We start from the raw sequence: 72089 nt of genomic DNA on the forward strand, positions 1-72089 counted from the left end.
TGTATCGTAAGCACCTCGTTTGGGTGTACATGAAAATTTTATAAACATGTACAGCGAAAAATGTGGGTGGCCGGTCGTTTTGTCGTTATCATGTTCTTCGCAGTATTCTTAAGCATGTTGTGCATTAGGTTGTCAATCTGGTTCATGTGCATAGAAGACATTACGAAGTTTCAGGCTACAGTATAAAAAGCCTGGAAGCAAGCTATCAATAATTTTTTGACAGAGTTGCTTAATCTGATACATGATACATCACTAAACTTTCGTGCGTATACATCAATGTAAGCTCGTCTTAGTGTTATCCAAAATGAAGATGTGAGTCGACAGATGGAAACATCTAGTGGGGTAATCAGGGTGAACAGTGGAAGTGCCTCAGACAGGCTGGCCGATGTTGCGATAGGAGGACCTATTTTTTAGAAGTCACCTTGTCATCCTTGGCGTGTTAGTTTAAATGGGGTCAGTAATGACATCATCTTTTGGTTTAGGCGTGTGTGCCTGTTGGAAATGTTTGTCTCAAAAAAAAAACCTATAACGCAGGAGAGTGCAGCCCTTGCTTCTTTTCAAGTTAGGTTGCGCTGATACAAAGTATTCTCCGGTCGGAGGTTGGGGGTAAGGGAAGCAAAAAAAGATAAATGATAGAAAAGAAGAAAAAAGAAGAAAGAAAAGGAGGATGGAAAGTAAAAGTAGTGCTACACTGCTCCTACTTTGCATCCCCCCTTTTCTTCTTTTTTTCCCTTGTTTTCTTTTTTCACCTTTTTTGTTACATTTGCATTGTCCCATCTAGTGCATGAATCAATGACACATGGATTTGCTATAGCAAAGATGCCTATGTGGTGTTGGATTGAACAGTGCATTGTACTTCATTCAGTTAATTACAGACTGATCAGTCTTGCAATAAGTGCTTCCTGTCTATCACCACACATGTTCAAATGAAATGTTTGTGCTTGGCTCTTAGTATGCTGGTATATAGCTTGTGTCTTGTACTACTCAAAATGAAGGTTATTTTGCTGCTGTTTATGGTAATGAATTTATCCAACATGAAAATATCTTGCCTTGCGAACTTTGTCGAACCTGCCTTTCTTTTTCTTTCCTATGCAGGCATTGTATGTGAGGGAGGCAGTAACAGAGAGGTGATAGCTTGAGCTTCGGAAGAATAAATGCTGGCAGTGAAGCAATTACACATCAAACATCCCAGCCATTTTGCCAACCGTACTAAATGTGTTTTGAAAAAAAATATTGTGCTCGGTTACTGTATTGAAAACAGCAAAATGCTAAAATATATCGCAGAGAACAAAATATTAGGCCACGTTGGTGCCTTCTGGAATTCCCAGGATGTCCTCTGGGTGTTGTTTGTAAAAAGTAAAAAGTGTTTCAAAAATACTGCATCTTCTACACCAAATTCGGTCTAGGTATTAAGTAAAGGTGATTGAGTGTAGTGAATGAAGCTCAGTAATATTAGTACATTTTTTGCCACATCGAAAGCAAGGAAGCAGTTCTCTTTATATGGCAAGTTATAAGATTACACTTTGTCTTAAAGTTGAAATGAATTTTTGAAGCTTTCTTATGATGGCTGTTTTCTGCATTTGATATACGACAGCTTTCTTTCCGAAGTTCTCCATGGCCCTCAGTAGGAGACTTCAAAGATCATTTTCCTCATTTAAACAAAAATTGTAATGATAACACTTGCCATATAACAAGAACTGTTTATTTGCTTTCAACTTACACATAAAAGTAATTTTCAATTAGACAAACACACAGCTCAAGTTGCATCTCACGGTGGACAAAAACGATTATATAGTAGTAATTGTAATCTGGACTTAACATTATTTTTTTTCGTGAAATGTAACTTCTGTGCAGTGAGTATTTGTGGCTCAAATATTCATACAAAGTGCAGTATTGCCATACAAGAAATGCAAACGATAAACAGTTTAGCTGAATTCTTCAAAGCCTATGTAGGGGAAAAATTGCACTAATGTTACTCGGCTTCAAATACTTTAAGAAGCAGCTTTACTTAATATGTAGATCAAATTTGATATGGCAAGTAAAAGCGGTACTTTGAAATTTTTCTCACAAATAACACCCGCACGACATTCAGCGGAATTCTGAAGGTACCCACGTGACCACTACTTTTTATCTTCAAAACATTTCTGCAAATAGCTATTTTCAGAAGAGTAAATTACCATCATTTTTCAAACTATACATCTGTGATGGTTGCCAGGCAGTATGGTTTGTATGTTTGGTGTAGAATAGCCCAGTGCAAAAAACAACAAATGTCTGAGCATTCTTTGACGCTCGGGCAATTTCGAAAGCATTTGTTTGTTAGCAGCAATTCAGTTAAGTCCTTGTCTTTATGCATAGGCCCAGAAACAAAACACAAGTAACCAAAGTAGTCCTAAGAGTCATGCAGTCTCGCTGTTCCAAGGCTTGTGCAGCCTAATTTAGTGCAAGCTTCACCATTTTCTAAAAATTCAGATTCAACCAACAGGTTTTGAAGGCACAGTGCATTTTCAGCTAACTTGTTTTACACCAGTTACTTTGATAAAAAGCGGGAAGTAGAGGTAAAAATACCATTTAAAGGCATTGTAGGTAATAACAAAAAGGACTGCTTTCTTTTTTTGTGTGGTGCTTTGCCTGAACGCTGTGTTTTTTGTGGTATAGTTCATTCTCTAGTGAAATTAGGCCTTAAAAACTAACATTAGCCATGTTGAGGTCAATTTCTTGATTATAGTCATAGTAGCCATATTAAAAATATATGACTTCAAACTTGATTGTTCTTTTGAAGATGTTTTCTTGCATAATGATATTTCAGAGTCTTAGTCAATCATGTTATAAGAAAACGTGATGTCATAATAGGGTCACTTTTTATAGAGTCGTTCAGTTCTACCTTACCTTTTACATTCCTAATAGAGCAGTTATTTTCAATATCGGTATTTAAAATGGAATGAGCATGCTGTATGTTGTAAGGTGTAAGCACTTACAGATAGCAGATGCACGCAACTTTTCTGTTGGCAGTTTATTTCTGTTATTCTTGATTTATATGTGGGGTTTCACGTCCGAAAATCACTATATGATTTTGAGAGACGCCGTAGTTGAGGGCACTGGAAACTTCGACCACTTGGGGTTCTTTAACGCACACCCAAATCTGAGCACACGTGCCTACAGCATTTCTGCCTCCATCGGAAATGGAGTCGGGATTTGATACCGCGACCTGCGGGTCAGCAGCCGAATTTCTGGTACTCTTGCTCCCCTATATGTGTGCAGTTCGGTTATAGTTATCTGGCTTGCACAGAGTTTTAATGGCACCTGCCTTGTCCTGCTTGCTTTCATGGTGATTTTAACCTTCATAAGCTGCATAGGTTTAACTCTCAAAATTGTTCATGATGCCAATTTTGTGCACAAACTGTATAGTATAAAGGCAGCAGATGTACATGCACACACTATTAAATGTACATTGAGAGCTTTCACTTGCAGTTTCTTAAGTTTTACTGTGCAGGAAGCATTTAAACCATAAGTTCATAAGGACATAATAATCGATTATCTTTACCATTGAAAATCGTGACAACCTAGTTATTTTCACTGTGAAAAGCATGCTGTTTTTTTTTTGATGTGGCAGAACTAATTTATACACTCATTCTTTCTATTATTCACATATGCATACCACGAAGGATTGTGTGCCTTACATTTTCAGTTTCATTCTGTGTGTTATATTTCTTGTGCATGTGAACTATTGTGCTAACATGTGTCTCTGACATTATTTGTGCCAATAATTTTCATTTTCAGGTGCCTATGAAGGACACATAAGTTCTATGGCAGTGACCTTCCAAATTTACAGTGGTGCCGGAGCCTCAAGCAGCATTTCGCCGATCTCCACAAGGCGTTCATGAGACAAACACTGCGCTACACTTTCACAGTGCTATGATTATTATTTATGTTTAAACATTTCGTTCTAAAATTGCTGTTACATTGTGTTTTGTGCCACCATCCTGTGGCTTAGGTGTAGCTCGTGAAATTACAGTGTAGTCACCTCATTTGTGTACCATCAACACTGCAATGTCACCATTGACAGCTGGAGCATACAGACAAATAAAAAAATATATTGATTGTAGCAGGGCTGGTGTGTACAATAATGCTTTTCTATTGATAATAATAACTTTATAAGTTCTTTAGGTCTTGCATAGAACACTGCATTAATGTGTTGCAATGTAACCACCATTTATGAACGCTAGCATGTTAATTCAGTAGTTTTGTAATGTATTTTATTTGAAAGGTAATTTTGCTTCCGCATCACGACAATTAGAAAGATGCCGATGATTCAATCCCTCATTAAGTAGCTTCTTAACACATTTGTTTGTTTCAAGCCTTTGTTTACTCATCAAGGCTGTTTCAGATAGCAAACATATTTCACCTTCATGCAACAAATTAAGAATGAAATATTCATATATATTTCTACACAGTACTTGCTTTTGCAAACAACGTGAATGGCCAATTGCTTTTACTCGAGATCTAGGATGTCCATTTGATCTTTGCAAGATGCAGCAGATAGATGCATGGTTTCTGCATTATGCTGATTTCCGTAAGCTGCTTATCGGGTAATTTAGCGTGATAGGGCACTTCCGTAAGCTGCGGATGTCCGCATCTTTCTGCACCATATGGCGCTTTCCGTAAGCTGCGGATGTTCGCATCTTTCCGCATGATGCGGCTTTCCGCAGTCCAATAATTGCGTATGTACGGATCCGTATATGCGGAACGTTTCAGTAGGGGAAACAACAGTGTCAGTTGCAGAATAAGGAATCCTCTGGTTTATTCTTGGGCCACGCTTTTATAGGCATGCGGTTGCTTATCCGCTGCCGAGTCAGCGCAGCTGATGACGAAGCGGAACGTCACGCAGTAGGCGTTATCACAGCTTCTACGTTTTGATAGCCTATGAAGGTCACGTATGGATGTACTAAATGCTGAGCTTCAAGCGTGATTGGTTATTGCCCACATTGTTGGTGACAAAGCTAAGAGAAGTGGTAGAACACCGAGGGGCAAGCGATGAAATGCTTAGTATATTAGACACACTGAAAGTGTTAAAGGTGCATAAGGAAATACAGCAAGCCGTACGCACGCTGGTGGTTGATGTGTGGCATATGTATATATGTTTAAAACGTATTGACAGTGCAATAAACAAAAAAGTAGGCGTGGTGTAGTGGGCAGTTGTCAAATTCGGGACGTTAGATTTTCGAGGTAGTGGGTTCGACTGCGGCTCACTCACTTTCTTTCTTTCTTCGCTGCGCTTGTCTTTCAGCCCTAATTACGACGTGCGCGTGGACAAAATTTTTAAAAACAATTTAAAAGCTGGATTTTGGCTGATAATAAGTGTCTCAGTGTGCAGCTCCAGTGTGCCTTGTGCCGCGTGCCAGTGTCCCAGCATGAGCGCCACAATGGTCCAGTAATCAGGTATGGCACTGGGCTGTTGCCACTGGGTTTCGCGATAGGGAGCACATTCAACAAATTAGGAAAAGGTTAGAAGAGCCACCAATTCTTCCTCATTTTGATGGAACAGCTCACACGGAAATACACATATCCACAAGTAACATCAGCCTTTTATGCGTCGTAATACATTGACAGAATGGCTAAGAAAAATTGATCATTGACGCCACAGGCTCCAACAAAAAGACAAACTATTCAGTGACAAAAAAAGAATGCATCGACTTCGTCTGGATCATCGCTACATTTCGGCCGTACCTATACGGTAGAACTTTGAAGGCTGTCAGCAAACATCACGCCCTTTGCGGACTGACGAAAATGAAGGAACCATCCGGACGAATAGCTACGTAGAGAATCAATCTGTGAAAATATGGTTTAACCGTTGTATACCAATATAGGGGGAGCCATACGCCAGCCGACTGTTTGTCACGGGCTTTTACAGACACACTTCTATCAGAAGAAGCCTTTTCGTTCGTACGGATTGTCGCAACTACTCAAATAACCGAGTTGCAACGTGTAGACGAAGAATTGCTCGCACTTATAAAACACTTGAAAGGAGTTCACGTACAAGTACACCATATGCGATGCTCGAAGCCTCGTATCATTTTGCCTCCGAAGAAATTTTCACTATAAGCGCTACCGTAGAAAGTTCCTGGTTGTTGTTCCTGCAACTATGCGGCAAGAAACACTACCAGCGTCCACATTGAGTCCACATCTAGGCATTTGGGTGTGACTGGATTGCTTGCAAGAATCGTTCTTCACTATTATTGGCCCAAACCGCGGTGCAACACTATGTTAAAACACCGTGAGTGCCAAAGACGGAAAACATTTTCTAAACCGGCGGGCCTTCTACAACCTATATATCTCCCGAAAGCGCCTTTCTAACAAGTTAAAATGGTTCTCCATGGACGCTTCCCGACATCTTCACTCGGCGAAAAATGGATCGTGTAGCGGCTAAACATTTACCGAAACACGCCGAAACAGACTCCTTGGAACAGAGAAATGCGGCTGAAGTGGCCAAATTCTTTGTGCACAGCACAGTTCTCTGGCATGGCACTCGAGCGGTTGCAATCACAGATCGCGGAACGGCTTTCATGATGGAACTTGCGGAGAGCCTGCTGAACATGACTCATACTGTTTACAGAAAAACCACCACAAATTGTCCTCAAAGCAGAGGCCTGGCAGAATATTTTAACCCAACTGTAGCTCACATGCTATTCACGTATGTGGATGACAAGCAACGAAAATTGGGGCGAAGTTTTACCATACGCCACCTTTGCCAACAATACTTCGAACAAGGAACCTACGGACATTTGTTTTTTTTCTTAAGTGCTGTGTTTGTTTGGCTTTGGGCAGAAGTTCATCCTTAGTAAACAGTGTAAGTGATTCGTTTTCGTCGCGAGCTTGTTACAATACTATGGAACTTGTTTATGCTTGATAGAGTCAAACTTAAAAAAAATCAAGAATACATTTAGACTCCCTTGTTCCGCCAGTGGGAGAGGCCTTTTTCCTGCAGTGGACGTAGTCAGGCTGACGATGCATTTCAGCTGAGTATACTGCCGTCATTGTTTGACGTTTTTTCTCATACAGTCAATGCTGCGGTCGGTGAGTCCGTGCGACAACTTCTACCAGTTCGTGTGCGGATCATGGACAGCGCCGCGCCGCCGGCAGACGTCGGTTGGCCAGAACATATACGACAACGTTGCAGGTGCTATACAGGTAAGCGGCTCACTATTCACAATCCAAATTGTAATAGAATATTGTGATTTTCAATATTTCTTGTTCGCATGAAGTCGCGCTTCGGTGGTGCCGTCCACAACCCTACGGCGCATGCTCGTTTCTAGAGTCGCATGCTCGTGCCACGGCATGCGCGTCCCGTGCCGTCTCGGCACGAGACAGGCATGCTCACGTCTCGTGTGGAGCCCAGGAAGACTGCTGGAAAACTGTTGCTTTAGGAGCCATTAAAGGATAAGACACCACTGGGCGTTCAGTAAGCCGAGCATGTGTAGTGGGGGTGTGGACCTCTTTCTCGAACGCGGGTGGTGTGTATATAAGCATTCACATAGGTGGCGAAGCACGCGTTCAGAATTCAGTCAAGGGCGTCTTTACTTGGCTTTCGCTTGACTACATGCGATGGAAGCAACAGTATCTTCAACCAGTAGTGAGGCCCAACTCAACGGCGGCGTCCCACCACTTGTGGTAGGCAACGCCTCTCCTTTATAAAGTAAATAAGAATAATTCCCAATTAAAAATTCGGCAGATCCCACGTACCTGGGAATCGACGTTATGCGAAGCATGCGGAGGGAAGGTTACCGCATTGCATTTTTTTTGTTGAGCGACACGCCATGAAATGGCGCTAATATATGTACAAGTATTGCGCGCACAGATATGTTGAAAATTTGCAGATGTTTATATAACCACTTGTTTGCACATGCGCAACAATACCAGCTGGAACATGCGTATTAACCACACCAGAAGCTGATTTGAATCGCTAATGCTTGCGTGGATGCAGGCCCTCGACAATGCTTCATAAATCAACTTAAACGCATGGCAAAATTGATTTTAACCGAACGTGACGGCTGTATCAAAGGAGTACTTATGTCTAAGGAGCCTAATTAATGTGCAAGCTCTCGTGTAATTTCGTGTAAAGGAAAATGCGATCGCATATTCGGCATAGAGAAATGAGCTGACAATACCATTTCTTTCCACCAGATACCCAACAGTCAACATATATTGGAAACCCCTAAACATGAACAACAAACAAAAGAACACAGCGTGCGAAGCTAGAACAAGGTTGACACAAAAAACGAATGGCTAAAGACTCGAACAGCCCTACTGAAACGTTCCGTACGAAATCTTACGGAAAATATATGGACTCCATAACATTTCCTCATGCTACATACGGAAAAAGTAGGGAGTGTTATGGAAATATACGGAAGTTGTATGGCATTTACGGAAAGCCTATTATGGAGTATAAGGAAGGATAAGCAAATTTTATGGCGTATACGGAAAGCTTTTTATGGAGTATATGGAAAGATAAGGGAAATGTATGGCATATATGGAAGGCTTTTTATAGAGTATATGGAAGGATAAGGAAAAATAAGGAAACTCATGGAGCATACAGAGAGTTCATGATGGAAGATATGGAAGGATAAGGAAAGTGTATGGATTGATTGATATGTTGGGTTTAACGTCCCAAAACCACTATATGATTATGAGAGACGCCGTAGTGTAGGGCTTCGGAAATTTCGACCACCCGGGGTTCTTTAACGTGCACCCAAATCTGAGTACACGGGCCTACAACATTTCCGCCTCTATCGAAAATGCAGCCGCCACAGCCGGGATTTGAACCCACGACCTGCGGGTCAGCAGCCGAGTACCTTAGCCACTAGACCACCGCGGCGGGGCGAAAGTGTATGGAGTGTACAGAAGCTTTCATAAGGAAAATTCAGAATGTAAGGTCTTACGTAATATACAGATTTTGTAAGGTGCTTACGAAAATGTACAAGAGTGTATGAAAGGCATGTGGATTGTTGCAAAAATGTGGAAACTCTACAGTTGTTGTCACATTTTCAGCAGGAAATCCGAGCTCTATAAAGTTATAAATGAATGCACAGTGACATATATAGTACAAAAGAATAACGCAGGCTAGTCTGTGTTGACAGTCACCGCTGTTCGCCCTTTTCCAGAATGAATACAACTTCTGCAGATGACCAGGTGCTAAAGTCTGTCACGCGGAAAATGTGTCATTCACAAGGAATGACAATAACTGTCATTTTACTTGCATGCTGTCACACGAAAACAAATCAAGCAGAAATGCATAACTTCAAGGGCTCGTTTTTTGGTAGAAACAATAATAATGAGAACTAAATTCAATGTGAATGAACTTGTGAATATTAATGAAATTGTTCTCATTAACATTGGCAAAGAGAAATGTCATTTTAAAATATCGACCATGAGCTTAGCTCTCCTGAGCACCGACAAAAGAAATGAAAAATCTATGAAAACTAATTGCATGTAGCCTAAAATTAATTTTTTATTGATAGTATGTGCTCCTACAATAATACTACAGCTATACACAACTTGCCACAGCTTCACGACAGAAACGAGGTAGGGGCAGAGGGAGTGGTCAGAAAAATAATTAGGTATGAGAGCACAACTGATATGTACAAACACATAATGGTGCTTATCATTGATGTACGGATGGTCGTGTATAGAGCTGGGTCGTTTTGAGATTTTCAAAAGCATTGTTTCAGACCACCATGCAGATTACGCTTCAATTGTAGTGCTACATAAGACACAACTTATGGGCCAGCTTTAATCAATAAGAAGATTATAGGTTAAAGAAATGCTTTAAAATATATCATATCATGGCTGCATGGACGCATACAAGCTATGTAAAGTGCAATAAAGTGAAGACGCATGAGCTTCTCTTGATGCTTCAGTTCTACATAGATACTTCAACTGTGCTGCAAAGAAATTTAACCAATGTCTGTGTGTGCAACATTGTCCATTTTATCTATATGTATATATAAAATTCCTACTGGGAGTTAAGCTACGTAGCACTCCATAACTTTTCCTTTTATTAAGGGCACTTTTTCAAACAATCAACATTATTCATTTTATGTCTCACTTCGTGCCCGCATTTCTTGGTTTGGCTCGATCACAATTGTGCAGCCCTTGTTTTGGAGTAATCAAAAAACATTCACCAAAATATATTTTGGAACTGCTTCTCGGTGATATTGCCTTCCCTCAACTGCCACAGCTTGAGATGAGTCTTATAGCAAGTCTCGCGCATACCTAGGGCCTACCCTTGAAGAAACTGGTCCGGCTGTGAAATGCTCAGTTTTTTCTCAAATAAATTTTTTGGTTTGAGTTTTCTCACTTCTCGAGTCCCTTCACAATCAAGCAGACCCAATGTTCCCCTTAGTCCTTAATTTTGTTATAATAAGAAATAAATAAAAAAATTAATAATGAAAATGAAAATACTACTAACTGTTGCGCAAAAAACACAGTCCCACATACGTACTTGAACGCAATATTCTTTTATTTTGTTTTAGAACCTAAGGCATTAGAAAAGATAGCAGTACAATAAAAACCTTGAAAAAAAACAAAAAAATTATACTTGGCGGGACTCGAACCTGCGCCACCCAGTTGTGCTCGCGTACGTGAACTGAGTGCGTTAGCTTGCTAAGCTATTCGCGCTGAAGAGTGCGTGTGAGTTTAAGTTATGTATATAAATTTACTTTTTACTCGCTATGTGTTGGCATATTTATGTACGATATGCGATCGTATCTATTGTTGTGTAAATATGTTTTGGGATTGTATATACGTCACATGCTTTTCGCATGTCTTTCAACTATAGATTGCTGCCCCGCCGCGGATGAAAACAAGTATTTTTACACCCACACACAAGCTTGAGCAGTTGAAGGTTGTTTCCCGGGGCTCTCTTGCGATTGTGTCGGCCACCACAGGGAATTAGAGTGATACGCCATTAATCCCTGCATCTAGCTGTATTCCACTTAGTAGCTCTATCGCTTGATGACAAATCGAGTGCGGGGCGTGACGCTATTGCGCACGACCATGCCTCGCGTTGTGGCGACATCAGCTGATTGCGCCGGCCGGCTTGCTTCGATTTGCTTCAGAGCACAAAAATGTCATACCTTCAAAGATTGCGCACTGCACTATGTCAAAATGTTACTACTTTGTAGCCATCCTATGATTCATTGAGAATTGATAACTCTGATATCACTACTGTAGAGCTTTGCGTCGGCGACATGCACCGAACGTGAAACCGCACTACGTCTGTCGTAGAAGCAGTAGAAGGCTGTCGTCTGCTAGAACAAAAACAAAACAAAGACCTGGAAAATATTCATAAGTTGTAACTTGTTTTTTGAATAACCTTTTATCACTTTTAAAGTTATTTTACCGGATAACATAGATTTTTTTTCAGTTTGTAGCAGCGACAGATGTTTTTTTTTATTTTCCTCACACAGATATCCAAGTCAAATCCATTCAGAGCTAAAGCCACATGTTGTTTGTCTTTGGTTTCGTGGGCATGTGGTGTCGGTGCGTCTCTCATGTGTTCGCGCTGCTACACACGAGAACACGAAATGTTAAATTTACGCAAAGAAGCGCCGTTCCTCGTTCTTGTGATGTGCTAAGATTGCGCCCTATTCCCGCGGTTGTTCGAGTGCGGATCAAGTGCGAGTCGTCCAAGGAATCGGCGGGTTAGGCGGGCGCTGGAAGGGCTCCGAGGTGACGGCTGACGCCTGTGGTCGCTTCCCTCAGGACAGTGTGAAAGAAACTAAAGGTAAGGGGGACACTTTCTTATGTAGACCAAGTATGCCACTCAGTGCAAGTGTGTGTTGCTGCACTCGAACGAGGCGTCGTGAAACGGCAACCGTACGCGCCTTTGCGAGTGCGGTTGCTGATTCGCTTTGACAATGCTAACGTCAGCAGAGCCATGGCGCATCGGCGCGGCCTTTCTGGAGCTAATTCGAGACAACTGCGGCAACATGCTTGTGTATGGTGATCGATTTTAGATGCGGAGCATCTTATACTCGCGCCTTGTAGTGCGCCGTCCGCGCCGTCCGCGCCGTCCGCACCGCTTCTCGAACATTCGACAGCTGACGCGCGCGCATGCGCCGTCGCGCCGTCGCCCACTCTTCCACCATCTGTGCATCCCTTCCTCCTCTACACACCGCGCGCGCTTCACTCCTCCACCATCTGTGCACCCTTCCTCCTCTACACACCGCGTTCGACATCTACAATTCTCCTGATTCTCCAGTGGACGCGCATGTGGCGTCGCGCTTCGAGAACATTCAACAGCTGACAGTGCATGCGCCGTCGTGCTGTATATATACTCAAGGTCGGCGCTCGCTCGCTCAGTTGCCGCTCGTCGGTTGGTTTGTACGGCGCGTCGACATCCAAGGTCGCAGTGAAATGAATTCCAACGAATCCACAAACACAATGATCGACGTCCCTTCGACCAGCGCCGCCCTTTCGCATACGTGTGTACGTGTTCACTCATTTAGCACCCCCTCCTACAACCACGTTAACCAATTTAGCCATCGACCCAAGTAAGTCGCAATTTAACACCCCATTTCACAACCACGTTAACCAATTTAGCCATCGACCCAAGTAAGTCGCACTATAACACCCCGTTAACCAATTATATGGTCCGCATCCTCCTCAGTGTTCCCCCGAGGGAAGCTACGGGTAATTTTTTTATATGTGCAATGTAGTAAGAAAGACGCACATGGCGCTTGCTACGTTGTTGATTAAACGAAGCCTGCAGTGCCATTTGATGCAAAGCAGCATTTTGTTTACGTTCGCGGGCGATACAATTTTTAACTTGGCTCGATTCACCTAGCCAACCGCCTAAGTGGGTTGATTAGCATACGTTCACGGTAGAGCGTTATTATGCCCCTAAACAGTGGTGTGTGGTTGTTAAAAGATATATTGTGTGTGCCTAGTGTAGAGAGAGAGAGGTGTTCGTGCAATCTGCATGTGTACCTGCAAGATGCCTTTGCTTGTAACTAATAATGTACCGGCCAGCTCCTACATTGTACGCCTGACTTTGAAGAAAACTTGCATGTAAAATGTGAGATTTTGTAATCTGCCAGAGTTGCTTTTTATAAAACAATACACTGCCAGCATGTTCAAAATATGTTTCGCTGCTGTGTGGCAGGGGTGTGTTTATCACGCTGTTGTGTAGTTGCTGATGCAAGCATTTATAGTTTTGATGCGTTAATATTTCTCATCTAACTCATCAGGTGTTTGGCTGTTTCAGCACAAACAAGGCAAAGAGAGAAGGAAGACGGGTAATGACAGGACCAGTGCCGACTTTTGTTTGCAGGAGAATACCCAAGTTGGTGTATTTATTGTGACAGCCTTTCCGTGTTGCTTTTTTGCCCAATTTATGCAACAACAAAGTTGTCAGCAATATGATAGAGAACACTGAAATTAGCTTTTAAAGATCATGGTGACTAAATGCCTAGTGATTCACAGCACAAAGTAACAACAAAAGACATCAGTATGATCAATGTGGATGAGTTCAGTCTTGCATCTAAAAAATATATTGTGCAAAATGTTGCCTAAGTAAGAAACCTCTCTATGTTTGCAAATAGTGTGACGTCACTTCGAGCACCGTGCCAGCCAACCCTCCCTCTCTGCAAAGGCTGGTTGGCAAGGAAGTTGTTTGTGACGTTCCTGATAGACCACTGGGATGTATGCGATTCTAAACCTGTAGCCTAAAATATACGTAACCTTTTGTGCAGTTACATCGCTGCATCTGACACCTACAACTTATTTGCATATTTACATTGCTCCCTTAGGACCTAACACACAAAATTGTTGTTTGCATTGTCACTTCATGAATATCGAGCCGTAAAGGCACTGAGTATATGTGAAACAAGAATCTCTGCTTATTACATGAAGACATATGAGGCCTTCGATAAAACGAGTTATACCTTGATTGGGCTTGTGTACTCATCGGGGCGATTCATATATGCAGCTTCAGCAAATGGTATCTTCTAGCCCGGTGACCATGCATTTTTTGTGCACACAGCGCAAAACACCGAGATGTACCCACTCGCATATGGTCGCGTCAAGTGCATATTTACCTTGACTAAAATGTCGAAACAAGTTTTTTCATCGACCGGTCCCTGCCATGAGTGCTAACGTCTTCGCAAACAAGACACATTGTTATTGACACTGCACACACCACACATAATATTCTCAGTTAACCGATATTCTTAATACCTTCCAATGCACACTACATGCCGCAATCAACAGTGCACATTTTTGAAGACTATGCCGCTGTTCCTCGCACAGGCCACCACAGAACAGAACAGAAGGTTTTATTGTGCTAAATGAAGAAGAATACATGTGTATGATATACAGAAAGAGGTCCCATAGTCAGAGACTGCAAGGGGACCTCTTGTACAATGTAGAATTGAGAATGATTGTGATGTACATAGCAGGGAGACAGAGCTACAGTAAAATGCAATTGATACAAATAAAGTAAGAATATACCCTTGTAATCTCACAGAAACAATTTAAAAGTAAGAATAACGTGCTAACTTCAATGACAAATGATTACAGAACGCAACTCACAATGAACAGGAATCAATTAGGAAACAGCAAAACAGGCTAGTTAGTTGACATATGATTTTTTAACTTCGATTTAATTACCTTCAGGGAACGGCATACTTTAATGTCGGAAGGCAAACTATTCCAAAAAGAAATTCCAGAAAAATGAATGGTTTGTTTGCCATAATTGGTGCGAACTTTTGGCAGTAGAAAGTTATTGTTAAGGGCAAACCTTGTGACATTGTTATTTGAGAGAATGGTAGTGAAATGTGGAAGTTGGATATTTATAGTTCTATACATGTAAATACCAAGGTTATATTTAACTAGCTCAGATACAGTTAATATATTGTTTTCGTGAAGTAGTGCCTTAGCGTTAGAGAGATATGGGCTTGATGTGAGAATTCTTATCGCTTGGTTTTGAATTGTCTGAACTGAAGTAAGATGAGTGGTGTATGTGTTGCCCCATGAAGTAATACAGTAAGAAATGTGCGAATGAACAAAAGAAAAATACAGTGACATAAGTATTGATGGATTGAAATAAAGACGAGATTTAATCAGTAGTCGAATGCCATACGTCATTTTTTTCCAAATATATGCAACATGTCGGTGGTATTTCAAGTTACTGTCGAGTTCAACGCCTAGGAATCTACAGCAGTCGCTCACAGGGATGTCATTGCGCGCAATTATAACAGGAGGGATAGAAGGCAAGGGTCTTTGTGGTGAAGAGAAGACAACAAATTTTGACCACGTGTGTTCACTTCTTCAAGATAAACAGACAGCGTGGCAAATATTTTACCACACAGTTTACCACACAGCTAGATGTTTGCTGACACATACTACAGCTAATGTCGACATTGTAACGTGAAGTGTAAGCTTTGGAAAATTAAAACTTGCCCCAAACACCGCACGACTGTACCGGGCTGAGCCACCAGCGGGAGTGTTTTTCCAGCCACACCTTTTACATGTACCAGTGACATCATGCTGTGACGTACCTCGGTAGGGGCCTATCGCTGCATACTTTATGTGAATGAGGGTCTTGTTAGTGAAAGGAGGCATTGTTGATTTCGTAACTTGTTCATTCCCAACTGGACCTTCATTTGCACGAGTTGTCTGACTGATATTCAGGCGAACTTTTGTGAAATAAATTATACAGTTGGCAGTCTGTGCTTGCCCCATACTGTTGTTACTGTATTTCTTGTTGTTACTTTGCACTGCTCATTACTGCTCACCTACAGAAACTAGCCTATCTTGCCGCTGTTGGACAAGATGCAGCTGGCAAGTGCGATAGTGTTCATAACTCTAAATTCTCAAGCAAAAATTATCGTTTCATATTCAGTTAGTTGCATTCATATCAGTACAATATAAGAAATCATTAATTAAACATGAATCCGTGTTCCTTCACATAATGCTCACAACTTTTATATCAAATTGAATGGTGTTTATAAAAACATGGGTTTTAGCTAAACGTCATGCTCTTTTCTCGAACAGCTGACAAAAAGCTATTGCATGCTTACTTTCCATGAATTAAACTGTGTTTGAAATACATTGCAATTCTTCACCGGACTGCCAGTACACTTCACATTGGGGGAACATTTATTAACCATTGATTGATTATTTAGAACAGAAAGAAAGAGGCTGTAGGCCAGGATACTTGATATTGGCATCCGTTTTGCTTCCCAGCGCATTATCATGCAATTTTCCTATAGAGTGGTTATGCGTCTTGCATGTGTGTCTGTAAACCAAGAACTTTGGGTAGAACTATATTTGTCTTACAAATGGTTGTAGGACTGTGGAGGCTGTAGGGCTGCTTAGGAATGGTGGAAACCCTGGACATGTGTTCAACCTAGCTGCATCAGCTCCTTGGTGTTTTCACGGCATCTTTACAGGTGTGTTGGGTGAGTAAAGCGAGCAGGTTTCAACACAAGGAAAAGTATAATATGGCAGCACCTCTTGTGCGTGCCTTACATCCCAAGTATATCAAATATTTATCTTGCACCGTGTGGTCTGTAATTTTTAAAGAGACACTTCTTTTTGCTTTATATTTGAGTCTTGATGCTTCGACAGCAATGTATTTGTGTTTGACAGCAAGTGTTCTGGAAAAATTAACTGATCTCAATAATGACAAAACACCCTTCATACTTGGTCCTTAGCATAAGCTAGCACATATCTGTAGCAGATTCAATTATTCATTTCTTGCTGGGATGATAATGGGCAAGTAGCAGAGGCAAGTTCAGATTGGAGTGGTCGGTGAAATCTGTTTAGGCTCTGCCATATTGCTTTGACACCAGAGTTACTTGTGGCCACATATACAATGAAGCCACATGATGTGCATTCTAAATGAGATTACCATATTACATTTCACTGCATCTTAATATGAGCCAAACAAATGCAGATATCATTAGCTTGCCACTATAAAGGTATCCTCAACCAACACAAGGTTGAAATTTAGTTATGGTGTTGCAGCTGTGTGTGACTCTACAATGGATGCATAGCCGTGATAATTTGTGTATATGTTGTCGCAAAAGTAATGTTATACACATTGAACGATACAAAAGAGGTCCTCGCTTATTTCTCTTTTTTTCGCTATGCTTCTTTCTTGTCTCTTCTTGCCCTGTGCTCCTCCTCACTGTACAAGGAGCAAGAGCAGTGGGCACACAAACACGTATTTAAAAAAAGTGTTGTAAGGTGAGCGCTGAGAAGCTGAACACTTCCAAAAGGTTCAAAGAGGTAAAGGTATTGTTTCTAGCTACTTTTTGGGCACACATAGCTCGTTGTGCTGCTGCAGGTAAAAAAGGTAAATGTTAAAAATAATTGGAGGTGGTTTAGCACCCATAATTGCAGTTACACACAGAACAAGGTTTCAATGCGTAAGCAAAATCTGTTCACTCTAAATCAATCCCAATGATATCTGAAATTCAGGATATATTCATAGAAAAGCTCAGGAAAAGGCTAAGTGGTTGCCTCTTGAACGTGAAGGAGATACCCTTCTTCTAAAAGGTCAATTGACAGTCTAGTAGTCTCAATATTACATGCACTATAAAATATTCTGGTGTGGTGCTTTTCATGCATGTTATAATGAGAGGGGTTTTTAATATAACTGTTGTCACTTTGCCCTGCGTTGCTGAAATTGTTCACATAGTTATAATACATGAATCACTTTATGCCTTTTGATTTTATGCAAATGGTTTGCTTACCCAGTTGGTTTAACTTGATTTGGATAAAATCATAAATGCAATAAAAGTTTTTTTATTATAGAGCAGGTTTATTTTTAAAATATGCGACCATTGATGTGAACGCAGTTGGTGGCGTGCTTGATTAATCCTTCACTATCCCCACTCTAACTACACCTGCTACAGTGCATAGTGTGACAAAAGTAATGGTACTTAACCATACTGGCTGCATACACTTTTATGTCTCAAATGGTGTTAAAAAGCCTGGTAAAACTGTGTGTACGTTTTTTTCGCTCCAACTAAGTATTCTGGTCTACTCAAAGTAGCTTCCGCTCTTTTAAGGTTCTCAAACTATTAGGTGTTCAAAAGAAGTATCAATGCCATATACTTTCTTTGTCAGCCTACTCACCACTATAATAATGAGAATTACCCGACAACATTACCCAGTAAAATATGGGGATGTTACAAAAAGTAATGTCACCTCAATTGTCAAAAAACGTTGCCAAGTTACGTTTTCGCTCACTTTTCTTTTCACAATTTTGTTAAAGTTACTTTTGATAACAACCCCTATAGTTTGTTTGGCTTCATTTTCTGCTAGTTCTCATTATAATGTCTTCAACAAAGACAACAAACCCTTCAATTTATAGTTCTTTCCTTTACTCATGAATCTGAAACAGTGAATCTCAGTAATCTTAGCGGTGTGTGACTTATTTTTTTTGATCAGTTGTGCATGTGTTCAAGTACATGCATTTAGGTGGGAGGGCGAACTATTGCCTCCTCCTGTGACTAGCAGATTTTCTTAGAACTGACAGATGCATAATGCTGCCAAAGAAGCATAGGGATATTGGAAGTAATCGTAACGTAATTGCAATCGTAATGTAATTGCCAGTAGGCAAAAAAAGGTGTCCCACACTCGCCATAGTGGTAACAGGCAGCGCTGACTGACTCTTCCATGTTGAAATGCACATATATACCGTACAAAATGGAAGAGGGATAGCCGCCATGGTAGCTCAGTTTATAGAGTATCGGACATGTTATTCGAAGTTCGCAGACTCAGTCCCTGTACAGGGCAGGTTATCTTTTTTTTTTCTTCTACTTTTCTTTCTTCACAATTACAACACTTCTATTCTTCTTGAAGATTTTCTGGTGTAAAAAAGGTACCTTATAATCTGAAGAGGCAAACAGAATGTGCCAGTGTACGAGTTAGCTCTTGTAGTGGTTACAAGTAAGATATGTTTTGAAGAATAAATCATTCTGCCACTTGTCTAAAGAATGGCTACAGGACATGGCGCTGGATGAACTTTGTTTTTTGAATCAAGCTAAATTGTATTCTATTTTTATAAATTACAAGGGATACACTTGACGGTATCACACACTTTAACGCCACAAAGATTATGCACCGAACAATGTTATAAATGCGAAATTGCATAAGGATAAGGTGAAAACTGCACCTTTAACAAGAATGTACAAGGAGCACAGGGTGCAGGCGTCATTCCTTCTGCCCGTGCTTTTCAAGTGCGAGCTGTTTTCACCTCGTTCTGACCAACTAACTAGATTGAGATGTGTTGTTATAGTGCAAGAGGATGTTCCATGGGAAACTAGGTTTGTCTCAAACCCTGTGTGTGTCTTTCAACCTATGTGGTACCCGGTTCAAGAGTTCATGCAGACCAGATCGTTTAAAACAGGACCGTGTAAAATGGACCGTGTAAATAAAATAAAATGGACCATGTAAATAAACAGAATCGTGTAAAATATTGTTTTCGTGTGCAACTGTAGTTGTGGTTGTGCTGAATGACCTTTCTTTATATACACTACATAACAAACTTGCTCCTTTAGAGTCGAGTGCATCTTGGGATCGATTATAAATGTTTGCATATGCGAGGCCTTAAGTTTTATAAGAAATTCCTCAGTGTGCCACGAAGAAATGTGTGTTCAGCGAAAATTTGTCTATCATTATATACAACTCTTAAAGCCTCGTCTACAACTTTGTGCAGGTTGACCTTGAGCAGAAAACGAGGAGCGGCAGCAGCCCCCAGAAAAGAGCAAGCACCCTCCAAGCTCCCGAAGCTTTCTTCGACAGGAACAGCAAGTCACTGTGTGGCATTGAAAACCATTGCAAGGAGTGCCTTATCAGTACACTGTGCTGCTCTTTCATCGCAGAAGACGAAGTTGACCACTCCAGAGGAACTTCGTGCACGCTCTGTATTGTGAGTGCTTCAGTGGTTTTGCTTTTTGTCCAGCCAGCAGTTAAGAAATCATGAATCAGATTCAGCCAGGATGGCTAGAGGGAGTCGGGCAGGCATGTTTGGACGCTTGTCTAGCCAAGTAGTGCCAATTTCTGCACTGGTCCTGTTGGAGTTACGGTCACAATCACAGAAGCTACGTCACCTCTCTAAATGTACAGATGTGTCGGGGAAGGTTAGCTGCATTAGGTTTTTCTATAACTGATAGCTGCCAACATTCTTCATAATACAGGAGTTTTGTTCCTCACTTATGGGTGTAAAGCCCTCTACAGAAAAAATGCAACACGTCTACTTCCAGAAGACTCCAAGGCCCTACTTATAGGTTTTTTCGGCTTGTATCATAAGCACCTCGTTTGGGGTACATGAACATTTTATAATATGCACAGCGAAAAATTTGGGTGGCTGGTCGTTTTGTCGTTATCTTGTTCCTCGCAGTATTCTTAAGCATGTTGTGCATTACGTTGTCAATCTGGTTCATGTGCATAGAAGACATTACGAAGTTTCAGGCTGCAGTATAAAAAGCCTGGAAGCAAGCTATCAATAATTTTTAACAGAGTTGCTTAATCTGATACATGATACATCACTAAACTTTCGTGCGTATTCATCAATGTAAGCTCGTCTTAGTGTTATCCAAAATGAAGATGTGAGTCGACAGATGGGAACATCTAGTGGAGTAATCAGGGTGAACAGTAGGAGTGCTTCAGACAGGCTGGCCGATGTTGCGATAGGAGGACCTATTTTTCAGAAGTCACCTTGTCATCCTTGGCGTGTTAGTTTAAATGAGGTCAGTAATGACATCATCTTTTCGTGTAGGCGTGTGTGCCTGTTGGAAATGTTTGTCTGAAAAAAAACCTATAACGCAGAAGAGTGCAGCCCTTGCTTCTTTTCAAGTTAGGTTGCGCTGATACAAAGTGTTCTCCTGTCGGAGGTTGGGGGTAAGGAAAGCAAAAAAAAAAGATAAATGACAGAAAAGAAGAAAAAAGAAGAAAGAAAAGGGGAGTGCAAAGTAAAAGTAGTGCTACACTGCTCCTACTTTGCATCCCCCCTATTCTTCTTTTTTTCCCTTCTTTTGTTTTTTCACCTTTTTGTTACATTTGCATTGTCCAATCTAGTGCAAGAATCAATGACACATGGCTTTGCTATAGCAAAGGTGCCTATGTGGTGTTGGATTGAACAGTGCATTGTACTTCATTAAGTTATTACAGACTGATCAGTCTTGCAATAAGTGCTTCCTGTCTATCACCACACATGTTCAAATGAAAAGTTTGTGCTTGGCTCTTAGTATGCAGGTATAAAGCTTGTGTCTTGGACTACTCGAAATGAATGTTATTTTGCTGCTGTTTATAGTAATGAGTTTTATCCAACATGAAAATATCTTGCCTTGTGAACTTTGTCGGACCTGCCTTTCTTTTTCTTTCCTATGCAGGCATTGTATGTGAGGGAGGCAGTACCAGAGAGGTGATAGCTTGAGCTTCGGAAAAATAAATGCTGGCAGTGAGGCAATTATGCATCAAACATCCCAGCCCTTTTGCCAACCGTCCTAAATGTGTTTTCAAAGAAAAATATTGTGCTCGTTTACTGTATTTTTCTGAAAACAGCAAAATGCTAAAGTATATCGCAGAGAACAAAATATTAGGCCACGTTGGTGCCTTCTGGACTTCCCAGCATGTCGTCTGGGTGTTGTTTGTAAAAAGTAAAAAGTGTTTCAAAAATACTGTCTCTTCTACACCAAATTCGGTCTAGGTATTGAGTAAAGGTGATTGTGTGTAGTGCATGAAGCTCAGTAATATTAGTGCAATTTTTTCGCCACATCAAACGCAAGGAAGCAGTTCTCTTTATATGGCAAGTTATATGATTACACTTTGTCTTAAAGTAGAAATGAATTTTTGAAGTTTTCTTATGATGGCTGTTTTCTGCATTTGATATACGACAGCTTTCTTTCCGAAGTTCCCCGTGGCCCTCAATAGGAGACTTGAAAAATCATTTTCCTCATTTAAACAAATTGTAATGATACCACTTGCCATGTAACAAGAACTGTTTATTTGCTTTCAACTTACACATAAAGGTAATTTTCAATTAGACAAACACACAGCTCCAATTGCATCTCAATGTGGACAAAAACAATTATGTAATGGTATTTGTAATCTGGACCTAACATTATTTTTTTTCGTGAAATATAACTTCTGTGCAGTGAGTATTTGTGGCTCAAATATTCATACAAAATGCAGTATTGCCATACAAGAAATGCAAACGATAAACAGTTTGGCTGAATTCTTCAAAGCCTATGTAGCGGAAAAATTGCACTACTGTTACTCGGCTCCAAATACTTTAAGAAGCACCTTTACTTAATATGTAGATCAAATTTGATATGGCAAGAAAAAGCGGTACTTTGAAATTTTTCTCACAAATAACACCTGCACGACATTCTGCGAAATTCTGAAGGTACCCACGTGACCACTACTTTTTTCTCTTCAAAACAATCTGCAAATAACTATTTTCAGAAGAGTAAATTACCATCATTTTTTAAACTATACATCTGTGATGTTCGCCAGGCAGTATGGTTTGTATGTTTGGTGTAGAATAGCCCAGTGCGAAAAGCAACAAATGGCTGAGCATTCTTTGACGCTCGGGCAATTTCGAAAGCATTTGTTTGTTAGCAGCAATTCAGTTAAGCCCTTGTCTTTATGCTTAGGCCCAGGAACAAAACACAAGTAACCAAAGTAGTCCTAAGAGTCATGTAGCCTCGCTGTTCCAAGGATTGTGGAGCCTAATTTAGTGCAAGCTTCACCATTTTTTAAAAATTCAGATTCAACCAACAGGTTTTGGAGGCCGAGTGCATTTTCAGCTAACTTGTTTCACACCAGTTACTTAGATAAAAAGCGGAAAGTAGAGGTAAAAATAGCATTTTAAAGGCATTGTAGGTAATAACAAAAAGGACTGCTTTCTTTGTGTGGTGCTTTGCCTGAACGCTGTGCTTTTTGTGGTATAGTTCATTGTCTAGTGAACATAGGCCTTAAAAACTAACATTAGCCACGTTGAGGTCGATTTCTTGGTTATAGTCATAGTAGCCTTATTAAAAATTATGACTTCCAACTTGATTGTCCTTTTGAAGATTTTTTTCTTGCATGATGATATTTGAGAGTCTTAGTCAATTTTGTTATAAGAAAACATGATGTCAAAATAGGGTCACTTTTTGTAGAGTCGTTCAGTTCTACCTTACCTTTTACATTCCTAATAGAGCAGTTATTTTCAATATCGGTATTTAAAATGGAATGAGCATGCTGTATGTAGTAAGGTGTAAGCACTTACAGATAGCACATGCACCCAACTTTTCTGTTGGCAGATTATTTCTGTTATTCTTGATTTATATGTGGGGTTTCACATCCGAAAATCACTATATGATTTTGAGAGACGCCGTAGTGGAGGGCACTGGAAACTTCGAACACTCGGGGTTTTTTAACGTACACCCAAATCTGAGCACACGTGCCTACAGCATTTCTGCCTCCATCGGAAATGGAGTCGGGATTTGATACCGCGACCTGCGGGTCAGCAGCCGAATTTCTGGTACTCTTGCTCCCCTATATGTGTGCAGTTCGGTAATAGTTATCTGGCTTGCACAGATTTTTAATGGCACCTGCCTTGTCCTGCTTGCTTTCATGGTGATTTTAACCTTCATAAGTTGCATAGGTTTAACTCTCAAAATTGTTCAAAATGCCAATTTTGTGCACAAACTGTATAGTATAAAGGCAGCAGATGTACATGCACACACTATTAAATGTACATTGAGAGCTTTCACTTGCAGTTCCTAAAGTTTTACTGTGCAGGAAGCATTTAAATCATAATTTTATAAGGACATATTAATCGATTATCTCTACCATTGAAAATCGTGACAACCTAGTTATTTTCAATGTGATAAGCATGCTGTTTTTTTGATGTGGCAGAACTAATTTACACACTCATTCTTTCTATTATTCACATATGCATAACATGAAAGACTGTGTGCCTTACACTTTCAGTTTCATTCGGTGTGTTATATTTCTTGTGCATGTAAACGATTGTGCTAACATGTGTCTCTGACATTATTTGTGCCAATTATTTTCATTTCCAGGTGCCTATAAAGGACACATAAGTTCTATGGCAGTGACCTTCGAAGTTTACAGTGGTGCCAGAGCCTCAAGCAGCATTTCGCCGATCTCCACAAGGCATTCATGAGATAAACACAGCGCCACACTTTCACAGTGCTATGATTATTATTTATGTTTAAACATTTCGTTCTAAAGTTGCTGTTACATTGTTCCACCATCCTGTGGCTTAGGTGGAGCTCGTGAAATTACGGTGCAGTCACCTGATTTGTGTACGATCAACACTGCAATGTCACTAGTCACAGGTGGAGCATACAGACAAATAAAAAAATATATTGATTGTAGCAGGGCTCTTGTGTATATTAATGCTTCTTTATAGATAATAATAACTTTATAAGTTCTTTAAGTCTTGCATAGAACAATGCAATAATGTGTTGCAATGTACCCACCATTTATGATCGCTAGCATGGTAATTTAGTAGCTTTGTAATGTATTTTATTTAAAAGGTTATTTTGCTTCCGCATCACGACAATTAGAAAGATGCCGATGATACAATCTCTCATCAGGCACATTTAAGAAATATTGTGATTTCTGCACAATGTATTGCATGTACTCAAGAGGTGAACGTCTATACAATTTACACATTATATTGCTTTGCACTAGATTCAGACGTAACATGCACACATTTCAGTAATTTCCGCATGATACGTCTTTCCATAAGATGCGGAGCCCGCATCATACGTCTTATGCGGAGTCTGCATCATACGTCTTATGCGGAGTCCGCATCATACGTCTTCCATATTCCAATAATTCCGTACTTGAGGTCTCCGCATCTTACGGAACGTTTCAGTAGGGATAGCGAGACGCAGTGATTGCAGCGGAGGCTCTGCTACCGAGGCATAGACGTCCGTGAATGGTCTAATAGCCACTAGACCACCTCCATGGTGGTCTAGTGGCTAAGGTACTCGGCTGTTGACCGTCAGGTCACGGGATCGAATCCCGGCTGTGGCGGCTACATTTCCGATGGAGGTGGAATTGTTGTAGGCCCATGTGCTCAGATTTTGGTGCACGGTAAAGAACCCCAGGTGGTCGAAATTTCCGGAGCCCTCCACTACTACGTCTCTCATGATCCTATGGTGGTTTTCGAACGTTTAACTCTACATATCTATCAATATCACTCACGCAAACGGTGACAGCGGTGATGCAGTTGAGACACTCACGTCGTTGACTGGCAGGGAAGAAAACGTCGAGCTGGTCGAGGCCAGTGACTCTTCGGCATTCAACAGCCACAGCTCGTACACGAAGCTGGGGACGTTTCTTGGCCAACGCTAGACAACCATGCCTGGCCCACACTAGGTGACGAGAAGTTCTGTGTGCGGGTGGAAGCGCACACAGAACTGTGATGGCCACCATCCCCGCACCCTGGCTACCTTCTTAACTTGGTCCCGACTTCCTGTTGGTTTGCTATGGCTCTCTTATCTTCCTCATCCAACCAACTTTTGGGTTTGTGTCTCCTTTTTCGGGGTTACTTGTCACGTGCCTTAGCAAGCAATAGCTGAAACGTTCGAATTAATTTCGTGTACGTCCAAGCTGTTTTATTATCCTCAGTGATTACTTTTTCACTTTGCTTAGTAGCTATTTACATTTGTCGTTCTGAATATAAATTCCCGTGTAGTCGCTAATCTTGTCTCCATCCCACTATCATTGCTTTTCGAAAACATAGCTTGATGCGTTTGTGATCACTACTCAGACTTCGGGAGCTACATTCGTTTACGTGCATTGCCCTGAGCCTTCCTACCTCCGATGTTATTTGCCTTTCACACTTCTGAGTACTGTTGCAATTAACCAAATCATACCTTTCACATATATATATATATATATATATATATATATGATTATTTCGCCGGTTGGGTTAGTATACCCATCTATATCTTCTATGTACGGATTCATATCTCCTCGTAGAGTAATCTCGCACTCTCCTCCTAATTGCTCAATGTCATTTGACATACACTCCACCATTGCCTAGTTTTCCTCTCTCACTTTTCTTCCCATCCACAAATACACTAAACCTAGAAGCGTTATCTGCCCAACTACTTTCCCTTTTAGCCATAAATGTACATTGCATCTCTGCTTGACTCTTTGCCAACACATATTTTTTTGTGTAAATGCACCAATCCTAACCCCCTTCTTACTGCATTTGTTGAATTTCAATATTCTCGTACTTACTCCGGATTGCAAGGTGGTTGCTTCATGTCCCGAACATGTCTCCACAACCCCATATACCATCAGCTCCTCCTGCTTTAACTGCTCCTCTATCTGTTCCCCTTTTTATACTATTCCTGCCACACTGCATGTTAATATAGCCTATGTCTGAGTTACCTCGGCCGTTGTGCTTACTTCGATTTCTTCTCCCACGGACCTCGTGTGGCTAGAATATTGGTGCCCCTTTAGAACCATCTTTGGCTAAACTGTTGGCCTCAGGGCCCTGGGTCCCCCTAAAAAACTGTAGCTTGACGACCCATCCTATTACCAACCTTCCGGCCCCTCGCACCGTTGTAATTGAATGCCATACTGTGCAAAGGGGTGACCGTTGGGTTCATACACATCTTGGTTCTCCTTCATTGACCTATGAGACACTGACTGATCAGCGCTTATAGCGGCCATGGCTAAAAGCACGCGCGTTTTCAATGGAATGGGGCGATTTTCGACGACGAAAATCACAGAGGCGGAAATCTCAAAAGTTCTCAGAGGGACAAGTTCTGGCAGCTGTACTGCAATTGACAAATGCGGCAACGTTAACGCAGGGTTTTTCATTCTATTCTCACGACAAATGAAGTTTATACAATGAGACCCTATGGAAGCCACCGAAATTACACCTTGTTTATTGAGACAAAAAGGGTCGTCTGAAAAAACTAGGCGAAAACCTGCAAATTTCTTAAAGATCCAAGTAGCACAAATACTAAGCATTGATTTAAGCGCGCAATAATGCTTATGTGTGACAAAATTACGTTCCGAAATGCCGTTTTCCGCCACACAGTCACGTCGTAGACTCGAGTCTTGGACCCTAGTATCTCGATAGGACAAACTTCATACCCGGGCCGCAGACTGGCGTTATGGCTGAATCGGCTGTACGACTGAGCTGGTAGCTCGCGCGGGAGCAATTCGGTGAGGCGCGGGTTCTAATTCCAAGGAAAGTACTTGCGGTTTTTTCTTTTTACTTTATTTTTTGTGTCGATGGTTACTGTGCTCGGCTGCCAATCTGAAGAAAACGGGGTTGATTGTGCTCTCGGCTCTAGCGACTCAAAGTAGGCGAGAATTTCAGACTACTTAGATTTAGATGCGTGTATGCAGTGGCATAACTACTAGGGTGGGGCAAGTGGGGCACAAGTGCCACGTGCCCCACTTGGATAAGGGTGCTGAGCCGAGCCCACCCAGCATGTGCTCGGGGGCTTCCTGAGGACCCAAGCGGAGCACTATCGCACCCGCGTCCCATGGACAGGTCGCCCGTAAAGGTTCAAAAGCAATGTAGGCATGCGACCACACTTTTCCAACACTCCCCGTCTCACTTTCATCGGCCCTGTTAACATCCGGTAGGCTAGAGGCTCCTTTACAAGGTAAATATTTCTCATTTCCTTCAGCAAACGAAACACAATCTTCTGAGAACCTGGGGCTCCTAGGAACGTACGTTTGATGTAAGAAAGTGACCCGGGGCTTCTTGCTCATATTCAAGCCTATGAAAATCAATAAGATGAATAGGTCGATGTAAGCCTGTTTTCACCTAGGCACGTTTTGATCATTAACGTATATGTGCGCCTTGTCGTAGACTAAGTCTTCCGTTAGTGGTTCTGTCCTCGATTTATTTGTGGTCTGGTATCTGTTTGTATGTGAGCGCAGACATACACACGTACAAATGTAATGATATCGACGCGGTGAGACGTTGAACCAACCTAGCCTTTTCCTAGCTTCGCCACTGAGCTCATCGCTTGAAATGTTCGTTTTCTTCTAGTTCGGACAAAAGCACTTTGGATCTTCAACACGTATATAACCCAAGTGAAAATTGGAAAAGAAAAGCGCTGTCCACGGTCTTTTTGCTGAAGAGTTACCATCGATAAGCTCTTTCCTAACTCATCAGACACGCCAGTCACTAAGCTTACGGCGACCTTTCATAAGCCGATACGGAGGAGAAAAGAAGAATGAACTTTTCATGTATAAGTTTTTCTGCAATTTTATCAATTTTGTCTTTTCTGAAGTCCAAAACTTTTCACATACCAATGTTATTATCTGCAGTTGAACGTCCCTAAATTGCGATATGGTCGTGAGAGATGCGACAGTGAAGGATCCTGAAAATTTCGACCACCTGGAGCTTTTTAACGAACACCCGAGTCTAAGTACACGGGTCTCAAACATTTTCGTATCCGTCGGAAATGCGGCCACTGCAGCCAGGATTTTAACACGGAACCCTTGGGTTAACAGTAGGGTGTCATGTTCAGTAGACCTCTTAAGCTGGGGGTTCGCATACTGCTTTCTTCCATCACCTCTTCTGATTTTTTTGTGTACTGGTACTTTCCCCACGGTTAATTTTGAGAAGGCTTTGAGGTGTTTGCGTATTCACGCAGAGAAGGAGGTGCAACGTGGGAACTCACTGTCATTCCACAAATTACCATCTGCGTTCCTAGTTTACCGACAAAGTAGCCTTCTCGGAAATGCTTGCATCATGTGATCATTAGGTTGAAGCATACGTCGAGTGCCGCGCCGTATCTCCAATGGTAGGCCTCGAGCATATTAGCACTAACGAGATGCAAGAAGTAGAACTGCAATAGCAAACTAACCTATTTTGATCACATCCATGCCATTATTGCTGTGAACTTGGCTTTAACAAGAGACAAAATTGCGATAGACTAGAAGATATGTAATATCTGCGTCAGAACAAGTGTGGAGAGCGGTAAGTATTAACAATTGTATATTGTGCACTCTCCAGTCACCAACATTGGAAAACACACATCAGTCCTATTTTGCATAAATGCATATCTGAACGGCCATGACTGCGCAACTGCCCTGCACAGGCTACAGCACGCGCGTGCTGTAGCCTGTGGCGCGCAGTTTTTCCAGTACAGTCATCCTCTACGGCGTGCCTCAATAACATACTGTAGTTTTTGCTCGTAAATCTCCAGCAATGGTTCTCACTAGTGCGTCATGTCCTGTGCAACTGTAAGTGCGCATGCAATTGCACGCATATAAAAAAGAGCTTCTTTCAAATAAAGCCAATGCTCACCGCACTAGTAACATTTCCTTCTAGTTCGTTGGATGGTGAATCGGTACGTCCAGTGGGGTTCTCTTCTGGAGACAGCCAACAAGACGTTTCTTTCATAAAGCCATCTTTTTTTGTGCAGACCTTAGTATCGGGCTTTGGCTTAAGGCAATATCCAGAGAAAGGTTGTTCAAGCTTGGTTCGACAATCTGAGGCCCTGTGACCAGCTTTTCTACATACAAAACACTTTATGGTGGTTTTCACAGATAAGCCTCCGCTCCTCTCCGTGATACCACTATACTCCGTTCTCTCATGAAACAAGAGCAAGTTCGGTTGTCGTTGTGCCTCTAAAAGTTATCGGCGCCTTCCACTATGTCAAGCTTTCTGTGCTTCTTTTCTTGAAAAAAGAGCTTTAGACATTGACAAAAGTTGTTCCGAAATTGCTCCGACACTATAAAATTATGGAGTGCCAAATACTCTTTGTTTGTCTTCGCCATTTCCACCCACTGATCAAAGAAACCCAAAAGCCTAGCCGCGTATTGTTTTCCGGGTTCACCGTCTTGGGGCTTGCTCTGGTGGAAATTCGCCCGGTAGCCCTCCACCGTAAACCGGAAACGTTGAAGCGCAGCTATGCTCGCATTATCATAGTCGAGTCCCGAATATTCGGGAGACAACCATCCAAAGACTGTCAAAGCCTTCTCCCTCAAATAAGCTTAAGGCTGTGCCCAATTTTCATTTCGGCCTATATTGTCCAGTAGTGATGTTCTCGAACCTCGGTATGGATCCAAGCCGTCCCAATTTTTATTAAATCTTGAAATTAGGCTGTGAGAGTTCACGTCGCAAAAAGCGTTCCGTCCACATCCTCGGTCAGCTGTTCTCGTCTCCCTACGATTGCCTTCTGATTCAGCTACTTTCAGCTGCAGCTGGCTATTTCTCTCCCCTATTTCTTCCAGTTCTAGCAGCTTTTTCCTTGCCTCACGTTCTGCAGCTCTTTCATCTCGTGCCCGCGCCTCCTGCTCATCTAACTACACCCTCAACTGTTTGCCTTCGAGCCCCATGCGCTTGGCCAAAACCACTTGATCTCGTGCGCTTGCTAATAATATTACGCTTACCTCTGCCACTAACTGCTTCGTCCTTTCGTAGCGGACGCCAATTCGGGATGCAGGTTTATGGTTGAGTAAATTGTTGCTCGGAGAGAAAGTCTCAGAGCTAAAAAATGACGAAACTGTTTACACTAAGAAAGGTAGAAACCTTGAGCATAATTAAGGGGAAAAAAGATAAATTTCCAATATACACGCACTGAGTCTGAGCTGACAAACTAAAACATGTCTTATTAGTTATCCAGCTATGATGTTTGTGAAAATCAACACTCACTGGTAGCGTTGATGGCGATGGTGGCTTGATAGGTTGAGTTGACAGATGCTGGCAATGTGTCAGCAGCTAGAATCACGCGCTACACAGCACGTCGGCGCTTGGCGGAAACGAGGTAGCCTTTTCCCTTGCAGAACTGCGGGTACTTACCCCTGCTGGCTCCTACCGAAGAGGTGATCACCAGCCGGAAGGTTTCGCCCTCCACGGGCGATTCAGGACCGGAGTCGATACCTGAATACCTGGGACGTGACCTTGTACTGTCACGGCCGGAACTCCAGAAGGCTGTGTACCTCCGAGTAAACCGTGGGCAACTGGAGCGTCCTGGCCTTGCTTCACTTCATGCGTTTGGGTCCGGAACTAGACATCGCAGTCGCGCGAAACCCAGCATCTTCACTCCAGCCGGCTCGGTATTGTTCTATCCTCAACTCGTCTTCAAATGTCCTCGACTCCTTCTTCCTCGTACCGTGGCCTTGCAAAATTTCGCGCAAACTTTCTCTTCCTGTGAAGAAGAAAATGCATCGTTGGCAAGCAACATCGCCCTTGCTTGGGTTATGGGTTCTGGGCTCCTCTCGCTCGCCTCGTGCTGATCGTCACCGGCATCTGCTTGACTGTTGCTTTGTCCCGATTTCATTGTAGAGCCATCATCGCAACACACGCCAATAAACCCCTTTCCAATTAGTGGAGGGTGCTCACATTCCCCGTCGCCTGAACCTGGGGGCTGCCATTCGTCGTCGCCTAAACCTGGAGCTGCGCAACTGAACGCTACCTCCCATGATGGCCACCAGCAACGCGCAACCAGGCTCTTCCAACCATCCTCAAGCAACCCCGGCGTTCTTCGCTTGCGAGAGCCCAAGGTCTCTAGCGGAGCTCATGAGACCGACGTGGAAGACTGGTTCACCCCCTATGAACTGGTGAGCGTGAACAACAAATGGGATGACGCGGACAAGTTGACTAAAGTCAATTTTTACCTCGTTGATGTGACCAAAATGTGGCATAACAACCACAAAAATGACGTTACGACGCGGTCTCTCTTCAAAACGGCGTTTGCGGACGTTTTGTTCGACCCACTGTACGCAAGTTCGGGGTAGAACAACGCTTGCGCACTCGCGCACAGAAGTCATCGCAATCGTTTACCGGTTACATCGAAGACATTGTTGATCTTTGCAACCCTGTGAGCACCACCATGCCCGAGTCGGAAAAGATTCAACACACCCTCAAAGGAATAAATGACGGCGGATTTCAGATGCTCCTGGCCCATAATCCTGCCATCATTGCCGAACTTGTCACTTTATGTCAGTTTCAACGAGTTGAGGAAGCAGCGCATCCTGACTCGGCTATTTTCCTCACACGCTGACTCGCTCTCTAGTCTTACTTCTGTTCCCGATCAATAATTGACCCTGCAAGAAATTAAAGACTTTGTGCGTGAAAAAGTAGCTCGGCAACTGTCGTTGATTCCCTTCACGCAGCAGCAGCCGTCCTCACGTCTGCCCTCACTGCTGCGCGACGTTGTTGCTGAAGAAGTAGGTCAGGCTATTCCCGTCGCCGCCTACCAGCAGCCTGTAGCCATGCCTGTTCCCCATGCGCTAGCTATGCTGCCGATAGCCGCGCCTCTTACATATGCCCAGGTGGTACCCAGCAGACCCCGCCAGCAGCATTAGTCACCCATGTCTTCACTTACTCCTCATTCCGCCCCTCTTTCGTAACCTTGGGCCGCACCACGAAACAGCAATTCCTGGCGCACTCTTGACAATCAACCGATCTGCTATGCCTACGCTACTCCAGGACACGTGGCATGATATAGTCGCCGTCGCTTCCAGCCGCTCCAGAACGCGACTCAGCCGTTCCCGTATGACCCAGGGCCCATGCAGCTACTTGATCCCTATCCCTCACTGCAGTATGGCTAAACAAACCTTGCCGAGTCTCAGTCACCCCAGCCCCCACCTCAGACTCACTCTCCCCGCTTCCCGTCTCCTCGCAGGCGATCACTGTCCGCAATGCGTCCCCGACCCACTCTCTCCAACCGGTAAAACTGAACGCTGCAGTTCCAGAGGCAAGAATAGTGCCTTCGTCGAAATGCCCAAGTCCTCGCATTTCACCTGCTAACGTTGTTGCCATATCTGTCGATGGTGTTTCTACCTTTGTCCTTGTCGACACAGGTGCTGCCGTTTCTGTTAGAGCTGCCCAGCTCTGCCGCTCCCTGCGCAAAGTGACCACGCTGATCTCTGGACTATCGCCTCGTACGGCTAGCGCACAACCAGTTCGACCTGTCGGAACCTGTACGGCCCGCATATTCATCCAAGGCTCTATGTACGTTATCGAGTTCATCGTCTTTCAAGTTTGCTCGCATGACGTTATCCTCGGGTGGGGCTTTCTGTCACATCATCATGCCGTCATAAACTGCGCACGCGCTGAAGTTCAATTTTCGCACCTGTGTAAAGAACCTTTGCGAGAAACTCTTGAGTGGTCGCCAAAACTCGTCGTGCGTGAGGACACTGAAATTCCGCTGGCCTCTCTTGACGTTGTCCCTGTTTGCGGCGATGACCATAACGATGCTACGGTAATGTTTACACCTTCCGAAATTTTCATGAGCCCCAGAGACGTTTCCTCGCTTTTCGCTACACTTGACCTCACTCCTGGCCAAAGCAATATTTTCGTTCACAACCCCCTTTCTGCACCGCTTACGCTACTAGCCGGCGATTGTCCCGCCCGAGTGGAGTACCTGGTTCTTCTCTCTTCCTTAACATGCAAAGCGAATCGTACAGTAACAGCTTGACCGAACTTCATGCCCTTTCCCCAATAGAATGCTCGTCGAGTTACATCTTCTCGAGTTTCATTGGCCTCTGCTCGGCATGCCCTTCGGCCTCTGCGCATTGCAGAGGCCGAAGGGCATGACATTAAACTCATATAGCCCGTCCGGTGTCACGAATGCTGTTTTTGGACGATCACCATCTGCTAAGGGCACCTGCCAATACCCCGAACGCAAATCTAACGACGAAAAAAACTCGGCACCTTGTAAGCAATCAAGGGCGTCATCAATCCTGGGCAAAGGGTATACGTCTTTGCGAGTGATCTTATTTAGGCGCCTGTAATCAACGCAGAAGCGAATTGCACCATCCTTCTTCTTAACAAGAACGACAGGTGATGCCCATGGACTTTGGGAAGGTCGGATAACGTCGCGCTTGAGCATATCGTCAACGTGTTCGGTGATAACCTGACGTTCTGTGGCGGAAACACGGTATGGTCGCTGTCGTACTGGCGCGTTGGAACCTGTGTCGATGCGGTGGAAAAAACTGGGAGTTCGGCCAAGGGTAGGTTGAGCAACGTCAAAGGATTCACGAAACTGGTAGAGCAGCTGAAGGAGCTCAGAGCGTTCAGATGGCGATAGTCCGTCGGCAATCGATGAATCGAAAAGCTCGCAAGGTGGTATATTGGAAGGGTTGAGGGCACTTATGGCGTCGTAGTCACCGGAACAATCTGGCGGCATGGTGAAAATTTGTTCTTTATCAATGGCATGCACGTGTCCAAGAGATTCACCTTGAAACAGTTCAACGGGATACGGAAGGGGATTGATGAGGCAAAGAGCACTGTTTCCTTCAGAAATAGAGAGGGTTGAATAAGGCAGAAGAAGTGATCTTCGACTAAGGAAGAGGCTTGATGGCTCAAAGAATGCAGCTTCGTTCCTAATACCGTCACAGAACACGGGGAGCAACACAGCTGCTGTCGGAGGAATTTCAGTGCCTTCTTTGACGACGAGTTTGTGTACGGCGGGCTGAATGCGGCTGGTTGGTTGGTCGTAAAACGGGAAAAGTTCAAGCTCCGATCTTGCACAATCAATAACGGCATGGTTACGCGATAAAAAATCCCATCCAAGTATGATGTCGTGTGAGCATGACGACAGGACAATAAACTCAACAGTGTAGTGGTCATTCGCGATCATCAGTCGGACAGTACAGGCGGCTACAGGCTGAACCGGGTCCCCATTCGCTGTTTGCAAGGACATCATGTTAAGAGGCGTCGTCACTTTACGGAGCTTGCGGCAAAGTTTAGCGTCTATCACGGAAACGGCAGCACCAGTATCCACTAGAGCATATGCTCGAGTACCTTCTACAAAAACTTCGACAATATTCGACGGCGATGTCCGAGGACTTGAGCATTTCGACAGCGCAGTTTTTGCCTCCTGAACTGCGGCGGTTAGTTTCCCTCGTGTTCAGGAGCTGGCCGACGACGCATGGTTGACAGGGAGCGACGACGGGGTGAAGGTGAGCGACCAGACATAGTACGCGGACATTCCCGTGAAGACGAGCTTGACTGAGGGTCAGAATTTTCCAGGCGGGATGGAGAAAGGTCCATGAAGCTGTTCTGTGTCCGGGCGTCTGTGTATCCCGGCACGCGACGACGGCAGTAACGGGCGATATGGCCAGGGCCGCCGCACGCAAAACAGACGGGCCGGTTATCGCGCGTTCTCCAAGTATTGGCGACGAGGGGACCAGTCCATGCGGCAGACGGGTGTGTCGAGGCTGTGGTGGCAATGGGAGGAACCCAGGCGGTGGACGGCTGAGTCGGGGCTGAGGTATACGGCAGTCCCTGGAACGACGGGGGGTGGTGTCGCTGCTGCCGCTTTAGTGCCTCAGCGTAAGTAAGAGGCGCGGTGACGGTGGGCTGCTGCAAGGGCACCGGCATAGCCTCGGAAATCTGCTCCTGGACCACATGTCGGAGCATGGGAGCCAATGGTGGTGGGTGTCGCAGTGGCTGTTGGTGCGAGAGCTCCTGGCGTTGAGCAAAAGGCAGCAGAGAAAGCTGCCGAGCCACTTCCTCTCGCACGAAGTCTTTCATTTGTGCGAGAAGGTTTGCCTGGTCAGCCATAGCGTCCAGTGCGGTCACTGGTTGGATTGTCTGGAATGAGCGTCGCGTCTGAGCTCGTTGCCTCCGCAATTCATCATAGCTTTGGCACAAAGTCACTACTTCTGCCACAGTGCTTGGAGACTTCGCGAGAAGCATCTGGAAAACGTCATCGTCGACGCCCTTCATAATGTGCTGTATCTTCGCACTCTCGCTCATGGAAGCATCGACGCGCCGGCTGAGATCAATCACATCTTCTATATATGATGTGAAAGTTTCACCTCGCTCCTGTGCCCGTGTGCGCAGACGTTGTTCGGCGCGTAGCTTCCGTAAGGCAGGACGACCAAAAACGGCACGTATGGCCTCCTTGAAGGCGGACCAATTCGCGAACTCGGTTTCGTGGTTCGCATACCACAGCTTGGCCACGTCGGTGAGATAAAAATTGACAGTGCCTAGCTTAGCAGCGTCATCCCACCTGTTGGGTCCACTGACTTTCTCGTATGACGACAGCCAGTCCTCGACGTCCTGGTCTTCGGTGCCGGCAAAGATCGGGGGGTCTCGCTGATGAACCGGGCCGGGGCAAGTAGTGGCCGCGAGAGGTATTGTTTGTTGGGCAGCGTCAACTTGCATGGTCGACGGCAGGGTGCGAGATCGGAGTTCCAGGTTGTAGGCGATGTGGTTACCCAGCACGATCCACCAAATGTAAAGAGGTTTATTGGGCGAACCAAACGGGCAGGTCGGAGATTGGAGATAGCGACAGGACGAGGAAGATGGAGGAGCTCGAGCGCCGATCTCGTGGTGCCTTACTCTGCGATGATGCTTGCTGTTTCCTTTTGTTATCATCATTCCTTCATTATACATGGATGAATGACGCTTCAGAATTCTGGGTTATCATCACAAACGTATCAAGCTAAGTTTTGGAAGGGCAGTGAAATTGGGAAGGAGAATACATGAGCAACTACAGGAAAATTTTTATTCAGATAGGCAAATAGAAATCGCTACTAAACAAATTGAGAAAGTATGCGCTGAGGATAAAAAACGGTGTGGACATGCACGAATATAATTAGACTGTTTGAGCTAGAGCTTGCTAAGGCACGTGACAAGTTAGCCCGGAAAAGAAGACACAAGCCAAAGAGTTGGTGGGATGAGAAACTTAAGAGAGCCATAGCAAAACGTCAGGAAGTCTTTAGGGAACACAGACATGATAAGTAGCGGGGTGAACCGACAGATGATGTTAAAAAAAATGGGACATCTTTCTAAGCTCTAGACGGGAAGCATCTCTTGTGATCAATGAAAAGAATAAAAGAAAGAGGGCTCAGGGGCTGGCATAAGTACATACAAAAGATAGAAAGGCAGCTGTGAAATTTTTTAACCATCTAAATTCTCTAAGAAATGAGACAAACGTAGAGCAGAAAGTCATAACTACAGTTCAATGTGCTAGGCTAGAAGAGGATGAAGCTATTGAATATATAGGAACAAGGGTGACAGAAAAATTTCTACAAAGAAATAGCCTATGCACCACAATAGAGAAGGATGAATAAAGTGGCAAAATGGCTCCAATTTCACCGCGAGAGTGCGAAACGGACGAGAACAGGGTTCATAATAGTACATTGACCAGCCCATCTGACATTCTAACTATGCTGATAAAGACATTGAATCCGAAGTGTAAGCAGACTTTGAGAAAAGTGAGCAATATAATAGTCGATGGTGAAGTCCCCGATGGATGGAAACTTAGCAGGATGAACATGATCTCTAAAGAAAAGGGGGACAGAGCTCACATAAACAACTTCCGTTCTTTATTAGTGACATCAGTGGTCTACAGCCTGGCGATGTAGATTATAAAGGAAGCACTGCAGCCATGGATAGAGAATAAGGAGGTGCTGAGGAAACTGTAGAATGGGTTTCCGAAACACAGGAGGTTGGAAGACAATCTGTTCTTACTGACGCAGTACACCGAAATTGCTGAAAAGGAACACAGGCCCCTGTGGCTTGCATTTTTAGATATCGAGGGAGCGTACGATACCGTGGTTCAAGAGAACCTGTTGGAAATAGTGGACACACTAGGGGTGAAAGAGGGAGTCACTAAGTTTTTAAAGGAGGAGGAATAAATGAGGAAGGACAGCGAGGTTATCTATAAAGGTAACAAGGTAGTTATGAACTGGGAAAAACAGGTATCCAAGCCCACAAAGGCAAAACGAGGGCTCAGGTAGGGGTGTGCTCTGTCACCCTTGTTATTCGTGATGTACCACGAGGATTAGAGGCAAATTTAGAGGGAAGTGGGTTTGGCTTCAACCTATTTGTCGTCAATAAAAACTCATTGAACAAGAACTACCAGCAATGATGTATGAAGATGATGTAGTGCTAATGGCCGAAAACAAAGAAGATTTGGAGAGCTTTATGGACATCTGTGGTAATGAGGGAGATAGGTTACATATCAGATTCAGTAAGAAAAAAATCAGCAGTCATTATTTTTATTGATAATGAAGGTAGTGAGCTTAGAATACAGGAGGTCACGCTAGAGATACCAGATAGATACAAATATTCGGGTGAATGGATAAGCAAGGGGACCGAGTACCTAAGGGAACACAATGTATACGTGATGACTAAAGGTAACAGGAATGCAGCAGAGATGACAAATAGGGCACTGTGGAATTACAATAGGTATGATGTTGTGAGACGAATATGAGAAGGGGTCAGGGTTCCTGGTCTCACGTTCGATGATACAGTCTTGTGCTAGAGATCAGAAGCTCAAGCAAGATTAGAAATTAAGCAACGTGGAATAGGTGGGATTTTCTTAGGAGCTCACGGGAATACACCAAACTAGGGAGTACAAGGTGAAAAGGGATGATAATTGATATGTCAGGTTTAACGTCCCAAAACCACTATTTGATTATGAGAGGCGCCTTAGTGGAGGGCTCCGGAAATTTCCACCACCTGGGGTTCTTTAACGTGCACCCAAATCATGAAATGGGATTAACATCGTTTGAGGACAGGAAAGCTAACAGCAAGATAAATTTTGAGAAGCGATTGAGAAAAATTGAGGAGGAGCATTGGGCTAGGAAGGTTTTCAGCTAATTGTACATGAATGTCGATACAAAATGGAGGAATTAAGGGAACCAGAAAATTGACGGGTAAATTCTTAGAAAACAGCAGAGAGCCAAACCAAATAAAATTATCGGTTAAGAATAAGGTTAAGGAAGTGGAGACATATATGTGAAGAATTGGCATAATTAGGAAATCCGCACTACATATCTATCAAACTTTTTGGCAGAAAATTGCCAAGAAAAGAATCTACGATAATACTCGGGGCAGTTCTCCACTGTTTGAGGCGCGGAAGGGAGTATTGCGAACGAAGACATATCGGGCCAAATTCGAAGGAGTAGCACGGTATGCTATGCGTGTGGAGGGGAGGAGGAAACTGCCAAACACTTGATAATCTTCTTTTAAGGGCTTCACTTTACTGTTCAGGATGATGGTTCAGGGTTTTTCAAAGCCCTGGAGTTTAGGGACAGAGAGGGCAAAATAGACTTTAATTGGGTAGAATTAATAAAAGGAGGTTATCTGGTTGGTGGCTGAAGTCAAGGCACGAGTGAAAATAAACCTTTCACTGCAAAGTACCTGTCTTCAGCCCGAGTATTTAAAGGGAATAAATAAATCTATTTTTTTATCACTAAGTATTATGGCTTGGTGGCGTTAGCCACCGCCCCATCTAAGGGTACAGCCATATCAATTCATCCATCCATCTATCCATCCATCCATTAATCCATTCATGCAGTGGCTTCACGAATATGACACCATGGCCTCTCCTTAGGATTTCCTTTCTTCATGTCACCATCCGACTTTCCCGAACTACAGCGTCGTCTGTTTGAGGGAAGTCAGCTCAAGAACAAAGCAGCGGTGGTGGTGACGATGGCGAAGAAACGTGTGCTCTGGAAGCACTCGTGTCAAGATGGCGGGGCAGAACCTCTGCTTGCGGAAGCCCCGACCACGAGTTTCCACTCTGTATGCCCAAACTATCGGGGGAGATTGTGTTTCATGGTTGGAAACAATGCTCCGCGCTGGTGCTCGCAGGTCATCTTGAAAGAACGAACGTTGTTTGCACTTTGATAAATTGTGCATGCGGCACTGTCTGAAGAAGAACACCATTTACGCAGTGAGGACCAAGCGCTGGACACATCGCGTGATTCAGCGTCCGATCCGGCGTGTGACGCTACGCGTGGCGTACAACAATTCACGAAACATTGGGCAAACAAGTCACTAACGCTCAGGTGCCACCCACGTATGGCATCTCAGCCTGCACAATTGGACGACATCGTATCCTCTTACGAAATAAACAACCTCACACAGTCACGATTAGTTGTCTAATAACATTGCTAACAAAGCTACGCCTTCACGAGCGACAAACGTCGTTACAGCCCACATTCATTCTCGACTCAAAACATAGGAAGGCCGACGTCCCCCATAGCGCTGCTGGCTTTCCAACGTGAGCTAATTGTCGAGCGCTTCTTTTTGCCAACATGGTAAAAACATGTGCAACTATATATAATGCTATACCCGTAGTACTAGTTTTGTCGATGGCTTCGATGTAAAAAAAGAAAAGGTGGGAACGAAGCCGGTTGGTTAGCCGAGACGGCCGGTACCACTGTGTTTACCACGAAATTTCTTTCCATTATGGCTCGATATCTCGTTGGTATTTCAAAAACGTACGTTACCTCGCAGAAATCGCACACTTCAAGCATCACTATGTTCAGCTATCAGTTATTTTCTATCAGAAACAGTTTACCCAATGTTTTCCATGCCTCTGCTAATGGCGATATGCACAAATACCTGGGTGATCGAGGCTATCCGAGTAGCGAGGAAAAACCTTGTGACGGGCACCCACCAGTGGCGCCCATTGTCACGCTCCCGAGTTGAGTTCAGACTGGCACGGTGGATGGACGTGTTTTTGAGCACTCCCGATCGACTTCGCAGATATGTGGTTTTGCATGTTTTGAGCTTGCCTTCATAAATATAAGGCAGCAGTTATAACCACCCTTGTAGGGCTTACTACATTGTATGGCTTTTCGGGGGTCAGTCACAAGGTATTTACTAGTTTGTGTGTGTACGTCTGCGTGTGTGTGTGTGTGTTTCTGTGTTATTCTTTCTGTTTTTTTCTCTTGCTACTCGTGGTGGAGGTACATTGAACATGCAAATTTCAGTAGCAGAGCTTAGACTTTTTCTTTTTAGTGTGGCAGGGTTAGTGTTTTGTAATTATTAAGGGAGACAATTCATAAGGACAATTAGTGTCAGAAAGAAAGTTAAAATGACTGTAAAGGGTTCAGGATGCAGGGTAGGTTTGAAAATAGGCCCAAGTGCAGAATCGAATAGAGAGGAGGCTAACTCCAAGTGTAGGCAATATGAGGTCGATGAAAAAAATTAAAAACAAATGATTGTCACCCCGAGTGAACTGCTCATGAAAATCACCAACCTGGAGACTGCGTCGGCGACAGAGCAAAAGAAAACGAGGGCTATGGAAGAAAGGCTGAAGTCCGCCGAAAAGCCACTGGCGAAGGTGAACAAAGGAGTGGCCGACGGAGACAACAGTAGGGCACTGGCAACCAGAACGCTTGAGAAAAAAGAGCAAGAAAGTTTGAAAAAAAAACAGATTCAGCCGGTTCAGATATCGCAAAACCCAGCTTCAGCGAAGTGGTGGTGGGGCTGGGAGAGTACAAACTAGTCGTCGTCACAGGTACAAGTAACCCCAATCTGCAGGACACTCCAGCTGAAAAGTGACAGCATGTGATAAACCCCGGATACTCGAATTTAAATCAAATCGCAGAAGCAATAAAGAGAGGGTAACAGGTGACAAGAGGGTTGCCGTAGGGACGTTCCTGGGACGCGAGCTGGAAGCATTCATGAGGCAAGCCAGCACAAATCTCAAAACTACAGCTGATAGACGAAACCTCATGGTAAACTCAGGCGGTTTAAACTATGTCTTAAATGAAGATACAGCAGTACTAGCGACCACACTGGCGAAAAAGGTCGATGACATGCGCGCAACTACTCCTCAAGTACAGGTAGTGATATACGCGATACCGAAAGTACCGGTGCGTGACGGCAGCTTGCAAAGAGTGGTTGTCAATCAAAGCAAGATAGATGGCGGATGAGTCGAGAGAAAGGCTTTGAGGTGGTGGAAATAAGCAGAGAGGTGCATAGGTAGGGTGGCTTTCAACGACACAGAATTCGCTCCGATGGGTGGCTAGGTCATGACGTGGGGAGCTGAATTGCAGGACCCGCAGTAGCTTTTTGGGGGGGGGGGGGGCACGCGGGCCCTTCAGGGTTCAGAATAGCTAGTAACAAAGAAAACAACTAGGGAGACTCTTTGACAGGTACTATGGACCAATACGATTTCAAAGTGGCACCAATATCTAAGACATATAGAGTCCGGGGCAGAAATAGACGTAGCCACAAGGGTCTAGCCAAATCAGACGTAGTGTATATTAAGATGCAGCGTCGCAGAAACAGGCTGAGTGAAAAGAGATAGAAGAACAGCCAGGCGAGGAGAAGCCGATGGTGTACGGTTTTGTATAAGCACATCTTAGGGACATGGAACAACCACCTAACAATCCGCACTAAGCGTGAGAATATTGTAATAGAACAGAAAGCAGCAGAAAGGGGGTTGGTATTGAGAAATCCATTCGTAAATCTCAGTTGAAAATTCCACCATGATGATGATGTGTGGCGCTTTATGGCGCAAGGGCCAATTGATGGCCAAAGAGCGCCATTTCAATGAGTATAGAGATGTGGACAATGATACGTTGCGTGGCTGTATAGGGGCCTTAAAATTCCTCGCGATAATGCGGGTAAAAACATAAGTATTAAAGACATGACAGTGACGTGATACGCATAGTAAAAAGGGTGACAAAGGTTTTGATAATAGAAACGTGTAAAAATATTTGTCACTAGCACAAGTGCCTTATCAGCGCCCTTGTGTCCAAGGGTGGGGAGGCAAGTGCTTTCTTGTATAGCCACCGCAGCAAAAACCTCTCTGCAGAGGTCGTGCTACGGGATTCCCGGGTATATTATATCAAAACTATGAATTAATTTTAAAAACGCTAACAATAATTTATGACTAAAAAGCGGTTCCCTACCGACGAACATTGCAGGGTGAAAAGGTATATGTTGTCGGTAGGGTAATGGAAAGTGTTGTTTTCTTAGAGTGTCCAATTGTTTGCACTGAATTAAAATGTGAACTGTTAGTGCTTCACCAAATCTCTCACACAATGACGGATCGCCACCGGACAAAAGATATGTGTGTGTCGTGTATGTGTGTCCTATCCTGAGCCTTGTTTGTGTTACCTCTGTTAGACGTGATTTTAATTCTGGTGGCCAATGGCCAATGTGTGGCTTGATAACGTGTAGCTTGTTTTGTGTGTGTCTATCCCATTTGGTCTGCCAGTAGTCCCTGAGCTTTCGTTTGAGAGACGGCTTAAGATCAAGGGGCGAGATCAATTTGGGTGTGGTGGAACTGATTTCATGGATGGATGCAGGAAGCTGACCCGCCATCACGTTGCCTTGGATCTCACGGTGCCCTGGCACCGAGCACACTACAACATGTTGTTCGAGTGTGTAGAGTGTGCATAAAATAGAGTAGAGTGAGATGAGGACAGTGTTTTTTTGTTTTTTAAGATTGTGCAGAGCCGTAACCACACTGAGGGAGTCCGTATAAAATAACTGTTTTTTGTATTTGTGATTGCTTGATGTGTTTAGCCGCCACAAGTATCGCGTAAGCTTCCGCTGTGAAGATACTTGTGCCTGGATGTAGAGGGCCAGCATCTGAAAAGGATGGGCCGACAGCAGCGTAGGACACAGAGGAGTTAGAGTTGGAGCCATCTGTAAAGAACTCAGGACGTGTGTATTTGTGTTGAAGTTCCAAGAAGTAACTTCGGATATGGGCAATAGGTGCATGTTTTGTAACTTCTAGGAAATACACATCGCAGTCTATCACCTGCCACTGCCACGGTGGCGGGTATACTGCAGGAGTCATTAAACTGTGTTCAAGTGACACTCCAGTTTCCTCAGTCACGCCCTTCAGGTGAACTGAGAAGGGCTGCCTCATCGAAGGCCTGTTTCGAAACAGATTAGAGCTCGACAAATCATTAGTAGTGGAGTAGGAAGGGTGCTTCTTGTCTGCTTTCACCTTCAGAAAATATACAAAGGACATGTAAGTTCTTTGTAGATGAAGCGACCATTCATTTGACCCAACGTAAAGGCTTTCTACAGGACTGGTGCGAAAAGCACCCGTAGAAAGGCGGATGCCCAAATGGTGCACGGGATCCGGCATCTTCAAGGCACTTTGAGTCGCAGACTTATAAACAACGGCCCCTTAATGTAAGCGTGTGCGAATGAGGCTCCTATACAAACTCAAGAGACATTGCATGTCGCTACTCCACGTAGTACGTGACAACACTTTCAGAACACTTATGGCTTTTATACATTTTGTTTTTTATACTTAATTTGCGGTACGAAGGTCAACTTGTTCAAAATTAGGCCTAAGAATTTATGCTTGGCATTAACAGACAGACGTTGACCATTCAATTGAATGTCAGGTTCTTAGTGCATACCTCTCTTTCGGCAGAACAAGACACATGTGCTTTTTTGTGGGTTCAGTCGGAATCCATTTTCTTCTGCCCATTTAGAGACCTTGTTCAAAGCTAGCTGAACTAGCCGTTCACACTTTGCCTGGTTGCACGACTTGAAGTTAAGCTGGACGTCATCGACATTGTACAATAGAACATATTGCGGGGGATGGAAAGGTGCAGAGAATTCATTTTGATAATAAAAAGTGTACAACTAAGTACACCACCTTCTGGTACTCCCGTTTCTTGAAGAAATAATTAGGAAAGAACACTTCCCACACGCACACGGAATGTCCGAATGGACAAGTAACTCTCGTATATGGAAAGAATTCTACCGTGCACACCCAGGTGAGACAAGTCTCTCAATATGCCAAAACGCCATGTTGTGTCGTAAGCCTTTTCGATATCAAGAAACACAGAAAGAAAGTATTGTTTGTGGATGAAAGCGTCTCGGATCTGTGCCTCAATACGCACCAGATAGCCGGTGGTAGATCTACCCTATCGAAACCCACATTGGTATTGGTCAAGCAGATTGTGGGTTTCAAGAAAATATGAAAGTCGGCGGTTTACCGTTTTTTGAAAAAGTTTACAAAGGCAGCTGGTTAGTGCAATTGGCCCATAACTTAAAACTGAGGAAGGGTCCTTGCCCTGTTTCAAAATAGGGATAACAAGGCTTCTTTCCAGGAACTAGGTATGGTGCCAGAAAGCCAGATAGCATTGTTTAGGGAGAGTAAAGTTTTTCGCGTTTCAAGTGGCAGGTTTTTCAACATTTCATACATGACATGGTCGTGGCCTGGGTCAGAATTACTGCAGGAATTTAGTGATGTTTGTAGCTCAGCTAAGTTGAAAGGTTGGTTGTATGCCTCGGATTTTGTACACTTGTATTCCAGTTTCTGCTTTTCGATTTTTGCTTTATATCTTTGAAAAGCTTAAGTATAGTGTGATGAGCTAGAGACCTGCTCGAAGTGTGCACCGAGGAAGTTCGTCTGATCTTCCAGGCTGTCACCCTGTGTGTTTACGAGTGGGAGTGAATGCACTTGTCTCTCTGCTACTCTACCAACCATGTTCCAGACTTTAGCCTCTTGGGTATATGAATTAATCCCCGATAAAAACTTGTGCCAGCTTTCTCTTCTGGCCTGCTGACGCGTTCTCCTGGCCTGAGACTTCATTTTCTTAAAAGTGGCAAGATTTTGGGCTGTCGGTGAGTTCCGAAGCACCCTCCATGCTTTGTTTTGCTGCCTGCGTGCATTTTGGCACTCTGAGTTCCACCATCGCACACGTGGTTTTCCATTATGTCCATTCATTTTTGGTATGCGTTTTGTTGCTGCATCAATCAGAGACGCTGTAAAGTAGTCGACAGACGCATCATTGCTTAAAGTGCATATGTCGCGCCAGTTTAAATGAGGGATGTTATAGAACTGTTCCCAGTTGGCTTTGCTTAGTAGCCATTTTGGAACCTGAGGCGGGCGTTCAGTTGATGGAGGTGTGGTCAAAACTACGGGAAAATGGTCACTTCCGTAGGGATTAGTGATTACTTTCCAGTGAAGTAGAGGCACAAGCGATGGAGATACTATGCTTAGGTCTATTGAGGAATAGGTATTGTTGGCGAGGTTATAATAGGTTGGTTCTTTTCGATTCAGGAGACACGCACTTGAAGAGAGAAGAAACTGTTCAATCAGTCGACCTCGGGCGTCACGAGAGTCACCCCATAGCCTGTTATGTGCATTAAAGTCCCCTAGAACAAGATAGCGTTCGGGAAGCTCATTTATCAAGGACTGGAATTCATATTTGTGTAGTTGAAAATGTGGAGGTATGTATATAGAGCAAATGGTGACGAGTTTGCTTAGAAGCACCCCTCAAACAGCCACTGCCTCAAGAGACGTTTGGAGTTTCAAGTGTTTACATCGTAAACCTTGCTTAACTATAACAGCTACACCTCCAGATGGTGCCATGGCATCATCACGGTCCTTTCTAAAAATAATGTAACTGCGTGGAAAGTTGGTGTGTTTAGATTTTAAGTGTGTTTTCTGTACACACAGCACTTTTGGTGAGTGAATGTGCAGAAGTTCTTGGACATCGTCGAGGTTTGTGACAAGGCCTCTGACGTTCCATTGTACAATCTGTGTTTCCATATTTGATGGAAAGTGGTGCTGTGTGTACGGAAACGAAGTGGCTGTTCAAGTGGGAAGTTGTAACTTAAGTACAGGGCCGTCGTCGGGCCCTGTTATTGGTTTTTTGGTTCTTTTAGCACGCTCTAGGGAGCCACGCCGCATTTGTGGCACCTGAGGTACCGTGTTTGTGTCCATCGCCTCACGTGAAGCACTGGACGCCCACGTACGCGAGCTGCTGTTGGGTATTTGCGACCTCGCCTGGTGAGACGTGGTCGGTCGACCCGACGACCCTGGAGTCGCCTGAGTCTCTGGCTTGGTTGGTGGAGCAGGCTTGGCTGCTTCCACCGTGGGGGCGGCCACCACACCCGATGGCTCACTTTGCGTGGGTCTAGGTGGTGGCGGAGGGTGATGCTACGCTGCCCCGTGACACGCCGCATCAGCGTAAGTTATGCCGTGAAAAGCCGAACACCTTCGGCGTGCTTCTTTGAAGGAGATATTTTCGCAAATCTTCAGTGTAATAATGTCTTTTTCTTTTTTCATTGTTGACAAGAACGTGAATATGACGCGTGGTCTCCGTCACAGTTTACACAATGTAGGGTTTCATTACATTTGTCAGAGATGAGGCCTTGGGCACTGAATTTGGCACAAGCAGGTCGACCACGACAGCTCTGAGAGCCGTGTCCGAACCTTTGACACTGGTAACATCGGTGGGGGTTTGGTATGTAGAGTCTGATCGGTGTCTTTGTATGGCCAGTTTCTATTGTTTGTGGTAGTTCACTGGTGGCAAAGGTCAGTACCAAGTGTTTCGTGGGGGTTTCCTGATTGTTCCTTCGGATGACGATTCGCTTCACATTGGTCACATTCTGTTCTTTCCAGCCCTCGAGGAGTTCAGCCTCCGTCAGGTCAAGGAGGTCTGTGTCAGAAACAACTCCACGTGCAGAGTTCATAGATCGATGAGGTGTTACGGTGATGGGAATGTTGCCGAATGTTGCAAGGTTCTTTAGTTTGTGAAATTGTGTTTTGTCATGGAGTTCTAAAAGAAGATCACCACTAGCCACTTTTGTAACTTTGTAGCCATCACCTAATGTGGCGGTCAGGGAGCGCGATACTATGAACGGGGACACTGTTCTGGCTATTTTGTTGGGCTTCTCACTCTGTACAACATGATAACGAGGGAATACTTCTTTGGGTCGACGTAAAAAGGAAAATTCTTCGGTGCGTACGCGCTTTGCAGCGGCACGATCTTTGAGGAGTGGAAAGCTTTTCTGCATGATAGAGGAACGTAATTCAGTAACGATGGCGGCCCCCCACCACGGAGCCCAACAGGGGGACGCTACAAGGTTCATGAAACGCAAAACATGCAGACACCAGCCGTACACCGCTACGATAACCTAATGCACGTAGGCCAAGGTTGGCTAGTTGCACAAGGTTAACCCAAGCCGCCCATGAAAATGGGGAAGTAACAGAAGAAATTAGAAAAAAGGATAGATTTAAGCAGGAGAAAAGACGAAGGTGTGGGGGAGAGAGAGATAGGAAAAGGCGACTGCTGACATCCCCTGGGTGGATCAGTTCAAGGGTGCCGTCTACGTGAAGCCGGGGCCAAAAGGGCGTGTTGCCTCTGCCGGGGGGCCTTAAAGGTCCAATCAACCAGCGTCGGCTCAACCCCCAGGATCCCCTTTTTCCCATACACGGCAAAGCCACGCACGGCTAGGCGTGGGAGGCAGTAGAAACTCTCCCGTTAGCTCGGGTCCATGGTGTCGCTACACACCAAACGCCTACTTGCGCAGGTGCCCCTGCGGGGTGAAAATCCCACCAGTGTGTCTGGTGTGTTACCAGACTCACTGGTACACCGGAACACATACACCAAAACACACTGTTGTGTTGTGGTAAATACACCAGCCTGGTGTGCTGGGGCCGGCGTAAAAGTTGTCGCAGTGTGGTTTGTCCTGGTGGGATGTGTTCTGGTGTGAAAGTTGACGCATTGTGGTTTGTCCTGGTGGGAACCCCCACCAAGGCTGGGGTGTTCTGGTGGGACATGTCCTAGTAGGATGTGTTCTGGCGGAAAGACATTAGCGGTATGGTGTGTTCTTGTTGGATGTGTTCTCGAGGACTCAAAAAATATACTTTTTGAGGCTTCTTCAGAGTTTTCTTCAACCGAGTTTTCTTCAACTTCGCTGGCCGTTTTTTACATTAATGTAAAAAACGGCCAGGGAAGATGGTTGGCCATGCATTGTAAATCCTGCGGCTGCGCGCCGATATTCAATGCATGCACTGTTATCAAGAGAATGTTTGACAAGCTAACTAGAGAGATTATTGAGGCTGAGGCTATCGCTTCACTGGGGTCTAAGTGTGTCAGCACTCCCTCTCTTACGCTCAGTGATAAAGAATTGTATTTTCTAAGAAATTGATTTTTTGTGCGCATCATTCATGTCATGTGATGTTATTTTTCTCGGTGATATAGGCGAGTGTGCGGTGGCAATAAACATTATGTTGGAAGTTAGCGCCTGTGCCGTGTGTCCTCGTCTTGTGTCCCCGTTTCTTTGCGCTATTTTCTGTCGTCACAATGCACCAACAAGCCCAAATTTCGACAGTGTTCACCTTATCACGTTCGCCTTGTGGCCTATCAGTCGCCAATCCGGTCCAAACTTGAATACGCATCACCCATCTGGAGCCCTCACCAAGTTTATCTGATCAACGCTATCGAAGCAGTTCAAAATCGTGCCGCTCGCTCCATTCATTCTTCTTATTCTTACGATGTCAGTGTTTCATCCCTTATAAATGAATCCGGTCTATTAAGTATTTCCCTTCGTCGCAGAATTGCTACGTTGTCACTGTACCACAAGTTGTATCACAGCTCACTCCACCAACCACCTTACATCGCTCCCGCCGCACGCATTTCTCCCCGCACTGGCCATCCACTTCAAGTCTTCCGACCCCAATCTGGCACCTCAACATTTTCTTCATTGTTTCTCTGCCGCGCCGCCAAAGAATGGAATGACCTTCCTCGCGATGTTGTTTCAATCACCTGTCCATCACGTTTTATTCAAAGTGTGTCAATGCATCTGCAGTGTTAACCTGTGGCTTTTGTATCTTTGTTGTACAACCCACCCCTTATGTAACACCCCCCTGTGGGGTCTTTAAGGAAATAAAGTGAAAGTGAAAGTGAAAGAAGATAACGTGTAAACCACGTACAGAGGCTAAATATATAAGGATACAAAATTTTAATGCTCGGAGCCTTGTGAATAAAAGTGGTGACCTTGAACTGTTACTTTTTGAACATGATTCATACATAAAAGTAATTCCGGAAACCTGGTTAAATGACAACGTTTGTGATTATGTTTCAATACAGCCGAACTATAACATTTTTTGTTGTGATCAGCCAAGTGGGGGAGGCGGCGTAGCCATTGTTTTAGGGCATCTATTGACAGGTGTTATGAACCAAATCGATGGTTATGAAAGTTTGTTCCCCAGATTAAACTGCTCGGACCATATCTTTATCGTGTGTGCTTTGTATAGGCCTCAATCGGCTTGCCCTGAAGACATTTCCAAGCTGTGCAATTATATGGCTGCGTTTTCGAACAACAGGGTCATATTCGCCAGTGATTTTAATATCTATTGCAATGATTGGCGTGACCCTGTTTCCTATTTCGATGTAAACATAAAGCCTCTTGTGGATATTATAATTATGTGTGATCCAAAACAAACTGTTACCGAGTACATCAGAGAAGGAGGAAGTGCCCGTTTGGTAATAGACTTATTTTTTAATAGTAATGATATTTCTACATACTGTGTGGGTGTGGTTGATGGTGTGTCGGACCACAAGGCGGTGTACCTTTCCTTTCCGTTTGGTGATGCGAAGTTGCACAAAAACAACAAGGAAAAAATTATAAAATATTTCGCTAAAGCCGATGACCATGCAATACTTGACTGTATATGGGATTTTTGTGATAACATGCTGGGCTGCGTCACAACCCTCTGTGATGCTGTGAAAGACACTATCCAATATTCCATAGAAAAGTCTGTACCCTCGAAATATGTTCGCACTAACAAAAATAACCCGTAGATGATAAGAGAAATCATTCATTTACACCGTAGGCTAAAACGAGCCAAAAAACTAAAAAAAACAAGTTAGTGAGATATCTCAAAAGTCAGCCTTGCTTCCAAACTCTCCGACGCAAAAATTAAATATTTCACTCAATCATTACATATATTTTCGACAAAAAGTCCTAAAACATTCTGGCGATAATTAGGACAAACGTTTGCCACGTCAAGTCACATAACTGTTGATGATTTCATCGTAAATGATGCGTCCGTTGTCGCTGATCACTTTAACAGATAATTCTGCTCCATATTTTCTGCTCCCTAACATGAATCACTACACGACAACCTTCTTCCAGTAATGCCTTCCGAGTTCATAACTTATAAGGGTATATTTTCTTTGCTGCTTAACCTGAAAAATTAATCTTCAGCTGTCCGAATAATATCCCTTACACAATCTTGCGTAAATATGTCGAACCTGTTGCGCACAATAAACGTTTTTCTCCTCTACTTAGAAAACTACTTCATTCCTGATGGCTGGCGAATGGCACGTGTAGTACCAGTGTTTAGAAAAGCGGACCATCTAAACATTGCAAATATAGACCTATTTTATTAACGTCTGTGTACGTCATGTAAGCTATAAGAACACACAGTCGCACATTACATCACAGCATTTCTTAAAAAAATTGCCTGCTGTTGCCATTACAGCACCGATTTAGAAAAAAATTTATCGACCACAACGCAGCTAGTCACAACAATTCATGAGTTCACGTCGTCACTTGATACTGGGAATCAAATTGCTGCTAATTTTTAGATTTAAGTAAGGCCTTCGATCTGATCACGCACAGCAAACTCATTTATAAAATACATATTTTAGGTCTACCTGTTAACCTCTTTGACTGGATCTGTTCTTACCTTCACAATCGCAAGCAGTATGTTAATGTAAATGACTGCATATCTAGTATTCTGTCAGTATCATTCAGAGTTCCTCAAGGCAGTGTTTTGAGACCTATTCTCTTTCTAGTGTATATGAATGACATCGTTAAATCAATAGACACATCACAAGTCCACATAAAGCTTTTTGCAGATGACTGGATACCTTTAAAAACGTTTATTGCTTCAAGTGAACAGAAATGCCTGCAATCCAACCTTTGTGCCATTTATAAGTGGTGTGAAGATTGGTCAATGAAATAAATAGTGATAAATCAGTTGTCATGCATGTAACAAATAGTAAACACCGTTTGTATTACACGTAATCTCTCAACAACTGCCCTTTCAATCAGGTTAATGAATATAAATATTTGGGCGTCACAATTACAAGTCACCTAACAAGGTCAAGCCACAATCACATGGTCACCCTGATTTAACGTGAAAAAAGCTAAACAATATTCTAGGGAAACAAAGTTGTGAAAAAGAACATTCCACACTTGTACTAAACGGGGAAGCTAACTTCGGCCAGGAACTGGCCAATGAATTTAATCGCCATTTTGTAAGCATTTTTAGTGAAGCGAAAGTGTTCAATGACCTCCTAAACATTACCTCGATTGAAGATACTCTATTTGTTAGCCCGGTTGATGAAGCTGAGGTGATGGGCACATTCAACACGCTAAACAACACGACATCTTGTGATATTGATAGATTCCAAGTTAAACCAAATAAGTTTATATTTGACATTATTTCGCCGTACAATACGCATATTCTCAACAAGTGTATCATTAAGGCAGTGTATCCTCGTGGTATGCAGCTTGCGCGTGTATCAGTAATTTATAAAAAGGGTGACAGAAATCAATTGGGAAATTACAGGCCAATATCTATACTACCAATATTTTCAAAACTGTTTGAAAAAGTTATTCATAAGCGCTTCGTGAGCTTTGAATCTAAGCATTCCCTAATTAGCGACTCTCAATTTGTTTCAGAAAACACTGTTCGACAGAGCTCGCGTTACTGGAACAAAAAGAACACATTCTAAAAGAACTTGACAAAAATAAAATAGTTATTGGGATCTATGTCGACTTTATGAAGGCTTTCGACCTAATAAACCATGAAGTATTGCCGCGCAAGTTACAGCGTTGCGGATTTCGTGGACATGCATCTGCACTCGTAAAATCTTATCTTGAATTCCGTAGGCAGGCAGTTGTTGTAAACGGATTCTTATCCGATACATGGCCTGTTCAGTGTTGCATCCCACAAGGCAGCATTTTGGGCCCGTTTCTTTTTAACATGTTTATAAATGATATTGTGCAGACTATACCCTTCGCAGAATTTGTATGCTACGCTGACGACACGAGGATATTTCTAGCTGGAGACAATATAGGCGAGTTGACAGAAAAAGCAAATGACGCACTAGACAAACTTGATAACTGGACGTGAAAGAACGCATTACAGATAAACAGCTCAAAAACTAAAGTCGTCATCTTTAGAGGAAAAAACAAAAAAGTCGCATTACCAAGAGATATATGTTTTCAGCGTACTCCCCTAGAAATAGTGCCATCGATTAAAACATTATGGGTTATGATAAATCAAAAACTGTCCTGGGACGACCATGTAACCTATCTTGGTAGCATGCTGTCGCAGATAATAGGCATTGTTTACAGAAAACGTGAGATGCTGCCGCTGAACGTGATGATCCTAATCTATCACTCTTTATTTTATTCTCATCTAAACTACTGTCACTTAGTCTGGGGTACCACGACACAAGAAAACCTAAACAAATCACACGTCCTAAAAAGAGATTCTTACGCGTAATGGAAAACCTTCCTCGCTGGCACACAACAACTGAACTTTTTACCAAACACAAATTTGTGCGAGTAACTAAATTATATGAGTATCGTCTTTGTCATTCCTTCATACGTGAAATCAAGTATAGTACATTTCAACTTCATAAGATTGCTCTGCTAGAGCCGCGAAAACATATATGCAGAACAATAAATACAGATATATGGCACGTTCAAACATACAGAACAACTTACGGTACGCAAACCCTGGAAAACCAGCTTCCGCGACTGCTCAATAGCTTCGCAGCTAAAAACGTACCCCTTGAAACATTGACAAATAAAGAGTTGTTATCATTTTTTCTTTCATAATTCCTGTTATCTGTTCGCTCGTGATATCTGTGCCTTAAAAGTGTACTTTCTTGTATTGTGTCTTTCATTTTTCTTTTTTTGTTATGTTATGCACATTTGGTTGTGTTTTTTTTATTCTTGAATCCTTGCTGTTCGCCAAGTTAGGGGTCAGCAGCTCAGTCAAGCTGGTTTTTTTTTGGTTGGAGTTTTCATTGGAACGATCCTCGGATTTTGCAGCTTTTACTGCGGGCCCCTGTCATCATGTACACAATGATGATGAAATAAACGTATTATTATTATTACTACTATTATAATAAAACATGCTCATCTGCTTCTAGAAAGCTCGGTTTTTTAGACATAAATTTAAACCAGTGCCGTCAGAAATAAAATTGTTGGCTTACAATGTTTTATGAGACCCAAGTTAGAATTTGCTAGCGTCGTTTCGGGCGCATATAAAGAAAGACATAAAGAAGCATGAAATGGTGCAGCGAAAGGCGGTTCACTTTATCTTTAATGCCTACCAAAGAAATGACTCTACAACAACGATACTGGCCATTAATGATATCCCTACTTTAAATACCGAAGAGCAGTTGTCCGGCTGAAATTTCTAAACTCACTTCATTTCCATAAATTTAACATTAGTCCAGAAACCTATAGAAGAAATCGAATCTCTAGGCAAACTCGAAATACGCACAGTTACACTCTTGAACCTTACTTCGCACGTACTAATCTTTTCATGAACTGGTTCTTTCCTCGAACGATCAATGAGTGGAAGGTGTTACCTTTTGAAGAATTCTGTGATAATAAAAATCCTGACTTTGATAACTATGTGTCTTTCCGTTTTAAACCGTACAACTCAAGATCTCAGACTGTCTCACGTTGTATCTGATTTGCATTCTCTGGTTGCAATTTTGCAATTTGTTGCTGTCATTTTACTTTGTTCAAATGTTATCCTGTGTTCTACTGCCTCACCATGTTTTTATTGCTTGAACCTTCGTTTTAAGGAAGTGACATTGAATCACTTTCTATTATGCCCCCTGCTTAGTCTTTTGACCGCAGTATTCTGTAAATAAATAAAAATAAAAATTGAGAGCACCCTATGTTTTCCATAAACCATTTATGATCTGCCTGCATTTTCGAAACATTGCTAACAAGCCGCAGCTGCACGTCAGTCTTTGTGAGGCAGTACATTGATGAGCATGATGTCAGACCTCCCTGCGGCATATGTAAGCTGCACGCTTCCCTGTCCTGCTGATTTCCTTTCTCCACCTCTGCCTTAAATCGTGCACTCTTTCTTCCACAAAGGTGCTAAGATGCGCCCCCCCCCCTTTTGGGGCTTTACTTCCCAACCGGTAGCATTGTTCACTGCCGGTGCTATTCATAGTCGTTCTAGAAAGCCTACAGTGGGAATGTAGTGGGTTGAGATACACGAGCGATGGCTGGCGAAATTCGCAAGCCCGTTTTCTGCGGTGTTCAATGCCACTTCCTTCACTTGACCACGTGGCCACTAGATGTGGCAGTTTGTAAAAAGCACCAGAGCAGACGATATGCACTCCGGTGTTCCCTTTACCAGTGGGCCCTTCTGTGTTGCGCATAGTCCACTTGATACTTTTGTCGCTGCATACAGAAGCTACCCGGAAAGTTATCTTTTACTACTTCCTGGCTATCAATACACGAAGCCCCTTTTCCACGCTTTGCAGTGAGCTAAAAAATGATGAATTTATGGGCATGAACGGCAGAAGGAATTCGCAAGCCACAATATTACAAGCCTCATCCATCGCTAAAGAAATGTATGGATTGCCACTTTCTTTTGCTTTGTTAGATAGCTACAATATACCTTTAAGAATACGAATGGGGATCGGGATGACATCTATCATGATGTGGTACAAGCGTGGTGAGCAGGCAGAAGAAAAGATGAGGTCAAGCAGTGAGTCATTCACACTTGGAGGGCGGTCTCACACTTACATACACAAATGCAGTGCTTACATTTAGTGATACGTATGAGAGTCAACTCTTTCCGTTATGAACCAAGTATCCCTCACACCACAACTAATTTGTAAGACAGATGCAAATTGCACCCGTTGCACTTTGAACAACAAATATAATGATATCATATTCATCTAAATTAAAGATGGCTGCATTGTCGTTCATATCCTGTAAGACAAATGCATATGGGATCTTGGGAGTCTTATTGGGACAGGAATTTCACACACCACCCGCGCACTTACCGGGATTTCACGAATGCTACAGCGTACCTGTCAGAATCAGTGTAGTCCGTGCACATGGTGCTGTAGATCAATTCATTCCAGTTTCAGAACCACAGCACAGTGGTGCGGTATACGAAGCGATCACACAAAACGATTGCTTAATGAGTGCTCACCGATGTGAGTACTCATAGGACTAACATGTGAGATGGCTATCGCGAAAACTCACGCACAGCCTTTTTTGTCAAGTTTTGAATTCCTTCGTTTTAAACTTAAAATTCTCCCCATCCCTGCTTCTCCCTCTGTGCTTTTAGCATCTTTAGCATGGACAGCCCGCAAGCTAAATTGGTACCCTTGGCTTAGCGAGTGGAAGCTGCGAAAGCAGTCCGGGTATCGCATTTGTCATTTGGGGGCGCAGGGGAATAGGTGGCTCGCAGATTTGTTGTTGTATCCAGTGAGCACAAGGAAAAGTTCATCAGAGCATCTGGTTAACCTCCCTGCCTTCCTTTTTTCTCGTTTCTCTCTCATCAGAGGAATACGCTGCAGTGCGTCTACGTTTTCTGCGAACGTCTTAATTTTATGTGTCAATGGCGGCTGATGCTGAGAGTAAATGAGTTATGTCTCGCTTTGGCCACTGAAGGCCGGGTGACTGGAAAGTAAGACATAACATGACCTACATGAGCGAACAGATTATATGCCAAAACTTAGCTTTGCCATAGGTAAATTGGGAATCTCTTTGCTATTTCGCGCAGTTCAAGATTTATTTCTGCTACCTCTCTGCTAGACGAGTCAGTGCCCACCACAACAAGCAAGTGGCGTCACATCCATTATTTCTGAGGACACAAAGATCATTTGCAATACATGTGTTAGCGTTATGTGAGTGTAGGTATTACGCTAGCGAACACATTTTTTATCAAAATGTTGGCTGACTGAAAATAAGAAGGCGTCAAGATATTTGTGTTTTGCTGCGCGTGGCTGGGAACGCTGTAGAGCTCATGCAGCCATCCGAATTTTTTGCGACAGTCAGGGAAATAAGACTCATTACCTCACAGTTTACAATATAGTTACTGCGCATACGCAAGTTTGTTTCCCACAAACTTACCTGCAAACTATCCACAAACTTATCAACAGGCCCTTGTAGAGTCTGAAAAGTACCTCAGTGGAGCTCACTGATATCGAAAGGGGGGGCCCGTGGCCTCTGAAGTTATCCGCCACGCACCGGTAAAGAAAACTCGGGGGCTTCACAATTTTTAAGGAATGATTTGCAGGTTATTCAAGGTACCTCTCAGTTGTAGCCACCCTCTGCAACGTTTATAGAGACTGCTCACAAAAAAATGTGACACACGCTAGTCTCTCAAAAAAGGTCTGATGTTATGCTACCCTTCAACCAGTGTCACATCGAACACACAATGACAAACAATCGTCACCTCTCCGCGAATGAAATACCACCAGATAATGTCCTACGAGTCTCGAAAATAGGAAAAGGCAAGGTCAAGTTTTTGTGTACTTCAGAAACGCTTCTCCAGCCCCTTGGCTACAAAAGCGAGCAACCAAGCAGCCCCTGGAATCCTCGGCAGAATTGCCCAACCGGCTGGTCAGGGTTTTGGCACGCTTTCTTTCCTTCTTTCTTTCTGTCACTCCCTTTCTTTCCTTCTTTCTTTCTTTCTTTCTTTCTTTTTTCTTCCTGTTTTCTCTTTTTTTTTCTTTCTTTTTTCAGCAGCTCTTTGGAGTTACATTGTGTATTAGAGACATAGGGACTAGATTTACCCACTGGGCTAGACGCTGAAGTCTGGAATCAGGAGAAATTACCCATACGTGTTTTGGAGGCACAGTCATGTTTGGCATCATCGCTTTTGACAAACGCCAGAACTAACACGAGAACCTTTCATGGTTCTTTTCACAGATGATGCCACCACCGAAAATGTTTGCAAGCTTTGTCATTTGTTGCAAGTTTTTTTATTCATGCAACTCTACGCAAAGTCAATGAGCACTGGTAATTACAAATCATTACATAGTCCTGCTGGTGTGCGATAATTTTTGTGAATTAAAAATTAAATTTGCACAAACCAGGCAAGCAGAAAAATGAGCTTATTTCACTTCTGTATTACATTTTTTCTAATTAGCTTGAGACAACTTTCTCTTCATAGAAAGGCTTGCTGCTTCAATAGTGAAAATTTCATATTTTCATCTTGGATAGTTTTTTCACCTCGTCAGAATTGCCTGAACAAGTTGACCCATAAATTTGTGAAATCGGGTAGTTTTAATTCATGAACAATACGTGAGAACTCAAAACAACTTGGCGTAGACATTAGATACATGATAGTCTGGAAACCTATTGAATATTGTTGTTCTACAGAAAATTATTATCTCATAAACTTACATTGTTGAGCCCCTATTGAATGAAGCCTGCACAAATTTGTGATTGCTTTACTGGCTATATCTCTTCTTAGAAATTCTGCAATATGCTTCATAAAAGGGCTCATAAAATATAATTTGGTTATGTTGAACAGTTTTGCCACACTGCCAGTGCAACAAAGGCTTGTACAGCAAAAGCAATGGTCGTAGCTAGCACTGTTTTGATTGCTGTGCAATACCCCTTAGGACTAGATGACAATACTAGCAGTCATTAGAAAGTGAAGAATGCAATCTTTCTAATGCAATACAATTCCCATAAATAGACTGAGCGTAAAATGTCAGCAAACACTAAAATGCAGAGTGGGTGCTGCCGGAGTGGGACCACCTCCTTAATAAATTTTTTGTTGAGCTAGTTGGTACATGATTAATAAATTTCAAAAGGGCTCATACGATCGGGGAAGAAAATTGAGGACAGCAAACAAAGGGCGTCACTCGCAACTAACTGTGTTCTGGAAAAATGAGCAAAACATATAGGCGTATCAAACATGCGCGCGCGCATTGCCTCAAACTCTAGCAAAAAATACGCGATAAGATTTACAACCAAAGAATGACAACAAAAAGGTACTAAACAAAAAAATTCTAAAAAAATGAAATTCCGCACCATGCAAAGCAACAGATGCATCAATGACATGCGTACCTCTCTTCTTTTTAATGTAGTATGCTTCAATAATTTAACGTGCCAAGTTATCATTACTCTTTTCAGGGACGGATACGCTAGAAAAGCTAGCCTCACACTTGCAGAAGCCACATCATCATTATCATCAACATCATCATCACCTTGACTACGTCCACTGCAGGATAAAGGCCTCTCCCTTGTTCCATCAGACAACTCAGCCCTGTGCTTGCTGCTCCCAATTTATACCCGCAAACTTCTTAATCTCACCCACCCACCTAACTTTCTGTCTCCCCCTAACCCGCTTGCGTTCTCTGGGAATCCAGTTAGTTCCCCTAATGACCAGCGGTTATCCTGTCTATGCGCTACATGCCCGGCCCATGTCCATTATCTGTTCGCTATTTCGTCTATGATATCCTTCACCCCCATTTGCTTCCTAATCCACTCTGCTCTCTTCTCGTCTACTAAGGTTACTGATAACATTTTCCTTTCCATTGCTCGCTGCGTCGTCCTCATTTTAGGCTGAACCCTCTTTGTAAGCCTCCCGCTTTCTGCTCCATGGCTAAGTACCGGCAGGAACCTCAATGTGCAGGCATATGTGCTGGTGCATGAAGGACGAAATTCGGGCGCAAGATCTTTCTGTGAAAAATAAGCTTTCGGCACATTGTTCATTCATTGTGTATGCACATGGTTGCTATGCTTATCTGTTTCGCTGGTTTTCCGAGAATAAAGCAGTTGCGAGTGACGCCCTTTCTGTTCTGTCCTCAAATTTCCTCCGCGATGGTATACATGTTTGTGTATTTCAGTAAGTAGTAAGTACTGTGTTATTTTCTTATAACAAAAGCCTTGCAACCACAATTTCGTTCGGTCCACCTGCCATCTAGTTACAGCAAGGGTCAGCTGTACGAAAAAACAAGAAATGAAAGCCTCAAATCCTGTAACAGAATAAAAATATCAGAATAAGCTAAATGAAAAGCAAGAAGCCTAAATACTTGCATCCCCAAATCACAGCAAAAAATGCTCCTTATCTTTGAACTGGACCCTTTGAATTGGACTAAATGCAAGGAAGACAATGTCATCAAAAATGGACCTAACCTATCGACCCACGCAAGGATTCCGAGAAACCCTAAAGCTGCCGTTCATACACTGCAATGATGCTTGCAGAGTGTAGTATTGCGTAAGGCTCCGGTCTGAGCCACTGACCTTCTGCGTGTCACCGAACGAAAGGAGCATTTAAGGGCTGTTTTTTTAAACACAGCCTGAGCACTCACACAAAACATTTGCACAACGTTTTTTTTCTGTTGCAATAAGTAGTTAATGGCGAACCCATTGTGGATGGAATGGTTAGTTACGGTAAAAAAGGTTTTACAGTGCTCAGTCACAATTTCGGTTTTCAGAGAGCGCAAAGTGAGGTGGGACCTCGCGTGGGTCTCATGCGAACATAGCTGGATTCACGAACACAAAACAGCATGCACGTGGTTACGGCACAGTGAACTTTCTCCAATGAAGGCTTCCTGGGCGCCGCGATAACTGCCTCTGAGGTGTAGTTATGCATGACCCATAAAAACGCACAGCCAAAGCAAACACGTCAGCCTTTGTGCTCATATGCAAGTTTGCCCCCTCTTCATTTGAATAAGTTTGCTCGGAGAGCCTTTGCAAGGGTTGTAGAAGCCAACACAAACTTATGCCGTAGAAAGCAGTGGGTTGTTTAGACAGAAACCAGAGGGGTGTACTGGATATACTGGCATAAGAAGTGTAAAGTTGAATTTAAGTGTGTTCCAGCATATATCCTTTGTTGATATTTTGTAGACATCAAGCGCGCCCGCACATATCTGTGCCACAAGTTAACTGGCCTGCGGAGGCTGCTCCGAGTAAATGCAAGAGAAAAAACAAAATATACAAAGATGCAGCGCCATCTTTCGGCTGAAATTGATTACGAAGCAGTGCAGTTGTATATACAGTCATTCAATGAGAACCGACAATCAGCCCACGAAAATATAGGAGACGTTATAGGTAGCTTTTTGACTGTAGTACAACAATTACGATAAAACTGTCAAGAAGTTATGCTGGACAAACGCACCATCTTTCATTGACAAAAACAGAACCTACAACTTTCAGATAATGCATTCGATGTTCTTATCATTTGAGCTAAAGCGGTGGCTGTCCTCTTGTCGACATTATCAAGTGTTTCTGAGCACGTAAATCTGAGAGTGTTAGTCAGCTCGGTTCATAGCACGTGATTTTTTTACGTGTGAGTAACTGACATTAAGCCCTCCTGCACGGGCTAAAGACGTTAAGCCTACAGGAACGAGACCCTGCTACTAAATAGACAAAAGCAAATTTTGTAGGCTCATTTTCTTTGTTAAATGGATTGTGTTCATTATGCGTTTGAAACACGTTACACATTTCTACCTGTGATCAGAGCTGCAGCTTTTTCAGGTAATTGAAGGGAAGCATCTGCACAGGCAAGAAAGTACACCGCCTGTACTTAAACACTTTTTCCCTACCTTCTTGGGTCTGTGCGAGACACTGTGTATGCAATATACTACAGCTGCCTAATTCCTTGAGCCTTCGGTGTGCCCATCACTCCACTTCACGCCTAGGATCCATCATATGCCTAATCGAAACCCGTAACCTTAAAATTTGGTGCTTTCTCGGAGAATATATCATCCACCTTGTTTGTGATGAGGCGATTGCCAAACAGCATTCTGCAAAAGCAAGTGCATGTTTCACCTTTTCGCCACTTCTGAGCACCACGACACAAAAAACAGCAGTGACTAAGCACAAGGTTCATACCACCAATATGAGTGTTATTCTTTGACAGTCTTAAGTTGAGGAATTCAATTGTGCCTCATTCAAGAAACAGCTACGCTATTTCAAGAAGTCTGAGCACATCCTAAGAAAGCTTGAAAGTGGACACGACATTCCACTCCCAGGCTATTCATTCTGCCTAGTGAAACAGCAAATATCATACACAAAGCAGGAGGATCTTACAGCACTAGAAGTCATCACCTCTTATTATTATTTTTCCTTTCAGCAAACGCCCAAGGACAGGTCATTAAAAATCAACGCAATAATTAACCAAACATAAATAGCCTGCCAGCTCAAAGTATCTATTCCTCTGCCTCAAAGATGCTATCGAATTTCTTCGAGCAGTATGCTCCTCTGGAAAGTTCGAATGTCACTGGCAGGTGTTTGGAAATGTTTCTGACGCAGTTACTTGTGTCTACTTTTTCTGGCTAGGTTATAATTGTGTATTTGTAACGGCAGAGTATTTAGTATTGGATCGAGCACTTTATAAATTCCTAAATACCTGAACTTTACCTATGTCTGAAAGAACAATTCAATTGATCGCTAGGTTTCAGTGCTGTATAATTTCCTGCTATGTGGATAACTTTTTACTGTTCAATCTAGCAGAAATCTGTTGCCTGCAAGCAGCTTGTCATGCCCAGTATGAAAGTTTTGCAGCACAAGCTTCAGCGTCTTGTGGCAACACTTGATATTACCGAATGTTTAACAATTGAATCACTGCGCTTAACACAGGTTTTTACAAAATGGTGCACAAGTTGGCAGTTTAAATCTCGTCTATGGCAGCTACTGCTGCCTTTTTTGTTGAGGCGCTCAAAATGAGCCAAGAGGGCAGCCAAGCACGAGGCCTTGCAGAATGCTCTGTGTGGATCACCTTATCACAATGTGGACGAAACGATTTCCAAGTAAGTGTCTAGACTTCGTATTGCAGCTTCTATTCAAGACGAGTTGCCTCTAGCCGAGGATTTGCTTTGGCACGCAATGTATCCAAGGTGAAGAAAAAGAGCTAGAGACCAGCTGAAGCGCTGAAAAAAAAAGAAGACAGGTGTCGCAATTAGCATGCACAGATTTTCTTACAAACTCTGCTAAAAAATAGGGAGAAAGTGCTGTAGTCGAAGTGGTGTCTATCGCCCTGAAACTTTCTGACTAATGCAGATTCATCGATCAGATGAAAGGAAGCAAACACTGCAGTGCTCATCACAGGCAGAAGTATGTAACCTATGTTACAAGCATGGTGTACACAATCAGTGGCATGCAGCAGGAGGTACATGGGTCAGATAGGCCGCTGTCTTAATGATAGACTCCATGAAACCTTTATTGCATACAAACAACAGTGACAAGGCATTTCCGAATCTATAAATGGGATCGTAGGTGTCTTTGAAGACAGTGTGGTATTTTCAACTAGTCTGTATCGGAGGGTTATTCCACTCTGTTAATTTTTAAACAATACATTATTCAGGTTATGGTCAACATTTCAGTAGTTAGCATTTGAGTGTCTAGATTAGTTACCTGTAGACATAGTGTATTTTCAAAGATCAACACACGATTATCAAGAAGTAGGATTTATTTATTCAATTTTCAATTATTTGCAAGTGGTTAAAACAAATAAATTATTGTGCACCTTGTTGATAGGTGCACCACAATTACAAGCCCAGGCGGTAGTTGTTTTAACTGCCACAATAGAAAGATACTCGTTTTTCCACAGACAAATGGTAGTTGAAATTAAATTCATTCTACGAAATAAAGAAACATGTACAAATATACTAACTCTGACTTGAGCCAAACACAGAAGGCCACAATAACAGACCCAAAGTAAAAGGTTACGGCGAAACTGGTGGCCCAGCGAAACATAGTTAAACCAACGTTTAAACGAACAAGGGGCTCCTACTCATTCAAAGGATCAATTTTTATAGACCTAAACACACAGAGCAACCTAACCATGATTCAAAGAAAATAATATATTGTGGTATTTTTACTTTTTAGTGTGTACATCATACAACAAAAAACGAGATATTAAAAGTGATTTAACGCAAGAATTACACATATATGATTTTTAATTGCGTATAGTAGATTGCGTTGGTGTCACACGAGCACTTGCTCGTCAGAAGGGCTGATTTGAATCCAATTTTTTTATCGCGATCAACAATGATTGTTGCTAGGCTGTGCAAATTATTCTGGATTGAGTTTGACCGAGACGTGAGTCGAACCGCCCATAGGGAGCCAGATCACGATCAAAAGTGCCCGTGTACGTGAAAACGGCAGTGAACGTGACTCCCGTCATAATTAGTGTCACGAAACATGCGATGTCAAATAGGGCTTCAAAAGAGAAGACTGCAAACCTCATTCGTGACCGACCACGCTACTTACCCGATCATGCAGCGTGCGAAATGGTCAGGTGGAAGCCGTTGCCGCTGAACGCCTCTCTTAGTTGTACCCGGACAGGAAGGGGCACCGCAGAAGATAAAGCCGATAAATGCAGCCACGCAGACTCTATATATAATAAAATTTCACAATATGAACTACTGATGAAGAAACCATGGCGGATCCCTCCGTTATTTTGAGCGCGAAACACTATCACGTGCCGAAAACAACCCATGATGCATTGCGGTACCAGATGTTGACACTGTATAGCCTCCGAGACAAACATAGCTAGTGCCAATCCTAAAGGCTATCGCTTGTTTTAAGACTAGGTAAATTTACATGTTCTACGTAAAATTTTATTATCATTTTTAATTCTGTCTCCATTTTCATTCTGGGAACATCTGATGAGCGCACCATAGAAACATTCGTTAAAGCGCATCAAGAGGATGCAAAAAAAAGCAGGTCATGGGTGCGGATGTTAAGCTTCCGTTGTGCTGTATAGTGCTGAATTCCACTTTGTTTCTGGTGTAGTTTATTTGTCGTGGTTGTTGTGGTGGTGCCCCTGCGCATGGTGTTATGTATAAAGATGTGGATGTTCCTTGAACAAAGCCAGTTACAAGTTTGCGGCTGTTCTCGTGTTTCTCTTCTTGTCTGTGCGTCGTTGTTCTCTCACAATGGTTGCTTTGACAAAGCACCAAGTCGCCTAGCAGTCAACTCTTCTAATGAGTGCAAATTTATCGGAAAATTATTCATTTCGGCACTGCGAACTCCGCTACATGCTCTGTAAAACAGGGTCTGCTGTGGAATATTCACGCGTAGCCACAAGGAGACCATATGCTCTAAAAACACAATTATTTGCAGTGTGAGTTCAAACAGGCTTTGTCGCTATGAGCTTCCTTTTGTGTGCTTTTTGCGGTGTTCGGAACAGGACTCTCTCCGCAGTCATCAGGTACAAATTTAGGCAATGAATTAGGTCAGTGAGGTACGTACTTTCGGCGTCCAATGAAACCCGAACAGAAGCAAGCCTTCATGATCGCACAGTGTGCACTGTCCACTTCTTACTATGGACCGGCGCGCATATATGCACAAGGCTGCCGAGCAGAATGCGTACGACTGCCAATGGTGATAACTAAACGCAGCGCACTAAACCATCACGAGGGCTTGCCGCTCTTTTGGTTTCATTTGGCGCCTCGAAGAGTCTCGGAGAGTTCTATTGCTTTTTTTTGCCCACCCTTATCAGCTGACCGGTACAGCTTTGCCTAGATTAACGTTCACACTCACGTCTACTAAAACGCTGTATCGATCACTTAAACTCGTTATCGAGGGTAAAGTATGAAAATACGCTCAGAAGAGCACCAATGACGTAAGATATTCATGTTAAAAAGCACCGGCCGATCCCATGGTAGACTCATGAGTCGATTGATTTACTCAGATTACGATTGAACCGTGAGTTTGCGTCTGAATCAGTCCGGGTGAGTAATATTTTCGTAGGTTTGAGTCTGAGTTAGTCCGGTTAAAGAAAACTTTTTTTGAGTGTGAGCCCAGATCAGGAATATTTTGTTTAGTCCAAAACCGAATGAGCACTAAGAGAAATGTATTTCCGGAGTGATGGTGGAGCGAGCTTCACAGTTTTTATTAGCCTATAGTGAGGTAGATGACTTATCATAGAAGAGGACACACCAATGACGCGCCATCTGGCTGCAGTTCGATCAGTCGAGTTTGACACAATGCATTACAGACTTGCATAGTCATACACTTTCCTGCTAATGATAAACAAGAATCACTAAGTCTTAGCGTTCTCCTGCGGATATTTTAGTGCGTACACTCTATTTGGTCCTTTGCAAACAGCTTTTGTCTCACTTTTTGATGCTGCCTTACCTGTCCTTTTTACTGTAGAATCCGTCCTATGATGCTACCAAACCACCTTCGAAATTAAACCGAAACTTGCACAATTTTTATTTTGACTCGCTATCGTCTTCATTATAACACAGTAGCGTGGAGTATCTTATGTTTGTGTATTCCCGCTCTGCATTCTTGGTCAAAGGCGTCAAGTTAGGGTGGCCTAACGACGCGTGTGTAGTCGTTCAAGTGTGACCGATAACTACAACCTCTAGTGAAAAAAGCAGAGTACCTCCGCACAACAGCTGAGCATCATCAGTGAGCTCATTCGATGTGGAACTTCTTACACAAAAGAATGTCCACATCAGAGACATCAGAGCACGTAAGTGCATGACCGGGGATTTGTGGGTGAACTGGATGCTGTTCATACAGTTATTTTAGCTTTATTTCACCGTTACAAGCCAAGAAACTGCATTTACCAAACGAACGGTGATTTTCCGACGTTCCAAAGCCGGCGCACCTGTTGGCCTTATTTACAACAGCTTATTCTTTGGTCCTCTAACTGAGACGACTCCGGAACCAGAAACGGACCTTGCTATTGTGCAGAAGATGCTTCATGCACACTATACGCCGACACGCAACGAAGTATATACCCTCTACACCCTTTGCTGCTTACAGTGGCAAGCTAAATAACATCTCCGCCCTTCTCGCGCTGCCTCAATTTTAGAAGTGCATGAATGTAACAATGAGCAGCAGTGTGACAAGATGGTCAGACAACAGACTTCCCCATTTGTGCGAACCTGGGACAATAGTCCACAATTGTCATGTACAGAGTTCGCCAAGTTCACTAAGCAGTGGCAGCTCACATATGACTTCGAGCTCACGTCACTCTCATTTTTATAGAATAGTTGACAGTGTGGTAAATGCATTTAAGCCTTGATTCAAGAAAGCATTAGAAGTTGTTCATGAGCTGCACCTATGAATTTTGGACCACAAATATACTCCACCCTGGAACAGAAAGGGAAGCCCGCGTAACTGCTAATAGGCTACCATACCTACTCTGTCGACAACAAATATGCTGCTTAAAAAACACACCCTGCACTAGCAGACTCATTAGTAAGAAAAAATGGAATGAATAACTACTACAGAGAGAAAGCATGGGAGCTGAATTTACTGAAGAAAGAAGACTGCGTTAAGACTGCAACCGCTCACGCCACGAGTGCCATAGAAGAAATGCTATGTTGTGGGACCAGTAATGACCAGATCATACAGCAATGAAGTACACGATGGCGTGCTAAGGAAAAAGAGCACACCTGGGACATGTGCCTCAGCCGTTTATGTTGTGACCAACGACAAAAACACTGTAGTTGACCAAATGCCTCAGTCGTCCAGACAGCTGCATAAACATGGTGCTACTTTTACATATACTACATAGAAAGCTGCGTGAAGTCATGTGAAGAAAGAATGGCATCTCATTAGCAGTCTTGGCTCAGTTTTGTGTCTTCTCGCTAGAGCTACTCAATCAAGGAAATCACAATCGTTAGCTGCTGACATAAGCCTTACAGTCAAAGTGAAGCTGAAGCCAGGCCTTGGACAATTGGTAAGAGGACTGCATGGGTTTGGTGATATTTGTGTTCTGCATTGTGTGTTGTGCAGGGTTGGCATCTCCTTGTTGGCGTCTCCCATATTTGCTGTGGGTGATATGGCGTGCAGATTACTGTGCCCTTTCGTAATACTGCAATTCGTGGTTTAGGTCTTATTACCAACTACACTTTGTCTTCAGCAGGCCTGCTTTCTCCATGTTGGTGTTTCCTGTGTGTGTTGTAAGGGATTTTCTTTGTGTATTAGCGTTGTCTTTCATCGCGGTGCGATTTAATGTTTATATTGTAGTGAAGAAAAGGAGCTTCAGCGGAATTTCTCGGCGCATCAGGGGCATCGCCATCAGCATAAGCTCGTGCTTGCTACGCTTGGCCGGACGCTGCTGACTCCTTCGCTTTCTGCGTTCTGCGCTGCAAATAAAGCCCGTTACAAGTGGTGGATTCTGCTGGGTTTCGATCACCCTGGAGCTTCGGAATCGCGTTTTACCATCCATTATGCCTACCGACGCAAGCGCCGCTCTAACTCCTCCACCGGCACCGCCTACTGTTCTCTGCGCCGGTTCTCTGCGTCTGCGAGATCCCCCTGTTTTCTCGGGCACAGAAGACAAGGACGTTGACGACTGGATTTCAATGTACGAGCGAGTGAGTACTCACAACAAATGGGATGACGCCGCCAAGTTGGCCTACGTCTCCTTCTACCTGTCGGACGTGGCGAAGCTGTGGTTTATAAACCACGAAGCGGAACTCCCTACATGGTCGGTCTTCAAAACGAGCCTCACACAAGTTTTCAGGCGGCCTGAGGTACGCAAACGCCGTGCCGAGCAACGCTTACATACTCGGTCCCAGCAGCTTGGTGAGAATTTCACAAGCTATATTGAGGACGTTCTGGACCTTTGCAAGCGAGTCAATGAGTCGATGTCCGAAGAGCTCAAGATCAAGCATATCATGAAGGGCATTGAGGACGACGCTTTCCAAATGTTGCTTTCTAAGAGTCCTCGCACTGTCCTAGAACTGACCGAGTTATGTCAGAGTTTTAACGAGTTGCGCAGGCAACGTCTTTCCACCCGACGTCCCTCGATGCTCGACGACTCTTCGTCCAGCCTTTCCACCCTTGGCATAGGAGAAGACCATGCCCTCTTCTCTCCAAGATCCAAGAGTTCATCCGCGCTGAGGTCGCTCGTCAGCTCTCTTTGATGTCCTGTGTACCCGATCAACCACGCAGATTGACATCTACACTCCGCGACTTCATTCAAGACCAGGTCGCACAAGCTCTTCCTCCCGCCCATGAACCGCCCCCAGTCGCCGCACCTCTCACGTACGCCGAGGCCGTTGCTCGACCTCGACAGCCTGCGTTCCAGCCAGCGCCTATGTATTCGCCGCCGCCCTTTTCGCCGCCGACCTATTCACCGCCGACCTATTCACCGCCGACCTATTCACTGCCGACCTATTCACCGCCGCCTATGCCGATACCACCTCGGCCGCAGTTTTCTGCCCCCCAGCCGCAAGTCGGAGTCTACTCCAACCAATGGCGGACCTACGACAACCGTCCCATATGTTTTGCTTGTGGTGGTGTTGGCCGCGTGGCACGTTATTGTCATCGTCGCCAGGCTGCTCAGAACATTCGACGAATGCCCTCTTTCGACCCTCAGTTTTCTTCTACGCCTTCAAGCCCTCCTTCCTCTTCCTTTCCTTCTGATCGTCCACACGGCCCGACCCGTCGCTCCCCATCTCCACGTCGACGTTCGCTTTCCCCTATGCGTCGCCGTTCCGGACCCACCGACCAGGAAAACTAACGGCCACAGTTCCCGAGGCACGAACTGCGTCCCCGTCGCCAAGCACAAGTCATCGCCATTGTCCAGCTAACGTCATTGAAGTGTCAGTCAATGGTATCGTCATCATGGCGCTTGTTGACACCGGAGCCGCTCTATCCGTCCTTTCCATCAACCTGTGCCGCAAACTCCGCAAAGTTATGACGCCATTATCCGGCCTCTCTCTTAGAACGGCTAACGCACAAAGTGTAACACCTCTCGCAGCCTGCACCACACGAGTCATCATCGAAGGGATTGTGTATATTGTCGAATTCGTAGTGCTGCCCTCGTGTTCCATGACATGATACTCGGCTGGGACTTCCTTGCGAATAATAATGCCGTCATCGACTGCTGTCGCGCTGAACTTGAGCTATCTGCACTTCCTGATGTTGACACTGTCGAAGCCTCCCTGCCGTGTCATAAACTGTTTGTTTGCGACGACACCACCGTACCACCGCGCTCTTCTCTGCTGGTGACTGTGTCGTGTGACGCTATTTCTGACGGTGATGTTTTATTTACGCCCTCTGCCCTGCTCATTCAACGCAAATGTTCTCCGCTGCCCATTGCTCTCCTTACTCTCCACCATGGAGTCACAAAGACGCTCGTGTACAATGCGCTAGAAGGGCCTCTACCTTTATTCTATGGTGAATGTCTTGGTCACGTACATCCGATCGACGCCCGTCACATTTTTGACGCTCGATCTAGTTTACTTTCTACGGACCTCAGCGCACTCATTTCTGACTCTGTTGTTGACCAGTCACTCCTTGACGCTTTCCACTGCTTCATCGATGTCGCAACGTCTTCTTCAGAACGAAGCCAGTTAGTGAACCTGCTGCAAAAGTTTCGTACTTCTTTTGACAGCCACGCTACTGGCCTCAGTCGCACATCGAACATATCTCACAAGATTGACACAGGAAGCGATACGCCTCTACGGCAGCGCCCCTAGTCTCAGCGTCGGAGCGCCGTGTTATTGACGACCACGTTGCTGACATGCTCCAGCGGGGTATTGTACAGCCTTCTAACAGTCTCTGGGCGTCACCGGTCGTTCTTGTTAGGAAGAAGGACGGCTTCATTCGGTTCTGTGTGGACTATCGACATTTAAACAAGATCACCGGCAAGGACGTTTAACCGTTACCGCGAATAGACAACGCCCTTGGCTGTTTGCAGGGAGCAGAATAGTTCTCTTCGCTGGATTTACGGTCTGGATACTGGCAAGTTTCTATAGAAGCATCTGACCGACCGAAAACAGCATTTGCCACACCTGATGGGTTATACGAGTTTACCGTTATGCCTTTCGGTCTTTGTAACGCTCCAGCCACTTTCGAAAGAATGATGGACACTATTTTACGAGGCCTCAAGTGGAACACATGTTTATGCTACCTCGAGGATGTAGTTGTCTTTTCCACCGATTTCGACACCCTTTTAAACCGTCTCGAGCACGTCCTCACACGTCTCACCGACGTCGGCCTTCAACTCAACCTCAAGAAGTGTCGTTTTAGTGCTCGGCAGCTCACCATTCTTGGCAACGTCGTATCGCGGGACGGCATACTTCCCGATCCCGCCAAGCTTCGAGCAGTCGCCGATTTTCCGAAGCCAAAGAACTTGATGGAACTTAGAAGTTTTGTCGGCTTGTCGTCATACTTCCGACGCTTTATTAGACATTTTGCTTCCGTATGTGCGCCCCTTACGGACCTTCTTAGCGGCGACAAGGACCTTTCCACCTGGTCACCAGCATGTGATGATGCATTCACCAAATTACGCCACCTGCTGACTTCACGACCCATCTTCCGCCACTGCGATCCTGCCGCTTCCACGGAGGTTCATACTGATGCCAGCGGTGTTGGACTTGGCGCTGTGCTTGCGCAACGAAAGGCAGTGTTTGATGAATATGTCGTCGCCTACGCAAGCCGAACTTTGACGAAAGCCGAGGCTAACTACTCCGTGACCGAGAAAGAGGGTTTAGCTATTATTTGGGCCCTTGGAAAAATTCGCCCCTACCTGTATGCTCACGCATTCGACGTCGTCACTGACCACCACGCCCTTTGTTGGCTATCCACACTTAAAGACCCTTCCGGACGACTTGCTCGCTGGGCGCTCAAACTTCAGGAATACGACATCCGCGTTATTTACAGATCTGGTCGTAAGCACACAGACGCCGACGCCCTTTCTCGCTCACCCATATCGGAAGAAGATGTTTGCCTCTCTTCCCTCGAGCCTGCACTTGCGTCATCCGCCTTGCGCAACATGACAGTGGAACAACGAAAGGATCCCTGGATCAGTGGCCTCATAAGCATTCTTTCTGATCCTCTCACTCCTTCGCCGTCTCGCGCTCTCCGCCGCCAGGCTAGCAACTTTTGCCTAAGGGATGATCTTCTTTATCGACGCAACTACCTATCTGACGGTCGCAAGTGTCTCCTTTTAATACCCCGCCATCTTCGAGCTGCCATCTGCGAAGCTTTTCACGCGGACCCACACTGCGCCCACGCCGGCCTCTTCAAGACATACGCTAAGCTTCGACTCAGATTTTATTGGCGTGGCATGTATAACTACGTGCGAAAATTCATTCGCTCGTGTGCTCAGTGCCAATGACAAACGTTAACTCCCGGGCAAGTCTACCCGTCACAACCTCTTCCTTGTCCTAGTCGACCTTTTGATCGAGTCGGCATTGACATTTACGGACCACTACCATCAACTCTAGCTGGTAATCGCTGGATTATAGTTGCGATAGACCATCTGACACGCTATGCCGAAACAGCAGCGCTGCCGACTGCCACATCCCGTGACGTTGGAACGTTTCTGTTGCAACGTTTCATTCTGCGTCATGGTGCCCCTCGCGAGCTCTTAAGTGACAGAGGCCGTGCCTTCCTTTCTGACGCCTCGGAGGCATTACTCAACGAATGCCGAATCGTGCACCGCACAAGTACAGCGTACCACCCTCAAACAAATGGCATGACGGAGCGCTTCAACCGTACTCTTGGCAGTATGCTGTCGATGTACGTCACCTCTGATCATTCAAATTGGGACCAAGTTCTCCCGTTCGTCACCTACGCGTATAATACTGCCGTACAAGCTACTACTGGGTTTTCGCCATACTTTCTT

At 43.9% G+C, this 72089-nt stretch overlaps 1 long non-coding RNA gene across 1 annotated transcript; it reads left to right on the forward strand.

The window, feature by feature from the left end:
• Window positions 1-15523: 15523 nt before the first annotated feature.
• On the forward strand, window positions 15524-24932 carry LOC142817653 (uncharacterized). Its single transcript, XR_012895283.1, has 3 exons — window positions 15524-16457; window positions 19727-19939; window positions 24084-24932. It is a non-coding gene; the product is annotated as an uncharacterized LOC142817653 (long non-coding RNA).
• The last annotated feature ends 47157 nt before the right edge of the window (window positions 24933-72089 follow it).

This window comes from Rhipicephalus microplus, chromosome 1 (genome assembly GCF_043290135.1).
Source record: "Rhipicephalus microplus isolate Deutch F79 chromosome 1, USDA_Rmic, whole genome shotgun sequence".
In the NCBI taxonomy this organism is placed as follows: domain Eukaryota; kingdom Metazoa; phylum Arthropoda; class Arachnida; order Ixodida; family Ixodidae; genus Rhipicephalus; species Rhipicephalus microplus.